At 38.1% G+C, this 65404-nt stretch overlaps 2 pseudogenes; one reads left to right on the plus strand and one right to left on the minus strand.

Moving 5' to 3' along the window:
• The first annotated feature begins 18439 nt into the window (after positions 1 to 18439).
• On the plus strand, positions 18440 to 18772 carry LOC103658821 (annotated as a pseudogene).
• A 25141-nt stretch (positions 18773 to 43913) lies between these two features.
• Positions 43914 to 44539, minus strand: LOC121105907 (annotated as a pseudogene).
• Between the last annotated feature and the right edge of the window lie 20865 nt (positions 44540 to 65404).

Below are 65404 nucleotides of genomic sequence, written 5' to 3' on the forward strand. Positions count from 1 at the left end.
AAAGGAAAGAGTGATGGTCACTGCCCTCCAGAGCTATTGCCTCCTTAAAAGGGGAGAGGTGGTGCCAGAAGGCGAAGGACTGACATGGAGGACATGGAGAGCTAGGACACCACATTTCATGATTTCAAAATCAGAACCCAGGGCCCACAACAAAGGAGTGGCTGTGACGATGAAAAGGAGCAGTCAAACACCAAATCCAGGGTTATCTGACTGCAGAGCCCATGGCTGTGAGCGCTGGTCTACTTTACACATACTATGTGAAAAGCAGTGTGTTAAGCTTCTAGTATCATACATTTTTTTTTTAAGATTTTATTTATTTATTTGAGAGACAGAACGAGCACAAGTGGGTGGAGGGGCAGAAGGAGCAGCAGACTTCCCACTGAGCAGGGAGCCAGACACAGGGCTCTATCCCAGGACCTCAGGATCATGACCTGAGCTGAAGGCAGATGCTTAACCCACTGAGTCACCCAGGTGCCCTAGTATCCTACATTCTAATAAGAAATATGTCTTCCCTTTCAACCACTTACAGTCTAGTAATAGGGATAAGTAAGTCTCCATACCACTTAGAAAGTGATACTTTTGTAAAAGTTTTAGGGAGGACAGAGAGGTGGCATTATTTGCAACTAGGAAGAATCAACAGACATTCTATGAATACGGTGACACTGAGCAAACTTTGAAGGGTGGATAGGATTCGGACTTGTGCTACTGGGCACAAGCAATGGCTCATAAATTGTGGATTGCGCAAAGGGAGCAGTAAGTCATTCAGGGTGATTAGTGTGTTTACTTCCTAATCTAAAATAAACATTTGTTGAATATCTACTATCTTCCTGGTACTCTTGCAGACTCTAGCAATTTAGCAGTGAACAAAACAGTTTAAAAATCCCTGCTTCTGGGGGTGCCTGGGTGGCTCAGCTGGTTAAGCATGTGACTCTTGATTTTGGCTCAGTCATGATCTCAGGGTTGTGGGATCACACTAGGTTCTGTGCTCAGCAGACAGTGTACTTGAGATTCCCTCCTTCTTCCTCTGCCCCTCCTCCTGTGCTCTCTCTCTAAAAAGTAAATAAAATCTTTTTTAAAAATCCCTGTTTCTGTGGCATATTATAAACGAGTAAAATATACATGTATCAGATGATGGTAAATGAACAAAAAAATATCTAGGCAGAGAAGGAGCTGTGCTGGAGGAGACCACAGACATCAAGGAGGAGAAAGTGAAGGCCAAGCATTCCAGGATGGGGAACAGCACACGCCAAAGTCCTGAGGCAGGCACACACACACACACACACACACACACACACACACACACAAAATTAGAAAGATAAATTGGAGAATGAAGAAAGGCCATCATATTGGTATAGACTATGATATGCTGATGACAGCTAAGACAGTTCCCAGATTTAACTGTGGCTCGAATCCAGGGACTTCTCCTAAAGGCATTTGGACTCCAAAGCTAAAAGGTAGACTATATTGTGCACATTCTATTTGGTGACCCAAAACGGGCAATTCCCCTTCTAAGGGTTATCTGTTCTGATATCCTACAACTTAGGGAGAGAAGCAGTTAAAGTCTTGAGCACATCCTCTGGAAGGAGACAGATGTCTAATAAAATGTGTATGCAGGTGGTTTACAGTACAGCAGAGATGACCCTGGTCTTCCATCCAGACTGTGTGTCGTGACAATTAGGGTATCTGCTCAGAGTCAACAGCAATTACTCCTTGGTCAGCTACCACATCTCGGCAGTCAGCACTTGCTGCTGTGAAGATGCTGATGTCTGGCCATGCTCACCTCAGGGGTCTGAGCTGTACTAGCAACGTCCCTCCACAGTGTTCATCAGGCCATGATCGCATCCTCACTGAACCAGTCTTCGTCAGTGCGTGGACCAGATTCAGTGTGGCCTCGCAGTGGCCATCTTTCTCTGGTTCTGGAATCATCTTCACTTGGTGATGGCTCACACACATGTCAAGTAAAATGAGGGACACACAAAGACGTAAACAAAACACACAAACACAGACACAAATCTGCAATTCAAGATGGCAGACGGATCATGTACCTTTCTCTCTCCTCCCTTCTCAAGACACCACCTTAATTTATGTTAATTGAATGATTCACCTCTATTCTAAAGAAAATTACTCTGAATTTAAATTCAGCCACTTCTGAGTTCCCCACAGCTGAAACCATTTCACTGATTCCTTTAGGCTGCAGTAAAAGCTGGAAGCAAAGTTCAGCCCTGCAAGACCTTCCAACTGAGAAACTCTTTTTTCCCACAATGGAGAGGTTGTGCAACAGTACCCCACACCTGTCCTCAGGCCTTCGGTGTGCAGGTCACTGTGTGATGTGGCTTTCTGTGCTTTTCCTCTTTGGATCCTTAACGCTTTTCAGTGCTGGTTTGAGAATGGAAGGAAGTCTCCAGTTATTTCAAGAATGCTGCCAATAAACTTACCAGCAGCACTAAAGCACCTGGACAACGAAATATCTCTGAGTCTCTGATAATTGGTCTTTATCCTTCCATTAAAATCATCACTAATTGAGACTGAACTGCTGGTGCGAAGACTCGGTAGAAATCACTTAATGGCATTCACTAGCTGGGTCGAGAAGGGTAGTGACTCTATTTCACTCCCTATGCAACACTGTAATCCTTTATTCTGCCCCTTCCAGAATTCAGCAGCAAAGTAATGGTCTGTAATTCATAAAAGCAAAATGGGGAGATTTGATGAATATAAAAAATGAATGGTGTCAGAAAAGTGTCAGTTACATCTTCAAGAATGCTGCACTGAATTTCAGGACATGATTTTTTAAATTCTAACAGTCAATCAGAACAATCGAAACTTAGATAAACTTCAACAGCCAAAATAAAAAAAAAAATGCTATCGAGAAATGTACCATTATCAATAACGTGGAGTATGATGATATAAGCATAAACACCTAGCCTGTTTCAAAAACATAGTGACTAGATATCTTTTTACTAACCAAATAGTCTTCATTTGAAAGAAAAGCAATATGTCCTTTGCCATCCAAATTTTTCTTCTGTATGTACCCAAATGTGTACCTGAAGACTTCAAGACTTTTTTAAAGATTTTATTTTTAAGTAGTCTCTACAACCAATATAGGGCTCAAACTCACAACCCCGAGATCAGGAGTCATATACTCCACCGACTGAGCCAGCCAGACGCCCCTCAAGACTTACTATGCATCATGTTTTAAAATTCACTATAAAATAAACATTTATGAACTTGAACAAAGGTGCCAAGACAAGTTGATACTGAGATAATATCAATGGATTGAATGAAAACGCTGAATTAAGAAGTCTGATACAGAAAATAAAAGACAATACACATTTTTTTCTTGGGGACAGTGAAGTCATCTTAAAAGATACAAGTCATCTTAAAAGATAATAATTTTGACAATGTCAAAATTCAAAACTTTGCAAAGGGTATTTTTTTAAAGTTGCAAAAGGAATCATAAAATTTAAAATGTAAGTAACGAATTGAAGGAACATGTTTCCATTATCCATAAAAGACAAAAGACCAGAATCCCGAATATATATAAAGAATAAAATTACCCCCCCCCAAATCAAACAATATATACAGCAACTCTCAGGTAAGAGGAAAGTATAAATGTGCCTTCACTTCATTAAAAACCAGATAATTAGATATTAAAGCTCAATATTTCCTTTTTAGCCCATCAAATTTAAAAAAAAAATGGATAATACCAAGATCTGACAATGGCGTGAGACAACAGACACACTTGTGCATACCACGGGCATCCCAAGTTGGTGCAGCTACACTGAAGGGCAATCTGTCTGAATGCACCTAAGACTCAGTACATTTCCTCCTCTGAATCTCACCTAGGAAAAGCCTGGCACACATCACAAGGAGGATATTCAAGGATAAGTCAAGAATTGTTTGTAGGGTACAAAATGTAGGCAGTGAAACACTGTTTCTCCAGATGCTTAATTAGTGTTAAGCAAAAAAGGATTTCTCGGTCAGGTAGGTTAAGTTAAGGAAACTCTGAGTTAAATTAAACTGGTTTCACTTTGTTCCTATGGGATTTCTCAGAGCTTTCACTGTGTTACTCTGCACTCTGGGTCCAGGAGGGCCCTTCCCAAACTTACTGAATCACTCAAATCTTCTTCTGTGGGTACAAGGAACTAGCGGTTTGGAGAATGAACTGGGGGAGATACTAAGTTACTCGGTGGTGAGAAAATGCCTGGGACTTCTTCCTACAAAAGAGCCAGTATGGTAATCTCTGCAGTGGGCAGGCTGATCAAACAATGAGTAGACAATAAAGAAATAAGACAGTGTAGACTCTAAATTGTGCTTTCAAAACCCAAAGTAAACTGCCTGCTGATACCCAAGGACCTCCAGTCTTGGAGTTTGCTGTCACAGACAGCCCAAGGGTCTTGAAACAACTAGAAGAATGTGCTGAATACGATTTTTTTGGAACATCTGGAATGTTAACCAAAGACAGAATTTCAAGTCCATTTACTGATACGTCTGTGAAAACCAGGGTATATTCTAAACAAGAAAAGAGCCAGGATAATGCTTTTAAATGACTATTTCAATTTTGAAGGTCGATTTCAGATAACTTTCTGTTGGGCAACAAAACACACCTTCCTCAATGCCTTGTGATAAATTTGGATCTGCTTTATGTTTCTTCCTCAATTTATGTAAAGAAAATAAAATTAATATATTATCTAAAAAAAAAAAAAAAAAAAAAAAAAAATTTTAGCAAAGTATAAAAAAGAAGGATCAAAAAAAACTTTTAGCAAAGTCCAAACAAGTAGGATCAGAGACAGAGGACAGTACCAGATTTGGGGCAGGTGTGGTTTCACTGGGAATGAGTCAGTAGAAGGAAAGAATTTCAAAATACAAACACTCCTTAGCAGGAGGTGTGCATTCCTGAGAGAGGTAAAGATTAGCCATACCTGGGGATAGGGCAATTCCAGCAGTTAGTGGAAGGATGTGGAATATGGACCCAGATATACTGGCCAGTGAAGGAGGGAAACAGTAACTACAAGACAGATGAATGTACTGTCTTCTACTTTTTCAACAAAGTAGGAAGTAAGACTGTCTTCTGTGAGTGAAGGGAAAAGCAGTGTGCCAAGGGCTGAGGTGAGAAAAGACAGCTGAACGAAGCAATTGGGGAGAGGTAGGGATGAACTCTTCCATTTCTTTTTCTTTTTTCTTTTTCTTTTTTTTCTTTTTTTTTTTTTTTTTTTTTTTTTTTTTTTTTTTTTTTTTTTTTGCATTCTTTAGCTTGGCACCAGGCTTTTCCTTAGCTTTCCCCTGTTTACCATTCATCCAAGTTTTGTGCATGAATTACATTAAAAAAAAAAAAAAAGAGCTTGAAATGTCAGATGTCTCTAGTTTATTTTAACCGAGAAAGCTGTAAAGTTTTTTCATGGTATGATTAGCAAAGACAGCAAGGAGGAGCAAGAGAAGGTAGTCAAAGGAAAGGAATAGATACTCTCAGGAGAAGGCACATCACGATTTTTTTTTTTTTTTAAGAATAGTTAAGTCTAGTCTTTGGATCTACATTTGACCTTCTGCATCGAGAGGGTAGGCAAAAGAATAAATATAGTATATGGATGCCACTAGAAATTTTCAAATGTTGTTCTGAGAGCCTAGTTAAGTAGACCACTTAAAACCATTTCCGCAGGAATATGCAAGACACTCAATTTTGGCCGCAAATGCTAGCACTATAAATTTCCACTAGAGGGCAGCATGTCCTCATTTTTTAATAGAGCACGGCTTGGGGTTTGCTTCCATTCTCTTCTCCAGTCGGGATTCTTTTTTTTCCCTAGCAGACCACTGCTAAACATAAACGTGTTTTGGTTTCATCTGGGAATGCTGATGTGAACATAATACATTCCTCTCCTATACAGGCACAGGTGAGATTTTATTGGACACATGCTCGCCATTTGCAGGAACACAGACAGGACATTGCATAAAAAGCATGTTAAGTTGCCACAGTGACAGTGGAGAAGCTGTTTGAGCTCATGTCATTGCATGCTACACAAGTTGGCAGAATTTTTCTCTTTAATAAGCATTGTTGACTTTCAGAAAAAACTATCCTCCTCTCTTGGGTGAATATATATTCACCAAAATCTTAGAGCCACATATACTGCTTATGTAAAAACATCGGGTACTGTTTCCCAAGCTTAAAAGTTATTTATACAATTTCTTTGGGGCCTTGCTTCCCATATAAATATTGTATTAACAATGTTTTAATCTTTTAAGTGCTGGGTACTATAGTTCACATAGAAAATAAAGTTAAATGGAGAGTGTTAATATGTAAGAATCTAGTTTTTATTGATCTTATGTGAATTCAAAGTGTTGCAGTGGATATATTTTCCAAGTTGGTAGAAAATGTGATAAAAACAGGAAAGCCATATTGACCGCATAGACGACTTGGGCATTTCACAATTTAAGTAATTGTAATTTAATGAAACATCAAAGAATTTAAAATAAAACTCTGGTCTATTTTACCCTCATTAACTATGAAACAGATTTGTTTTATTGGGTTTTGTTTTTGTTTTAAATTCTCTGAAGCTTGGGTTGCTTTCCCAGAGTGAATTCTTTACTAATACATATCACCCTCAAAATAGAAGATTTCCCATCAAACTATTGGCATCCACTAAACACTAATAACCTAAGAATTCAGCCGTGCAGAAAAGCAATCTGAAGAGTCCGGGAATGAATTACCTGTTCCACAGATAATCCTGCCTTTGCACAAAAGAAACAGGGGAAAGAGGACTGCATTGTTCTTTTGATAACAAATAGCAGAGACCCTCCCTGATTTTCACCTTTGCCTACTCCAGGAATGAAGATGGAAATGTTACGCAAAGCATCCTGGTCCTTGCTCATTATGATTCTGCAAAGTCCTGCCATTTAGGAAATGTGTCTCAATTTCCGTGGAGATGGAGCAGGAAGGTCAGACTGAACTTTAATCAAAGGTATCTCCCTGCTGGGGTAAGAGGCTTCCCTCCCTCATATATGTGGCTTTAATTTGGTTGCATTTTTTTTTTTTTTTTAAGGTGCCTAAAGCCATGTCAAGGCCTGGCCGGACTGTTGTTCAGTTATTCCCTGAAGCTGAATGAGGACACTGATGCTGTCACTGACAATTTATTCCTGCAGTATTTCTCTGCTAGACTGAGAGGGATTTTGTTACTGGTACACCATCAAAAATACATGAAGGACTCGCCCCTTATTAAGAGATGTCATGTCAGCGGAGCTAACATTTATAATACAACCCTAGCAATGAGCGGTCCCCATCCGTCACAGGAAGCAAGTGCTTCAAGGGAGATCACCTCCTCCGGGACAGGGTGTATTGTGCTGTCATTCCATTTCCTTCAGAGGCTTTCCCTTCTTTCTGAATCTGTGATAGTACCTCCCCCCCCCCTCGGCCCCAGCAGCATCTAGCATCCCCCCGCCCCGCCACATGTAAGTACCCCTCCTCCCTGCCTCTCCCTCTCTCTCCTCCCCCCATCTTTACTGCTGGAAGCACCTGGGTAATCTCCAACCTTCTTGTTTCACAGCAGAGAGAATCTCTTTTACTTTCCAGTGTCCTAGATGCCATAATTCATTCATTTTGCATTAAGTGGGGATTGCGGGTTTCCTCCTGAGAAACCTGACTCATTAGAAGGATTGATAGATCAGGTTGTTTTGCAGTTTTTTAGGATGTCACAGTACCACTACAGGGTAGGGCGTCTCTCCTCCCAGACTTTACGTGTGTGTCCCACCTAAGTTTTCCTCTTCAATTTAGAAGTCCCTCAAATCCCATTGTAGCAAGTCTCGATGTGTCATAAAGAAAACTTGATCTCTATTCATCAAGTTGAAAACAATATGGGTTTCCACCAGATGAGTATGCGCAGCACGGCCAACCCCAGGCAAAACTGCCCCCACCTTTACCAGCCCACTCTTCCCAGGCATCTCTTCCCCATTTTTCCTTCTGGCTGGCTGCTGCCAGCTAACAGATCATTAATACCAGCTTAATTTGGGGCCATTTCCAGGGAGGTCTGCAATTGAAAAGTGAGAAGCAAAGAAGGCCTGCTATTGACCTTGGAAGGCTGCCGTTCCCTGTTCTAAATAACATCTTTGAAGTGACTCCAAGGATGTCATGCAGGACTAGGGACTTTCAAGAAGGCTAGGACCCTCACCATGGCCTCTTCCTTCATCTTGATAGCCTTTCCTTAAGAAAATGCCTGTCCTCTTGCTTGAACACCTTGAACTACGGAATCTTCAAGAGATTAAGTAATAGTGCTTCAGGGAATCAAAAGAAACCCAAACAAACGAACTGCTCTTTTAAGGTCACAAATATCTGCCTTCCTACTTTTTGGCTGCACATATTACGGGCTTTCACAACACAGCACCTAGACACTTGAAATGCCGTTACCAAAGCCAGAATATTACCGAAGCCATCCTAGTAGCTCTGTCTCCAGGCCCAGTCATCACCCTCCTGCTAAGCAGTATCAAGCGAATCAAAGCCAGATTCTTACCCACAGGTCTTGCACTCTCTATCCTGTGAACAGCCACATTCTCTCTCTCTGTCTCTATAATCTTGCATTTGTTAAGACTCTTGGTTGACAGTGTCATAAGCAGACTTACGGGAAAGAAAAGGAATCTGTTGTTCAGAGATGAAGGTATCTCACAGAAACCAAGAAAGGGCTGACCAGCAGACCACAGTAAGGGCACGCGGTTCATGAATAGAAGCAGGACCATGGTAGTGCTCCTACCCCATCTCTGCGGAGCATTCTGCAGTCTTTCTCTCTCTTGCTCTCACTCTATCTCAACTTGGTATCATTTTCTCTGTCCCTATGGCAGAAAAACACAACAACAGAATTATGTTTCCTGGGACAAATTTTAAAATGCAGGCTAATATTCTGATTGGGCTGTGTAGGCACCTTAATCTTAGACTATAAACTGTGTTCAGGTGTATGCAGATGTCAGTGCTCATTGCAACCCGATGGCCAGATAAAGGTCAATAAGGGAGAAGATGATTGTGGTAAGCTGAAAAATTCCCCCAAAGATATCTAGGCTCTAATCTCTGGAACCTCTGAATGTTACGTATGTGGCCAAAGTGACTTTGCAAATGTGATTAAGTTAAGGATCTTGAGATGAGAAGTTTATCCAGGATTATTAAGTGAACCCTAATGGAATCAAAAGTGTCCTTAAAAAAGACAGGTGGAGGGGAATTCCATTTAGAGGAGATGGAAGCTGAGATTGGAGTGAAGGGTTCTGAAAATGAAGGAAGGGGCCACAGACCAAGGAAGACAAGCAGGCACTAGAGATCAGAAAAGACAAGGAACTAGATTCTCTCTTGCAGCCTCAAAAGGGTACACAGTCCTGCTTACACCTTGATATGGGCGCAGTGAAAACCATTTCAGATTTCTGGCATCCAGAACTGTAAGAGAATAAGTTTGTGTTGTTTTAAGCCAACAAGTCTGTGGTACTTTATTACAGCAGCCATAGGGAGCTAATATAGAAGTTCTTAAAATACAAAGAGGGATGGTAATGTCTAGGGAGGGGATTCTTGGTAAAGCTCTGAGCTCTCAATACAAAAGGAGCCTCCATAATTCTGCCTTGGTTGGGGGGGGGGGTATCACAGCATCAGCCAGTTTCTGACATGGAGTGAGAAACTTCATATACACGCAAAGAAAGTACCTCATGACTGAACAACCAGATGCAAATCCTTTCTGTTTTATGGGGCAAAGGTTCAAAAGAAGTAGAACTGGCAATGAATGGTCACGTGGGAGGAAGTTCAAAGAGAAACCAAGTAAGAGGACAAAGAACTGAAGGGAGAAGGAAAGAGAAGCATAGGGCCCTAGAAAGAACTCTAAGTCAGAAATTAGGGTTCTGTTCTCCCTGATTCTACTTATAAGAGTAGGGTGGTTCCTCTCAGAATCAGCCTTTGTCTAAGCATCTTTGGCAGCAGGGCATAAGTGACATGATCCGGAAGATCCCCAGCTCTAGGATGCTGTGATCTTCAAACTTCTGTCTAGATTGTGGCCTCGATCCTGGGGCTCCTGAAGTTTACCTTCCTGAGCTTTGACATGGTCAATACATTGACATAAAATCCTGAATAACTAAAATGGAAAACCCACAGATGGTCACCTATAAAGCCTCAAAGATTATTTAGTAAGAAAGGGAACAAGAGAAAGCTAAAGACAAGACCCTAGAGTCAGCCCTGGGAAAAAAAAAATCTTCACAATGAACTAACAGCTGCTTATAAAAAGGCAAATGTGAATATTCCTCAAGGAAATCTGGAGAGAGTCCTGCAGAGTTGAAGGTAAAACACAAACCCATCAGCACCACTAGAGGGAAGAATGCATACCCTGGTGATGGTAGAATTTAATGGTAACAGGAAAAAAAAAATGGCACTTTTTTAAAAATAAGGTAATTTCTGTGTTTGGGAAATAAATTGAAGATAAACAAATGTGCCTGAAATTGGCACACCAAAAGTTAGTTTGTCCTAAATGCCTCATCTGTGATCCTTTTGTCAGCTAAAATCATAGCAATCTTAACAAAAGTTATTAGTTATTTCAACCTCTAAAAAAATAAATGTGGCCATAAATTGTACTTTCAATAGCTTCAAATCATCTGCATAGCTCTGTCATCTATATGGAAATGGGAAGGCTTTTGTTCTGTCCTGAAACTATAATACAAAGAAGGGAAGCTGTGTGAGCCAGTTCAACGTTGCCATCATTTAAATGTAACAGAACCCAAAACTCAGTGGTTTAATCAAAAAGGGTTCAACTCTCCACTCATTAGAGTAAGTTCAGAGGTCGACAATCCGTGGAGAGTCCAAGGACTTCACAATGACATCAGTGTCTCAACAGCTTCTACCTTCTGCTCTGTCATCCTCAGCAGATGCTTCTGCTTTACCTGTTAACCCCTGGAAACAAGACAGCTGCTCCAACTTCAACTCACTCTCCATTCTAGGCAAGAACAAGAAGGGAGTGCAAAGGGCAAGAGGTAAAAGGCTTACCGTTCCCTTTCAAAGGCTTGCCTGAACACAGCATCTCCTTCCATCCTGTTACCAGAGCTATGTCTCGCTTTTTCATCCCCAGCTGCAGAAGAGGCAGGGCAATGAATGTCCTTTCTTAAAACTGAGTACCTTGCTTTCTTAAAGGCCATCAGAATTTCTTTTAGGAATAAAGTAAAGGAGAATAGATAGTAGGTGTACAACTAATATCACCATATTCTTAAAAAACTGCCAACTATTTTATTTGCCTCAATGAACATGATCATTGGGAATTCTCATATAGCTATTTAAAAGAAGAAACGTATTTTAGTAGTCGGGTGTATTCAATAAGAATCCTTGGTTGCAAGCAACTGAAACCAACTGACAAGCTGCGGCAAAAAAGGAGAAGGGTGGGTTGTTGGACAGGTACTAGGTTGTTTCATAAAAGTGAAGAGAAGTTTGAATAACCTACTCTCAGAAAGAAAGAAAACAAAATAAGGATGCTCCAAGGATGTCTTGGAATTTTCTCTACAAATCTGCCAATAACAGATATAGACCACATCGTGCGTCTTACAAAACAGCCCCCTAAGATTGCAAGGGGATAATGGCCAGCTCATGTCACAGCTGGGTTTTTATTAGGTCACTGAATCATCCTATAAGGCCAGTATTTTCTGAGTGTCAGAACATACGATAGTGTCCAGTAATCCCTTGGGTACCATGCCATTGCTTACCACTTTTGCTGTGAAGTGAATTTAGAGGTAATGTTTACTCTGACAGAGTATATGACCTTCAATAAACTCAAAGAAGACGAGTGTAGGTATAAAGGGAAGAAAAAGAAATACAAAGTCCAGAGCATGCATATCTATTCTGATAGTGAAAAAAAAATTTTTTTCTGATTTATTCACTGATGACAAGGGCCCAATTTAGTTGATCTAATTACCAGGTATCCAGAAGCACCCTTGAGGTTTGGTGCCAGATTGCGGTTCAGGATTGGATGGCACTGCTTGGAAAACAGGTCGCTCAGCAACAATCCTAGCTAGACAAGTCAGATCTGGTGAGGGGAAATTCATGAAGTTGAGCCTACAGCAAGAATAGCATTTCTCTCTGCCACCATGCCTGCCTTATTCAGAAGCCCATTGATTAAAAACTGTACTGACTAATGAAGAAAAATGACTGATATCTACGGGCCATCTCATCTACCTGATTACTAAGAGTCTCTTCTCCAGTGAAAGTCTTCTGAAAGGTATATATGAGATACAACTGTTTTCATGCTCCAAGCTCATTTCTGAGAGAGCCATCTAAATCAGACCATTCCTCAACTATCTTACCAGCAGTATCCTAATCTTGCTCTCTCCCAACAAGAGCCAGACAAAAACAATTGCCTAAAAATCAGTATAGATCCCAATTTTAAGTCAAATTTCCTCTTAGGCAAAGTAAATAGCAAATTGTTATGCTTGATTTTCTGGCCAAAAAGAGGTTTAATTTTCTCTACTGTCTTTTGGGGCCACTCCTATCTGGAGCTGTAATACCATAGACTACTTCCAATTCGTATCAGTTTTTTACAGAGAACCCAGTACAAGTGTTTTATTTTTAGCCACATGGTTACAGGAAACTACCCATGAAGCTATCCATAGATATAGACCAAGGAATTCATGAATAGTGGGAGTGTGTGCTACCTGATTGTGCAAATAATGTGTGCCTTCAGTACCTGGTTTGATGATGGAATATGACTAGCTATGCCCAGCTTTCAAGCTAGGTATATCAAAGAGCATTAGTAGCTTATGAATAGCTCAAAGCCTATAGCTGTCCAAGACCAGGGACTCTGTCTTCACCAGAGTCCATTTAAAATGTGGGAGCTCATTCTGAAAAGGAGGAGTCACCTGAAAGAAGAGCAAGGCTTGCTCTCAAACTCTAGAGATCATGACTGGATTGTCCCATTAGGGCTTATCACAGACTCCACTGTGCATCTGGTCTCCAAACAGTACCCTTGGAACTGCTGGGTCATTAGGGCTGAGTAAAGGACAACACGAACTTTGCTATGAAAGAGCCAAGATGCTTCTTTTGCTCTGGGAGATTTTCAGATACCCAGAGGTGAAAACTTCACAATTTTTCTCTCTCTTTTCTAGCATGATTTACTCTGGATATGTTTTCTTGTCTCATAGACTGGGTTTCACCACCATATGACTTGCTTCGATCAGTGGAATATGAGTGGATATGACAGTATTCCAGTTCCTAAAAGATACTTTAAAATGTGATGTGCATTAATCGTTCTCTTGTACCCTTGCCCTGAACCAAGAGAACATCCCAAGTAGGTGGCAATCTAGAATGAAAAGACACAGAGAGCAGACCTTGAACCCTCCTTGCTGCCTGTGGTAGAGCTGCCATAACAACGTGCGAATCAAGTAAAAGAAAAGTAAATGCTTACTTTTGTTAGCCACTTAGATTCTCAAGGCTTTTGTTACACAGTAAAACCTACGAAAGCCCACTAGGATGCCAAATAACTAGGTCAGAGACCATGCACGACATGTTCCTTTCAGATATGATGCAAACTGTCTTCAGAATATGAAGAGGATTGCCGTGCTCTGGGTGGTGCCTCCTTCTCATGTAGGAGGCACCAGGTATATACCATGTCCTTTATTTTAGAAATCATATCCTAATATGCTCTAAACCATTAATGCCATAGAAATGTCAAAGTATCAAACCCCAGAATCTTTGTAAGCATTATCTCCTATCCCTTGAACCAAAACATCTGGGGGCATCTTCCAGTTCCTGTTTTCCCAGGCCCATCACTTTAACATCATCAGTGTAATGAACCCATACAGAAGCTACTCTTGATGGCTTACCCAGACCTCCTTGTCCAGGCCAGTGCACCAATTCCCCCAGATGCTGTGACTATTACAGGCTAATGACTTCTAGCTGCAACCTTTTGCCCAATGGCTACAGGCAGGAAGAGACTTATTGAGCAGTGTCCCTCATGGCCCACTGTATATCAGAGGCTGCTAGTTTTCCATTCCAGAATATACTGGGGTGCCCCCACACATACACACACAATCCAATGACCAATGTGAAATACCTGGCTTTACATATTTCCTGAGAGTCTACCACAAGCTCTCCCCTGTATGATGGCTATTTGGGTTGAGGTTACTACGGTTGTACCAACAGAAATGGGTTCTGGCTAGCTTAATTGCAGACATTAGTGGAAGAGTATAGGAGTGGCCCCCAAATTAAAATAAAGGTTGAGCAATGAATATTTGAGATGTGAAGAAACCATGGAAGCTCCAGGGACATTTGCAGTAGAGACTGAAAACCCTCTGCCTTTGGTGGTGGTTCTCAAGTTTGCCTGCCCATTACACTCACATGAGAATTATAAAATCCTGGTGCTGATACTCAGTCCATACCCTAAATGAGTTAAAATCAAAATCTTTTGGAAAGGGACCCAAGCATTAATATCCTTCAAAATCCCAGAGGTGATACCAATCGGCAGCCATTGTTGAAACTAGCTGTATCAAAATCACCTAGAAGGTTTATTAAAACAGATTGTTGGGCTCCAATCCCAGAGTTTCTGATATACATAAAAATCAGAAATGATTTGCATTTATAACAAGCTCCCAGGTGATGCTGAACCTGGGTCTGGGGTGGGCCTAAGATTCTGTATTCCTAATAAGCTCTCATGTGATCTGAGGCTATGGATACTCAAATCACACTTAGGATAGCAAAGTTTTAGGGCAGTGGTTCTCAAAATTTAGCTAGCATAAAAGTCATTGCAAACCTTGTGAAACCACTGGATTTTGATTCATTGGTTCTGAGGTGAGAGCCAACATTTTCTATTATTAAGTAGCTCCCCAGTGATGCTGATGCTGCTAGTCCTTAGACCACACTTTTGCTAGCACTGCTCTAGAGCGGTGGATCTGAACCAGAGGTGCTGTCCCCCTGGAGGGACATTGGGCAAGATCTGGATACATTTTTAATTGTCAGACCATGGCAGATTGGGAGAGAGGAGTACAGAGAGAGTGCATGTAGCATCTAGTGGGTAGAAGCCAGGGAAGCAGCTAAACATCCTACGATGCATAGACAGGACCGCCCCCACAACTAATTGCCCAGCCTAAAATGTCAAAGTGCCAGGGCTGAGAAACCCTGCTCTAGAGGGTGGCTGTTGACAAAACTCAGCTGCTCCTCCCTAGCTATCCATCCTGATTCTGTAATTCCTGCGAGAAAGAGTAATATTGTCCCCGCTTAGGTGTCCGCCCTTGGATCAATCAACTATGCCAGGGAGACAAGACCCTGTAGTACATACAAGACACCCGGAGACTCGGTCCTCAGAGAAAAGCAACAGAAGACAGACGATAAGCTATTCTGAAAGTCAGGAGAAGGAGGGAAAGGTGTAACTTTAGCCAAGACAATTGTGCTCACTAGAGCAGGGTGGCCGTGGGTAATAGGCATGTTGCTGAGGAATGATGAACGATTGAGTGTTCATACACACAGCAGTCACTGGAGCTGCTGCCGTAGCCTAAACAGCTGTGAACCTCACTGCAGGCTCTTGAAGCCCAAGGCAGCTGCAAAGAGCTCCCTGTATTTCTTTACTTTCCAGGTGTCCTTGAAATAAGTCTCCATCCCTCAAGTAACAGAACCTATTTCTTTTCCTTACACCCTGAAGCATGTACACACAGACAGGCACATGCATCTGAGTGTGTGCGGGCACACACACAGTGTTCACTGTTAATGCAATTTGAACTTCCAATCTATTCCTCATAAGAACTGGTAAAACACATAACCCATTGGGGGGGTAAAGGAAAGGATCCTGCCCTGTCTTCATTTTCACTTTGGTTGTTCCATTCTGTCTCAGACACTAACTTCTTTGTTCTACCAGAGTTTGTCTTGGAAATACGACTCTCTTGAATGGGAGGAATAAGAGCTACCCACTACTGAGAACTCTTTCAGGCACTATGTACACACACCTGCATATATAATACATGTATACATTTATGTGTATTTTTTATCCTCATAACATTATTATGAGGTAGTAGTATTATTATCAATGAAGACAGTCAGCCTTAGAGAGGTTAGATAACTTGTCCAAGATCATGTATTTCCTTAAGCAGTAGAACTGGAATGCAAGCCCAGGTCTGTAAAACACCAAAATCTTTCACTTAACCACTCTCTCCTCCTTTTCTCTCCCACTCTGGCCTTTTCCCTACTTCCCAATCCCAAGTATGAGACATAATATATCCCAACATCCTCAGTAGCTAAAACAGGTTAATAAAATCTCACTGGACTGTCACATAATATATCCCAACATCCTCAGTAGCTAAAACAGGTTAATAAAATCTCACTGGACTGTCACAAAAAAACAAATTAAAACCAAAAATGATAATCAAGGCTGGTTACATTATAGTACTTAATGCTTATTAAAGACATCTGAATACTTACCTGAGATATATATCATCACTTAATAACAAAAGAATTTTCATGTCAATCGAGATAGGTACACACCACATGAGTGATTTCTGACCAGATGGTAAAGTAAACTTAGAATGAGAGAATCCTCATTGCAACCGTTTTCTCAACAAAGATACTACATATGAGCCTCTTACTGCAACTAGCTCCCTATAGATCACCCAGAAACATGCCGTCAGATCAGCCCAGCTGGAGTGAACCCTGGGCGTTAAAGAATGCATTAGGAATTCCCCAATGCTTTGTGGGTTTCAGACCCAGTGCTTCACTAGCTATGACAACAGAGGGTAAATGAGTGGTGCATGCATGTGCCACGCCAGCTTCATGGAAGGTCGTGTCTCACTGAGATCATCAAAGCCATTGGCCAGATGTCCGGTCATCCCTTATGCTTTGCACAATGCCAAGTATTCTGCAGATGGTTCCCCAAGCGCTAAATAATAACAGTGTCTAGCTTTCAAGGGCTATTTGCAGTACAGTCATTCTTTATACTCATTCTATCAACTGCTGTTGTCTTCACTCTTGGTGCGAAACAGTATTACGAGTGACAAGATGGACACCTGGTTCAAAGACATCTTCAGAAATAGAACTCATTGCTCCCAATCATTTCAAACTCTTACAGCATTTGACTGGAGCAAAGCATAAAAAATTTTAGTGGCTTGTCCTTTATGCTAGTTGCAAAATTTACAACCACCCCTCTACCCGCATCCTCTCTGAGATCCTATCTGCCTTTGAGGGCTAACATGACATAATTCTACTCCACTATATAATGTAATGGTGAAGAGGAATTTTCTGCTTGGAAGAGACCATCTCATTTCAATATGCTGTGACATCTTTTGGAAACCAATATCCTCTATAATGGGGAATGGCTGCAGATCAAGGGCAATCATTTCTGTGATTTATGAGCAGTGCAAGCAGATGGTTTTTTGAATATTTGGCTTTTTCCCAAAAACCTCATGCAAGCTAAGCTGTTATATCTTATTGCGTGAAAACCCTCTGATTCCAGGTAAGGGGATGGGCTGACTCAGAATCTGACTTTGTACTTGAAAACCGGGACATGCTGCTAACCTACAGAAAGCCAAGAAACTTTTTTTTTTTTTAATTTCTCCTACCGCTAGCAGCAATCATAACCACAGACCTCATTGTAAGCCAAGAAAAGAGAAAGCCAGATACCTGGTCTGGAAGGTGAAGATGTCTCACTTTGCTATGGTTATTAGATTATCAATTTTCTCCCCTCAAGACCTGTGTGATTCGCAGGGAACACTATTAGCCTGGCAAGAATTAATTACAGCCCTGATAAAGGTGACCTTCCAAACAAAAGCAAAGAGGCAAACCAGTGTTTTGTATGAAGCACCTGAGAAGTTAGGAGGTTTCACTTGGAGCCTAAACAGGATCTTGAAAAATACTGTCCATTTCAAAAGGAGTATGTTGGGCTCTTTTAAGTGGGAGGCCAGGTGAGCGGGACCTTAGCCTTGTCATGATAGGAAATTTTAATTATCTACAGTATTCAATATTTTGAATGTGAAGGCTTTCATTTCAATTTGGTTGATTTTTCGCACAGGTAAAAAGAATGGGAATTTTTTGAGGACTAAGGATTGATAGTGGATAAAAATGTATCATTTCATGTCAACCTCAGGAGACTTGGGGATGTTGCACGTGTAAGTGAAGCCAGTCAGAGTGACTTGACACAGGGAACCACGAGAAGTTGACTTTACCACAGTCAATACATCCCATGATGTGTCATTAGCTTGGGATACTATTTGTTGCTCTTGCTTTTCTGGAAGAAAATGTGTAATCAAAATGAGTCTTTAATGATCCTATGTTATTTCCTGTGGCAGTAAAAACCCAACCCCTCCTTCAGTTTTTCGGGCCCAGCAGTGCAACAACTTTCCCTATTTAAAACTGTGTGTTCATTTTGTTTCCCAGAGTCCATAGCAAACTGAGGGCTTCGGGGGGTGGGGGGAAATGCGATAGGCTGGTGATGGGTATTAAGGAGGGCACTGTTCTTTCCGCGCCGATGGCGCTCTCGCAAACATGGTGAACGTTCCTAAAACCCGCTAGACTTTCTGCAAGAAGTGTGGCAAGCACCAACCCCACAAAGTGACACAGTACAAGAAAGGCAAAGATTTCTCCATATGCCCAGGGAAAGCGGTGTTATGACAGGAAGCAGAGCGGCTATGGTGGGCAGACTAAGCCGATTTTCCGGAAAAAGGCTAACCCTACGAAGAAGATTGTGCTGAGGCTTGAATGTGTCGAGCCTAACTGCAGATCTAAGAGAATGCTGGCTATTAAGAGATGCAAGCATTCTGAACTGGGAGGAGATAAGAAGAGAAAGGGCCAAGTGATCCAGTTCTAAGCTTCGTATTTTGTTACGTTATGAAGACGGTAAAATCTTGAGGTTACGTTCAGTTCATTTGGTTGCAGTTGGTCTTGTAAGAGGGAAATAAACTAGTGCCATCAATTCGAAAATAAATAAATAAATAAATAAATAAATAAATAAATAAATAAATAAGGAGGGCACGTATTGCATGGTGCACTGGGTGTTATACGCAAGTACTGAATCATGGAAATTTACAACAAAAACTAGGGATGTACTGTATGGTGACTAACATAATTTAAAAAAATTATTATTAAATAAATAAATAAGTAAAACTGTGTGTTCAGGAAAGGTTTTGCTACCAGTAACAATACTCAAAAGTAAACCTAAATCACTTTGTTACTGCAAGGTTTTGTTTTGGGGGTTGAAATGGAAGCCTTCAGTACCTGTTCAAAGAATTTTGAAGGTAAACAGAAAGAAAGGGAAACCTTTCTTCTTCTGCAGTGCCACCAAATTGCCTACTCTCAGGCAAACCTCCTCTGCGACAGATTTCCCCCTGGAAGGTGCCAAACATTCCAGAAATGAACCATAAGGCCTCTAGCACTCCCCATCTGTACACCTGAGCCCACACTTGGCTCAGCCCACCTGTTGGCTCTGTAAACAGGCACTTGCACTGTTCCATCCATTTTCACAGTTCTAGTCCTACTCAAGAATACAGCCTGAGCCTCCTTATGACTTAGGAAGTCACAGAGTTTCAGTTCTATTAATATTCTTTTTATTCCACAAATTCTATTTTTATTCAGTCACTTCTTTAATCATTCACATATCAATTCAACAACCATTTACTAATTGCTTCTCCCCGCTTCCAGACACAGGTCTGGGCCCCCAGCTCTGAAGAGAACACACAGGTCCTGCTTAACTTCACGTTAGTTGGTTTTACCTTTAATAACTTACCGAGTTAATCGCTTTATTTTTTTCTTGTTTAATAATGGAAAGATTTGAACTACGAATTTGCTTCTGATTACAGCTTTGATATGCCATTAATGTTTTTACTGAACTTCTTTCTTGCCATTGTTATTTCTAATAACTGATTTGAACATCTCTCTGACTTAAGAGTTTGCAAAAGGCTAGTTTGTATTAATGTTTGTAAATCTCAACAAACAAAAAGTTGGAGATATTTTGCTTCCTTATTATTAATTTCTGGTTTATTTTGCATTAGAGCCAAACATGTACCTATTATATTCTAGAATTTTTTCTGGTTTCTTTGTGGACTAATAGGTTCTCAATTTTTGTAAATGTTTTATTTTGGGTTGACAAAAAAGTATATTCTGTTAGTAATGGTGTTTGAAATATGCCAATAAAATACAAATTATTTTATTCAGATGCTATTATTTTATTATACTGTAATACTACATAGTGTATTATATACATTATAAATATAAATGTTATAAATTGTACTATGAAAAGCTATTACTAATTGTTTTATTTAGTTGTTCTTTTCTTTATGTTTGATCTGTTAAAAACTGAGAGGTGTGTTTCAAATCTCATATTTTTAGTGCTTGCTTATATATTTTGATGTTATTTTATTCAGTAAATTAAAATTAACTATTACAGCTATACAAAAAGATCTTCTTGATTCTCTTAATGGTTTTTGCCATGGATTTTATTTTCTTTAACATTAACATTGCTGTCTGTTTTTTATATCTGTTTGTGTTTGCCTTATGTATCTTGTTCCTAGTTTTTACTCTGAAATGTTCTCTCTTCATATATCTCTTATATAGCATTTACCTTAACTTTTTAGAATTCGTTTTACACTTTCATTTGATATATGTTTGTTAACCATACCTAAACATCTTCATTTTCTTATTAGAAAGGTTTAACCCACTTAATTATGTTAACAAAATTTGTATATTTGGTTTTACTCTATTCCTTTTTTTAAAATACAGTATGTTTTATGCCCTTTACTTGCTAGATTTATTCTTTTATATTTACTCTCACCCCCCCCTTTTTTTTTTGCTATATTGAAAATACTTCTTGTTTCACTTCTATTTTCAATTAGTAGATTACTTATGTTTTTCCAAAGTTATGTATCTCTGGCTTTCTACTGATGTCCACTTTGCTCCAGCACCATTTGTTAAAAGGCTAGTTTCCCTCCATTGGATTGCTTTTGTATCTTTGTCAAAAAGCAAGCAGGCATATTTGTGGGCCTATTTCTCAATTCTCTATTCTGTTCATTGATCCCTGCATCTATACTTCTGCCAATGACATACAGTTTTGATATTGTAGAAATTGGGTAGACTGATTCCTCCTAATTTATTGTTTTTCAAGTTGTTCTAGCTATTCTAGCTCCTTTGACTTAACCATTTGAAAACAGAATAACCTCGTGCATATCTACAAAAAAAAATATGTATGGGATTATGAAAGGAATTGATTAAACCTCTATATAAATCTGTGGAGAACTGACATTTTTACTATGTTGATTCTTCCAGTCCATGAACATAGTATGTCTCTTCAATTATTTAGATAATCTTTTATTTTTTCCATCAACATTCTGTAGTTTTCGGTATCCAAGTCTTGCTCACATTTTGATAGATTTGATAGTTTTACACCTAAGTATTTCTCTCTGGATTTTTTAAATAAATTTCAATGGTATTTATACGTAATGTGAAGAGATTTTGTTTGTACTTAGAGGCAAGAATAAAGAAAAGCATGTCTACTTCATCCTCTCAGGAGAAGTCCTGAGTTTCTTTAAAATAAATTAAAAAAAAAAAAAACTTGCCTAGTTTAAGTGTATCTTTGAGTTATCTTTTTTCACGAGGGGTACTATACGGAGCATATTTTCTAAAGCTCATAATTAGTACATCATTATATACTTAATAAAAAGTCTCTATACGTGATTGATACCATGACTAAGTAGGAAATTCCTGGTTAGATCTCAAATTATTTTTACTTACTTCAAAATTCTATAGACACTGCTCCACTGACAGCTAATGTTCATCATTATGCTGGATTAAGATCAGCCAGTTCTCACTACATTTTTTTCCTGTGCAGAAAATTCTTTATTTACTATTAAAATTCAAAAATTTCACCAGAATATGTTTAGGTGTTGTTTTTCTTTTGCCCAATTTTTATGTGCTGCCACAGGATATTCTTCATCTCCAGAATCTTTTACACCATTATTTCCTCATTCTTGCTCTGTTCATTTATTTTTCTCTTCTCTTGGAAGACCAATTTTCTGTAGGATGAACTTCTGTTCTTTGCCTTTTGCACCTGTCCTCTTCTTTCTTGTTAATTTCATATCTTTTTTGAGGGAAATTGTTGAAAGAAGTCTTTCAAGTTACAGTTACTTCTCGTAAGAAACGATTCTTATCTGTCCTAGTTATCTGTACTCTAACATATACTTTAATTTCCTCATTACATTTTAAATTTCTTTCCAATTTAAACTTTCTTGCCAGTTCCCTTTATACTTACAACTGTGTGAAAATCCCTTTTCTACTTTTTTTTATGTCCTCTTTCTTGTCTCATTTCAGAAATTCTGTGTCTTCTGGAAATTAATTGGGTGCACAATTAGGATGTGATTTTTTTTTTCCCTCATGTAAGTCTCCAGTTGAATAAGTAATATGTGAACAGAAAAAAACAATCAAACATGACAAAAATATATGTAATTGAAAGCAAATCTCTCATCCCAAAATTTCACCAATTTCCTAAAACAAAAAATTGTCAATAATTTCTCATTTCCTTCCAGAAATGTTTTATGTATATACGAGCATGTAAATGTATATTTATGTTCTCTGGTGTTAATGGAATCACTTGATGTAAGCCTTGCTTTTTTTCACTTAATATATCTTTTTTTTTTTGAAGATTTTTTATTTATTTATTTGACAGGATAGAGACAGCCAGCGAGAGAGGGAACACAAGCAGGGGGAGTGGGAGAGGAAGAAGCAGGCTCATAGTGGAGGAGCCTGATGTGGGGCTCGATCCCATGACGCCGGGATCACGCCCTGAGCCGAAGGCAGACGCTTAACCACTGTGCCACCCAGGCGCCCCTCACTTAATATATCTTGAAGATCAATTCGTATTAGCATATAACATTCTACTTCATTCCACTAACATAGAATAACACTGTTCTCAAAGTAGTAAAAAAATAGCATCTATACAAACATTTTTTAACATGTTTATAAATACTCCACATGTATCATAGAATGCCTATCACATCCATTCATTGAAGTAATACTGTTCTCAAAACAAAAACAAAAACAAAAAACCAGAAAAACCACACTGTTCTCAAAGTAGTGAACAGGTATCACTGAATGAATCCATCGTAATTCATTTATCTACTACCCCATGACAGACATTTAAGTTGTCACAAATATTCAACCATAACAAATGTTCTTAAAAAGCATAGTCTTCCTTTGATTCTTGAATTATGTTTCTTGGGGGAATTATAAATATTTATTGTTTTTGTTTTCTTTTTTTTTTCCTACTATTTCCTTTTTTCCTGTTTGCATATCCTTGAATAATACAAGATATTTAAACTTGGTGCTTATCCAGCAACAAGATGATGTAATTCTCCTTTCCTCTCACCCCATCCACTTTTTTTTTACTATATCCTCCTTCCAAACATAAAATTGAGGTGCTGATTTATTTTATAGTCCCATTCAAGAATGTCTGAGGTACAATGAGGTCATATGGATGGGCCCTAATCCAATCTGACTGGTCCTTATAAGAAGAGGAGGTGAGATTTGGACACAGACATGCTGAGGGAGGGCCAACTGAGGACACATGGAGAAGGCAGCCATCTACAAACCAAGAAGAGAGGCCTCGGAAGAAACCAATTCTGGGGACACCTTGATCTTGGACTTCTAGCTTCCTGAACTGTGAGAAATAAATTTCTGTTGTTTAAAGGAGGAGAAAAAAATAATATTTGAAGGAAAACGTATCAAAATGTTAATATTTATCTGTGGGAGATTGAATTAAAGGATATTTTCACTTTTATCTTTATGCCTTTTTGTATTATTTTAATCCTTTACATTGAAAAGACATTAATGTTATAAGAAGAAAAAATAATTCAATGGAAATGTAAAGTACAGCATTCTCCCCAGTTCAACAAACCAAAATATGGACGTAGGGGCCACTGAAGGTGAAAACTGTCCCCGAATAAGAATTTTATCTCTACGGCATTTTTCAAAGTGTGTTGAAACCATTACACTGGTGGCAAGCTTTCTGTTGATCTTGGCCTTTATAACAAGAATAACAGATGCTCTCAAATGCCAAACCCCAAAATGTTTCCCCTTCTTTACTGCTAACAAAACCTCAATTTTATTTAGGTGGATAACAAAGCATAACAGATTAAAAAGATGAAAGTTTAATGAAAAGACTGTTTAGAACGGTTTGGGCAGGGTCCAAGGATCAGTAGCAACAGAAAGCTAAAATCTACTCTAGGCCTGAAGGAAAAGAGGGAAAAGAAGTTCCTGAATCCAAGGAAGAGCAACAGCTGCAGGAGAAGGCCTCTTGGAAGTATCTGTGGCTTTTGGTATAAAGAGAATGGTGATACCAAAACCCAAAGAGAGCTGGAGCCACAGTAGCAGTACTACCCAACAAGAGTTGTATCCAGTGGCAGTGCAAGAAGGGAGGAAGCATGGGGAAATAAGTACTCCAACTATTCTCTTCTCCTGCCTTCAGATTTCCAGATTTTCCTGGTACCAAGACTCAATGAGAAGCCAAATTGGCAAGGGAGCTCAGGTGATCCAGGCCACAGAGATCAGCCCCCTGAGGTATGAAGCAGGTTAAGAAGGGCAGTGAGACATACATTTTTTATGTCCTGTCTCACATCCTCCTGGACCACCACTTTGTTCTGGTCATTCCTATGTCAACCCGGTGCCGCAATGGCTCTTGGACTCAACTGCCTCTTATTCCTCAGGAATCTTTTGCCTTCATTGGGTGAGACACCTACATGAGACTAGCCTGTGTATCCATGCTGCAGCATGCTCAAACTGTACATGCAAAGAAGTAAGTGGCTGCAGGGACAACCCTTGGCCAATCAGGTTTGGAAGCCAGAATAAATAAATATATCCTCTGCCATGTCTTGAGCAAACTATTCTCAGAATGGATCCACAGAGAGTTCTGCAGAATGTTTTTAGCTAGATTGAGCCCCAGTTGCCCATAACAGTAACTAACATTCAACTTTAATAACTCCACTCTTGGATTAACTTTACCTCCTTCTCTGTGTTACTACTCCTAGTCCCCTGACTCCTGTTCCCGAACATCATTTCCCAAAATAGCTACCTTCATGTATCCTTCTTCTCAAGTGCTGATTTTGGGGGAACTCAAGATAAAATAGATGTAGAATGGGTAGTTCTGGAGGAGCAAAAGGAGAATAAGCACTCTCACTGTCCATCCTTCTTCCAAGTGATGCAGGGGTCAGTGATCCAATTCCAGAAACCACGTATAGATTCTGTTTAGTCTAGAGTAATGTTTTAGGAAAGAGTGTGACCAGTTTGGGGCAACAATAAAAGAGAAGACTGTTTTTCTACCGTATAGTGTAAGAAACTACAGCATAAAAGCAGTTCTAAACAGGCAGCCTAAAATATGAAGCTGCTGCAAAACACACAATGTTTCCATTGGGTTCAAAACATGACCCCAGTGTTTTAGGTAAAAACACACACCATCAGTCCAACGATAGTTCATCAACTCTAAATCACTGGTGCCGCAGTTACAAATAAAAGCTAGGGCCCAGTAACCTGAGAAAGAAGAAAGACAAAGGGAAGCTTGAAGTTGCCACAGATGTCTATCTGAGAGTTCAAGGGAGGGGAAAGACCTAGGTTAAATTGTTTGTCAAATATGTGGTTTGATTCTCCCATAGTTTAGAGGATCTGCACACTCAGCTCTGATTCTACAAGATAAAGTTAATGACGTAACCAGGGGTTGACCAGGGGTTTCTTTTTCTAGGAACGGCCGGGTAGTAAATATTTTAGGCCGTATAGTTTCTACAAAGGCAGCCATAGGAAATACATAAACAAAACAGGCATGGACATGCTCCAGTGAAACTTTGTTTACAAAAAGAGGTGGTTGCCTTGATTTTGTCTGTGGGAGGTAGTTTGCTGACCCTGGTGTTAACCAAGCAGTCCTTTGTTGCCACCTCACAAAGAACCCAAGTGTGCCTCAATGAGTACTTTGTTCAAAATGTGAAAGAGTTCATTAGTAAATAAAATATTAGACTATCTGGCAGCTGCCTTCCAAAAATTTTATTTTCTCTTAAGAATACTAGCTTTCTATTGTTTGTTATTTCCAGGAGGAAAAAAAATCAGATCAGCAAAATACTAATTGATATTTTAATGTATTCGTCTCACAAAACACTTCACACTTCACTCTGAAACTTCTACCCCCCCCCAAAAAGGAATTGAAAGCACAAGATCTGAAAACCTGTCGTGAAAGTCCATCAATTTAAAAAACACTGAGGAGAACTAAAGAAAAATACATTTGTTCAAATACAATCACATAACTAAACCAAAAAGTAGTCTCCTGGAGATAACCTTATGTTAAAAGATTTTCATGTTTTCTTGAGAGCCTTTCATGCTGAAATTTCTAAAAGCCTACTGGCTGCACACAGTGGCAGAATGCAACAGTGATTTAACAACCCCAGACAAAATTATATAACAAAGCAAGGCTATGACAGAGTATATTCCTTATCCAGTGGTAAGTAATCTGCAATTGCACACATTAGAATTTGGTCAGGCCACAGATGCTAATTGCAATACCAGGCAGAGTGTACTCAAGGTTTAATTTACATCAAATAGAGAGGAGGCTTCCAGTACCAGGCATTGAACTCTGTGTTGGAATGCTGTAGCTTTTCCTAAAGCAAAATAACACACTACCAACATCATTGTTCAACAGCACCATGGGAATCTCTGTGGGACTTTCCTGACAAATTACTGACAAGAGTTGGCCCTATTTAATCCATAATCATGAATGCCATCAGTGCCTATGGTTAGAGGACTATAAAGCCAAAGAATAGCACACACTCGGGTCTTGTTCAGACTAAATTACTACAGAACAAGGGCCAAATACCAAAGTAACTGCGACTGCATCTTTAGACAGTCCTCTCAAAATAGTTATTTTTTTTATCCTGAGGATTTAATGAAAAAATAAGCAATTTCTTTGACGTTAGGAATTTATTTTTTTCTGATAAGCAAGTGTTTAAGTTTCCCATCAAATAATGATTTTTTTTTAAATCAACACTCACATTTTCTATCAGAGATTACAGATTTTTCTTTGGCATCTTCTTTAGATATCCTCTAAACTAGATCATTTATCAGGTATAGATAATGATGTCCAGCAGCTTATGGCTACATAGTATAATTGCGATAGATTCTAACGGATGCATAAGGAACACAAAAACTGCTAACCAGACACTGAAACACTGGTGAGCCAATGGCAACATGTGTATTCAGGTGGGAGTGCATGAGGCAAGATTGCTGCTGACTTCCATTTCCTCCCAAAGCTCTCCTGAGAGACAGAGTATGTAGACAAGGAGGGAGTCCAAGCCCAAGTCCAAAGCTGGGGGAGCTGAGAGATAGATTAAACATGGCAGATGAAACAGGGGGGGGGATCTATTTAAAACATGTATGTGCTGGGGCGCCTGGGTGGCACAGCGGTTGAGCGTCTGCCTTCGGCTCAGGGCGTGATCCCGGCGTTATGGGATCGAGCCCCACATCAGGCTCCTCTGCTATGAGCCTGCTTCTTCCTCTCCCACTCCCCCTGCTTGTGTTCCCTCTCTTGCTGGCTGTCTCTATCCTGTTGAATAAATAAATAAAATCTTTAAAAATAATAAATAAATAAAACATGTATGTGCTGCTAAAATTAATGGGAACTGGAATAAATTTGCATAAACAGAGAATAGGGGAAGTAATCTGATTATGAAATTTACAATGGTCCTAAAGAGACTTGACTGGGGTCACATTAAAGCTGACCCTCTAATGAGACATTAGAGGTCAATAGAAAGGCATCATACTTGTTCATAGACATTGATTTCATCTTGATTAACAACCCTGTGAAGTAGATACACTACAATCAATTTCCTGATAAATTTGAGTGCCTCATATAAGCTCATTTTGCTGATAATGGGTAGAATAAAAAAACAAACAAAAAACACAAAAAGTCAGACCTTTTAGCTGTGTATCAGTGTTATGTCCACTCTACTACAGCAACTCTGTTTATGAAGGACAGGGAAGCAAGATTTCACAGTATACGCACTCCTGGACTGAAGGGTGTAATCCTTTTAAAGTCAGCCTGAAATGCTTTACTTCAGTAATAAGTATTTCTCCAGGCCTTGCCAGTTACTGGCTATCTATCTGCAGGACCTTTATTAATGGCAATAAACCATATTTCACTGGTCTAGCCTCTCCCTACATTCCACATACTCTTAGCCCTTTGCAACCCCTTCCATGTGCTTCCGTGAGTTTCAAGAGTCTCATGAGTTATCACAAACTGTCCTCTGACAGTCTCCAAGCACCGTCTTTTCAATGATGCCCACCACCTTGAAACTACCTGAGGGCAGTGACTCTCAGGGCCACTTGTATAGCCATATTCCATGAGAATACTGAGGTCTGACCAAAATGGCACATTTTGGCACAAATGGCACAGGAATGAGCACATTCCCTCAGCTTGACTTAACCTTTAGACAGGCTTCTTCCTGAGTCTAACCCCCCCCACCTCCCCCATCTTCCTTTTCTTAGAGCATTTAGTTCGGAAAACTTGCAATTATAAATTCTTTTCTGCCCCTTTGAGATGTAAATCTTCTTCCTGCCTCTCGCCAGTTTTTACAACCCAGGAATGTCTTCCTCAAGGACTTGGGAGCCATCCCTTTGAAATATAATCATCGAGAAAGATAGAGCACCTGTCTCCCCATCTCTGTGGGAATGCAGGAGCCTGACTTTGATAAGTGCCAATTAGCAAACAGAGATGGACTCAAACTATATAGACCAACCTCCTCACTAACACCCTCCAGTTACTTTCCACTAATTTACCCCAGTGTTTAAAAACTTTCCCACCTTTTGTCTCAGTGCAGTTGAGTTTCAATCTTTCTCCCTCTATTACGATAGTCCTGAATCACTTACTTTTCCTATTTAACTCCATCAGCACAACTCTTCCAGAGCAAAAGTGCCATCAGGAAAAACTCTCAGACCAGTAAACCCCCAGGGACTCAAAGAGATGCAGAAATAACCTCTCTCTCCCTGACGTAGGTCACAGTTTGTAACGTGGTAAAGCCGAAGCACTATCACTTTTCCCATATTTCATGGAATCCTTTATGCAAAGAGTCCCTCTACCTTCTGGCTGCAGCTCTATAGACTCATGTAGGGACGGTCTGACTCACAAACACCATGCTACTCTCTATGTCTCAACTCCTAAATTAGCAGCCCAAACAAAGCAAACAGCTTTCTTCCTAAGCAGCCCCTTCATTTTTTTTTTTTTAAAACACAAATGAGCTTCTCATGGAGTCACCCACCAGATGGCAATCATGCCCATTCCTGTTTGCATTCCAGTTCAGTCCAAAACTGAGATCCCTATTTCACTCAGAGGAACAAAACAGTGTGTTGGGGATATTTCAAAATAAAACAAATGAGGAGGAGAACCAAAGAATACTCATTCTATTCTAATGCCCATGGAACATTTTCAAGAATAGACCATGTTCTGGGACACAAAACAGGTCTCAGCCGATACCAAAAGATTGAAATTATCCCCTGCATATTCTCAGACCACAACGCTCTGAAATTGGAACTCAACCACAAGGAAAAATTTGGAAGAAACTCAAACACTTGGAGACTAAGAACCATCCTGCTCAGGAATGACTCGATAAACCAGGAAATCAAAAATCAAATTAAACAATTTATGGAGACCAATGAGAATGAAAATACAACAGTCCAAAACCTATGGGATACTGCAAAGGCAGTCCTAAGGGGGAAATACATAGCCATCCAAGCCTCACTCAAAAGAATAGAAAAATCTAAAATGCAGTTTTTATATTCTCACCTCAAGAAGCTGGAACAGCAACAGAGGGACAGGCCTAATCCACGCACGAGGAAGCAGTTGACCAAAATTAGAGCTGAAATCAATCAAGCAGAAACCAGAAGTACAGTAGAGCAGATCAACAGGACTAGAAGCTGGTTCTTGGAGAGAATCAATAAAATTGACAGACCACTGGCAAGACTTATCCAAAAGAAAAGAGAAAGGACCCAGATTATTAAAATTATGAATGAAAAAGGAGAGGTCACGACGAACACCATTGAAATTGGAAGGATTATTAGAAATTTTTATCAACAGCTATATGCCAATAAACTAAGCAATCTGGAAGAGATGGAATCCTTCCTGGAAACCTATAAACTACCAAGATTGAAACCGGAAGAAATTGATTCCTTAAACAGGCCAATTAATTATGAAGAAATTGAGTCAGTGATAAACAACCTTCCAAATAACAAAACTCCAGGCCCGGACGGTTTTCCTGGGGAATTCTACCAAACATTCAAAGAAGAAATAATACCTATTCTCCTAAAGCTATTTCAAAAAATAGAAACAGAAGGAAAGCTACCAAACTCATTCTATGAGGCCAATATTACCTTGATCCCCAAACCAGGCAAAGACCCCATCAAAAAGGAGAATTACAGACCGATTTCCCTAATGAATATGGACGCCAAAATCCTCAACAAGATACTTGCTAATAGAATCCAACAGTACATTAAAAGGATTATCCATCACGATCAAGTGGGATTCATACCTGGGATGCAAGCGTGGTTCAATATTCGCAAATCAATCAGCGTGATACATCATATCAACAAGAAAAGACTCAGGAACCATATGATCCTCTCAATCGATGCCGAAAAAGCATTTGACAAAATACAGCATCCTTTCCTGATTAAAACCCTTCAGAGTGTAGGAATAGAAGGTACATTTCTCAATCTCATAAAAGCCATCTATGAAAAGCCTACTGCAAATATTATTCTCAATGGGGAAAAGCTGGAAGCCTTTCCCTTAAGATCAGGAACTCGACAAGGATGCCCACTCTCGCCACTATTATTCAACATAGTACTAGAAGTCCTTGCAACAGCAATCAGACGACAAAAAGGGATCAAAGGTATTCAAATTGGCAAAGAAGAAGTCAAAATGTCTCTCTTTGCAGATGACATGATACTCTATATGGAAAACCCAAAAGAAGCCACTCCCAAACTATTAGAAGTTATAGAGCAATTCAGTAACGTGGCGGGATACAAAATCAATGCTCAGAAATCAGTTGCATTTCTATACACGAATAACGAGACCGAAGAAAGAGAAATTAGGGAATCCATCCCATTTACAATAGCACCAAAAACCATACGTTACCTTGGAATTAACTTAACCAGAGACGTAAAGGACCTATATTCTAGAAACTATAAATCACTCTTGAAAGACATTGAGGAAGACATAAAAAGATGGAAAGATATTCCATGCTCATGGATCGGAAGAATTAACATAGTTAAAATGTCCATGCTACCCAGAGCAATCTACACTTTCAATGCTATCCCGATCAAAATACCAAGGACATTTTTCAAAGAACTGGAACAAACAGTCCTTAAATTTGTATGGAAACAGAAAAGGCCCCGAATCTCCAAGGAACTGTTGAAAAGGAAAAACAAAGCTGGGGGCATCACAATGCCGGATTTCGAGCTGTACTACAAAGCTGTGATCACAAAGACAGCATGGTACTGGCACAAAAACAGACACATAGACCAATGGAACAGAATAGAGAGCCCAGAAATGGACCCTCGGCTCTTTGGGCAACTAATATTTGATAAAGCAGGAAAAAACATCCGGTGGGAAAAAGACAGTCTCTTCAATAAATGGTGCTGGGAAAATTGGACAGCTACATGCAAAAGAATGAAACTTGACCACTCTCTCACACCATACACAAAAATAAACTCCAAATGGATGAAAGACCTCGATGTGAGACAGGAATCCATCAAAATTCTAGAGGAGAACATAGGCAGCAACCTCTACGACATCGGCCAAAGCAACCTTTTTCATGACACATCCCCAAAGGCAAGAGAAACAAAAGATAAAATGAATTTATGGGACTTCATCAAGATTAAAAGTTTCTGCACATCCAAGGAAACAGTCAGAAAAACTAAGAGGCAGCCCACGGAATGGGAGAAGATATTTGCAAATGACACTACAGATAAAGGACTGGTATCCAAGATCTACAAAGAACTTCTCAAACTCAATACACGAGAAACAAATAAACAAATCAAAAAATGGGCAGAAGATATGAACAGACACTTTTCCAATGAAGACATACAAATGGCTAACAGACACATGAAAAAATGTTCAAAATCATTAGCCATCAAGGAAATTCAAATCAAAACCACACTGAGATACCACCTTACGCCAGTTAGAATGGCAAAAATAGACAAGGCAAGAAACAACAATTGTTGGAGAGGATGTGGAGAAAGGGGATCCCTCCTACATTGTTGGTGGGAATGCAAGTTGGTACAGCCACTCTGGAAAACAGTGTGGAGGTCCCTTAAAAAGTTAAAAATTGAGCTACCCTATGATCCAGCCATTGCACTACTGGGTGTTTACCCCAAAGATACAGACGTAGTGAAGAGAAGGGCCATATGCACCCCAATGTTCATAGCAGCAATGTCCACAATAGCTAAATCGTGGAAGGAGCCGAGATGCCCTGCACCAGATGACTGGATTAAGAAGTTGTGGTCCATATATACAATGGAATATTACTCAGCAATCAGAAAGAATGAGTTCTCAACATTTGCTACAACATGGACGGCACTGGAGGAGATAATGCTTAGTGAAATAAGTCAAGCAGAGAAAGACAACTATCATATGATTTCTCTCATCTATGGAACATAAGAACTAGAATGATCAGTAGGGGAAGAAAGGGATAAAGAAAGGGGGGGTAATCAGAAGGGGGAATGAAACATGAGAGACTATGGACTATGAGAAACAAACTGAGGGCTACAGAGGGGAGGGGGGTGGGGGAATGGGATAGACCGGTGATGGGTAGTAAGGAGGGCACGTATTGCATGGTGCACTGGGTGTTATACACAACTAATGAATCATCGAGCCTTACATCGAAAACCGGGGATGTACTGTATGGTGACTAACATAATATAATAAAAAATCATTATTAATAAAAAAAAAATGAGGAGGAAAAAAAATGAAGTAGTCTCATTTTCTTCTTTAACCCCTTTGCATTGTTTGAAAGACCCAACCCAAATGACGATTCACAGAGTATATTTAAAGACTCATACACCTTACACTACACACTGATTTTTCAATTAGATGTTAAATGACAGACCATCAAGTTTAGAGCCATTTTACTCAAAAGAAAGAAAGAGAGAGAGAGAAAGAGGAAGAAGGAAGGAAGGAAGGAAGGAAGGAAAAGAGGAAGGTAAAGAAAGAAAAGGAAAAAAAAAAGACTAGCAAGATGGAAATCAGAGGAAGTTGATTTCAGCTCAGTATTAGAGCTGTAACATTTACAGCAATCCAACATTCAAATGGACTGTTTAAGAAAATAATTTTGTCCATGTTGGGAGTTGGGTAAAGGCTGGAGATAGTGCATTCGGGATGCTGTAGAGAAAATTCTTGCATACGGCAGGACACACAACTTATCCAAGGACCCTTCCAATTCTGAGATGATGCTATGTGAATGGGATTACTATTTGTAAAATATTAATCTTTTACATTCTTTAGTGAGATTTTCTTAAATTTTTTATATATTAGTGCCTCATTAATCAAATGGAAAATATCCCCCAAATATAGAACATTTTTTCCTCAAATGAGCACCTAGGGGCACCTGGGTCATGATCTCAGGGTCCTGGAATCGAACCCCATCGGGCTTCCTGCTCAGTGGGGAGTCTGCTTCTCCCTCTTCCTCCAAACTTCCTCCCCACTTATGATCTCTCTGTCTCAAACAAAATAGGATCTTCAAAAAAAAATTAAAAATTAAAAAAATGAAATGAGCACCTAATAACATAAAGTCATTTTTATTCAACATACCAACTTCAGGTCAGGGAAGTAAAAGCCATGAATTTAACTGGATATTATATAGTTGCTATTATCTCTGCTCTTTCACAACATGTGTGAATTGATTTAGTCATACGTCATAGTAATCTCCATGCAATTAGGCATTGCTTACTCACAGCTGAATGATCTGAGCACCACAGAGATAGGCAAATAGTTCTTTCTCTTTTTCTACAAGTATTTCATTAGAATACTTCCCAGAACTCCATGCCAGACATAAAACCACCACAGAAGACAGAATCCCTACTTTTAAATAGCCAATGCTATAGTAGAAAGTGGGGGGGTGGCCCTCCAGATAGGAATCAGATATTTATCTTTCAGTTGATCTACCCCACTCTCAGGTTGGTGAGGGAGCAGCTGGGCTCCACCAATGCTGGAAATCAAGCCAATTGGCCTGACATCTTGGGCACTGGCCCAGGTGAATTTCTGGAGGTCACCCAATCTTGCTGATGTGCAAAGCTATAGAATACTAATCACAAGAAGAGACTACAGACTCTAGGACACCCTAGTCTTAGCTATAGGATGTTCCAGGCTTGTGGGTAAGTTACCTAACCTTTTCAAACTTTAAAGTCCCATACACATCTGCAAAAGGGAGTATCACATACTCCAATTATCATAAGGTGTTGTAAAAATAAGATAAAAATGCCACCTCTACGTATGTATTTTTTTTAAAGATTTTATCCATTTATTTTAGAGAGAGACTGAGCGACAGAAGAGCACACGATCAGGGGCAGAGGGAGAGGGAGAAGCAGACTCCCTGCTGAGCAGGGAGCCTGACTCAGGGCTCAATCCCAGAACCGCAGGATCATGACCTGAGCCAAAGGCAGACACTTAACTGACTGAGCCACCCAGGCGTCCCTACATATATGTATTATTTAAAGTGGTTATTGGGGGGTGTCTGGGTGGCTCAGTCAGTTACACACTTGCCTTCTGCCTTTGGCTCAGGTCATTGGGCTCCTTGTTCAGTGGGGAGTCTGCTACTGCCTCTTCCTCTGCCCCTGCTCCTGCGTGCGCGCACTCTCTCTCTCTCTCAAATAAGTAAAATATTTTTAAAAATTAAAAAATAAATAAAGTGGTTATTGGGGCACCTAGGAGGCCCAGTCAATTAAACATCTGACTCTTGATTTCAGCTCAGGTCATGATCTCACGGTGGTGAGATCCGGCCCCACTTAGGACTCCATGTTGAGCTCTGTGCTGGCTTCACGCTGGGCATGAGGTCTCCTTCAGATTCTCTCTCCCCCTTCCTCTGCCCCTCCCCACCCCCCGCTCATGCCCTCTCTCTCCCCTTAAATAAATAAATAAATAAATAAATAGCAATTATTATTTCGCGGGCGCGGGGGGGAGGGGGGGATGAAGAGCTACTCCTATGCTAATCGGGAAGGCCCTAGACTGGTTTCCATATACCTGGTGCCCGAGTCACAGAGGGAAAAGGCAACAGGCTGAGGAAGCATTTCCTAACAGGCTCTAGCAAAGTAGAGTAGAATTTGAGATTCTACTTTTTTATCCTTCACCAATACTGTCAACTACTTACCAAGACTCTAAATATATTATCCAAAGAATTTTGCTTGTGCTCAACACAAAATGTTCCTTCCCTTATTCCCAGCTTAGTATATATTTAAAGCTTTTTAATATATGTTTACCATGAAGCTTATCCCCCAAATGATGCCCTTGTTTGTTAGCAGAAAAATTTTTAATGATTTCTAAAATAACATTTATTTTAAAGCTTTTAGCTCTAGTGGGATAGAATGCTAAGAGTAATAGTGGGTTCTCCCCTTGGCTACATTGTTTCATTCTGCTCTAACTGCTATTATTTACCTCTCTGATTTTGTTACTGAAGAGAGTAAAAGCCCATTATACAAGAAAAACCATTTAAAGAATTTATTGGTATTGTGTGAAATGCTCTGCTCATCAAAACAAATGGAGAGCAGAGTTGTCTGTGATTATTGGAATCCAGCTCTCTTGGAATTGTGTCAAGAAGAATATAAACAGGCAGACTCCCCATCCACTAAAAGCCCATATGTACTCCTGGCTCAAACGAGGTTCTCAGATTTTAAAACTTGCAGTAACTAATCAGAACCACAGTATTCTGATTCCAGTTAAAAATAAAACATCTGACCACCCTTTTCTGCAATGATAATGCTATTTTTTCTGAAGGTTGGGGAAAATAATTTAATGCCAGAAATGAAAATATGAAGCATTTTCCTTCAAAATATAGCTCCAAAGGGGAACAATTCTGTTCCTTTCTTTTTTCCTAGCCACTGTCTTTCTTTTACTTTTATCAACAATATTTTAGGTAAGCTTCTCTTTATCAAACTTTACTTTGAAAAAAACTCTGAGTTTAAATTCTGTTGGCATTCTGGACTGCTCTAGTCAGAGCACAGAAAAATATGGCCAAAGCATAACTTTATAGTCAGTGTGTTGGCTTAGACACTAACCAGCTTTTGTACAAAGGTGCTTTATGAATCATGGATCAAATGAATAGCATAAGAAAAGCACACACCTCTGGAAGTATCCATCTAATGCATTTTAGTGGGACAAAAATATCTCACTTCTGAAACTATGGAAGTAAAATTTTTAAAAGGTTTATATTTATCCAAATCTACACCTCTTTTTCCTTTCTTCTCTTAGCAGGCATTACTTATTTACATGCGTTCTCCCTAGGATAGTCTGTGAAAGGCGACATCCTGTTTGCCCAACACTTTTAAAAATATGATAAGCACATGACCATCCATTACCAAAAGTCCCCACAGTAGAAGTAGAACAACTCTGATAACAATATAAATCACACAAAGGTAATGGGAAGTGCACACGCAGACACAAAGGTTAAAAACAATGATGAGGGTCATTCCCAAAAGCTGTCCAAGAATATTTCTAACTGCTTTTATAGTTAGAATAGTTGGTGAAGGGCTCTTGAATTTATTGCAGTATTAAACGCAGATACAGCTTTATTTGAAATTTCCTCTTGGGTTTTTTACCATTCCTTTTCCAAATTTTTTCATCACTGAAATTTTCTTAAAAATGAAGTTGGAGCCAAAAGGAGTTTGGGGAAACATGTTAAATTACAAAGAGATATTCTGACATCTGTGCATAAATTATTAGCAGAGGAGTAAATGGGAGGAAATTTTATTCCTACCTAGTCCTGCTCAAGACTAAGAGCTATCCGTTTTTCCTTTTATCCTGGCTGGCATCTTAAAGCGTCATGAAACCTACCCTCTATTTCTGAGGCTATGAGTTTCTTAGCCATTGAAAAAGTAGGTTCCAAAAGAGGGACTTCAAATACATCTTATAAAAGCTTTGGGCAAGTGTCAATGGAAAATCTTCCCTATGCCCCTCACACACAAATTAATGAGGATTTTTTTTTTGCACAGACTACATGAAGCTCATGGCATTGACACAATGACCTTCACTCAGCTTGTCTCCATATGGTAACCTCAGGGAGGGCTTTTGTCTCATGTCTCACCAACATCCCTTAATGTATTTCCTGTCCAACTCATCATTTCTCTGCCCCCAATCCAATGTAATTCTTTCCCTGGGAAAATTTAATTTAAAAAAAGTATATTTTCCACCCTCGGCACTTTGGGCAACTAATCTTTGACAAAGCAGGAAAAAAATCCAGTGGAAAAAAGACAGTCTCTTCAATAAATGGTGCTGGAAAAATTGGATAGCTACATGTAAAAGAATGAAACTTGATCACTCTCTCACACCATACACAAAGATAAACTCCAAATGGTTGAAAGACCTCGATGTGAGACACGAATCCATCAAAATCCTAGAGGAGAACATAGGCTACAACCTCTTTGACATCGGCCACAGCAACTTTTTTCATGACACATCTCCAAAGGCAAATGAAACAAAAGAAAAAATGAACTTGTGGGACTTCATCAAGATAAAAAGCTTCTGCACAGCCAAGGAAACAGTCAAAAAAACTATGAGGCAGCCCACGGAATGGGAGAAGATATTTGCAAATGACACTACAGATAAAAGACTTGTATCCAAGATCTACAAAGAACTTCTCAAACTCAATACATGTGAAACAATCACATTAATAAATGGGCAGAAGATATGAACAGACGCTTTTCCAATGAAGACATAGAAATGGCTAACAGACACATGAAAAAAATGTTCAAAATCATTAGCCATGAGGGAAATTCAAATCAAAACCACCTTGAGATACCACCTTATGCCAGTTAGAATGGCAAAAATGGACAAGGCAGGAAACAACAAACGTTGGAGAGGATGCGGTGAAAGGGGATCCCTCTTACACCGTTGGTGGGAATGCAAGTTGGTACAGCCACTTTGGAAAACAGTGTAGAGGTCCCTCAAAAAGTTAAAAATTGAGCTACCCTATGATCCAGCAACTGCACTACTGGGTATTTACCCCAAAGATACAGATGTAGTGAAAAGAAGGGCCATATGCACCCCAATGTTCGTAGCCACATTGTCCACAATAGCTGAATCGTGGGAGGAGCCAAGATGCCCTTCAACAGATGACTGGATTAAGAAGATGTCATCCATATATACAATGGAATATTACTCAGCCATCAGAAAGAACGATCACACAACATTTGCAGCAACATGGACGGGACTGGAGGAGATTATGCTAAGTGAAATAAGTCAAGCAGAGAAAGACAATTATCATATGTTTTCACTCATTTATGGAACATAAGAAATAGGAAGATAGGTAGGAGAAGGAAGGGAACAATGAAGGGAGGGTAAACAGAAGGAGGGATGAATCATGAGAGACTGTGGACTCGGAAACAAACTGAAGGCTTCAGAGGGGTGGGGGGTGGGGGATTGGGATAGGCCGGTGATGGGTATTAAGGAGGGCACATATTGCATGGTGCACTGGGTGTTATATGCAAGTAATGAATCATGGAACATTGCATCAAGAACTGGGGATGTACTGTATGGTGACTAATATAACAAAATAAATATTATTTTTAAAAAATAAAAATAAAAATAAAAAACAGTATATTTTCCAGACTCCTTTGCAGCTAAGTGTAGTAGAGACAACTTTGGCCTATAATACTTTAGCAGACTTCTGGGAGTGTTTTGCTTTCCCTGTGCTCCTCATTGCTTCCTTCCGCTTCTTTCTGTCTACCTAGGACACAGATGTGGGGCTGAAGCAGTGATATTGTGATCATGAAATCACCATGTATAAGAAAACCAGAGATAACTGGATAACAGAGCAAAAGACAGAGCCCTGGATATTGATATCATGGAACTGCCTTGCCAGCTTTTTCTGACCTTCTTTTTTTTTTTTTTTTTTTTTAAGATTTTATTTATTTATTTAACAGAGGGACAGACAGCCAGCGAGAGAGGGAACACAAGCAGGGGGAGTGGGAGAGGAAGAAGCAGGCTCCCAGTGGAGGAGCCTGATGTGGGGCTCGATCCCAGGACTCTGGTATCATGCCCTGAGCCAAAGGCAGACGCTTAATGACTGAGCCACCCAGGCGCCCCTTTCTGGCCTTCTTTTTAAATGAACACACATTTGGTTAAGGCACCTTTGGCTGGTTTCTGTTACCTATAACCAAACACAATTCCTAACTGATACATCAGTTGTTGTTCATCTCATGTCCTAGAGGGTGAGGTAACTGGACCTCTCTCTGCTCTCTTCCCTATTTGTTGTAGTCTTTTTTTTTTTTTTTAAGATTTATTTAAGAGAGAGCATGCTAGAGAAGAAAGAGAGTGTGCAAGCATGAGCAGGGGGGAGGGGCAAAGACAGAGGGAGAAGCAGACTCCCTGCTGAGCAGGGAGCCTGACACCAGGCTCCATCCCAGGACCCTGGGATCATGACCTGAGCCAAAGGCAGCAGCTTAACAGACTGAGCCACCCAGGCACCCCTTGTTACAGTCTTAATGTCTATGCATGCCTCTTTCTGAGTTTTCCCTTTTGATTCTCAAGAGACTGTTTTTCTTTCCATTAAATTCAGCTTTTGTAAAACAAAATCTTTGGCTTTTGAAAATATTGATCTTGATGTGGATTTTAAGAGCCTATTTTGGAAGTCAAAAGCCGAACAGCCATTGATTCTTTCTCTTTGCTTTCCAGTTGTAACAATCTTAACTCTCTTCAAGGCAACATGGAAATCTCTGAGTACTGAAGGAATGATCATACACTGAGAATGTGGACAGGAAAATACAAATTTAAGATACTGTATTAAGTAATATTAAAAAAAGGGAACAGGCTTATGAATTTATTCTGAGCCCTTTTAAATGCCCAGGTTATTCTTATTATAGTCAATAAGCTAAGTTTTCTTCTGATCCTGTAATTCAGATTTGTATGTTTGCCCTGGAGAGAAATAGCTTATTCCTGACTCTCAGCACACATGTACTCCTCCAGTGAATGAAAACTTTCCTGTGGTGGACACCAAGACAATTAAATACCAAACCTAGGAGACTTTTGGAAAACAATATTAGTTTATCCCTATAAACCCTAGAAAGACTATGGAAAGTTTGTCGTCCAGAGTTTTGACAAAAAGAAAAATGTATAGAACATAATGGAACATACATACATGTCTCTTGTTTCTCTAGAGAATTCAAGAGAGCTCATTAAATCCTTATAAAACTAGGTCTATAGACAGTGATTAATTCTACTGTGACTACAGTAATAGCCTTCTAGAGACAAGAATAAAAGGGAAGTAGATAGCAAGAGTACAATCAACATTCCAGAGAAGATGACAGACCAGAAATAAACACTAAGCTCTCTAGGATGCCAGACCAAAGCCATTGATGTGCAAATCATAGGAAGTGTGAACAATCACACGCAACGGTGTTAGGCTAAAAACTAAAAACTAAGGAACCTTTCCTAATTCATGGCTTTCAGAAATAACAAGACCTCAACATCTGTCTCTTCAAATAAGAAGGAAAGATACCAACTCTTAATGTCTGTATTTCACTTGAGAAAGTAATTTTCCATGACATACTTGGTGGAGGGTAAGATAACCTAACAGATTATCTAATATCACAGGAGTTTCAGATACTTTGAGCCAGAGTTCAAACTTCTAGTGCCAATCTTGAAGCCCTCAGATCCCTAGAAAGAAGTAAGCATAAAAAAATTATGGGCAGTAAAATATCAGCATAATTCCCAATTTAAGTGTCTATGAACTTGAGAAATTACAATGGCACATCATCATACTGTTCATCTTTCAATAAGTGTGTTACTTTGGACTGTGTTCTTCTATAACCCTTTCTATTAAAAAAATCTGGTTTCCTCTCAAAGGCAGAAACTGTCCTTTACTTTCTCTGTATGCCAAACACCATGCTAGGAACTGGACTCTTACTAAATAATTTTTGTAGTCATTTCCAGAATGTTCCGTATCATGTTTGAATAGCAAAATTCCCTTGTTAAAAAAGCCACAATTAATCTGAGAACAAAATGACATGGGTCATTCTTATGATGGACTCCTAGCCCTCTCCTTTTAACTTGGCAAGGCATTTCCTACCACTAATTACTATAATTCCTTTTTATAAGAACTCTACTTATCTACAGTGGTTTATGCCCTCTACTTTCTAGGGGAAAAAAAAAAGAAAGAAAGAAATACACTCGTCATACTCCCTTTAACATTCCAGGCCTCTGCCTTTTCCCCAAACTCACTCTTAAAGAGGGGACTTTATTCAGGGCTCCACTACTCTTTCCCATTGTTCTTGCCTCCTTTGTAACATTGGTGTATGGTGTTATCTGTATATAACTAACTCAAATCACCCTTTCCAGCCCACTACAAATAAACTATTTAAGGGGGAGAATGAAATCTTGTAAAACATATTTGAAATCTTATATTATTAAGATAGCATTAATCTCATTAATATTATCTTATTATTATTAATAATAGTAGTAGTATTAATTGGGAGAGAGGAAAGAAAAAACGATTTTACAAACAAGAAGTATAGATAAAATGTCATTTCTATAAGGAATTCAGTCAACCCTACAGGGTGTTCTGAAGCTGGGATGACATCTCAGAATTGTCCTGAGTTGGGGCAAGGGAGACAAGTCTTTATTCAAACTCATCAACCAGTCACATTCATGAATATAGGTTGCCCCGGAAGGGGGCATGACCCTAGGCTACATGATTTTCTTCAACTGAAACAATTCCAAAAAGAGCTAAGAATTGAGAATTGTTTGTCAGCAGCATATGCTATAGTTAGGGGAATAACGTCTTCATGCTTGAAGAGGGAATCTAGGGAGCAAATCATAACCTCTACACAAACATCTAAGCTTTAGATACGGAATCTCACTTTATATGTATATATAAACTTTATAAATATAAATATACATATATATATATAAATACATACATATTTTTCTTTCTCAGTATGATACTATGGTCAGTTATTCTTCCTATATTACATAACTTTATCTTTCTTTTTCTATAAAACCAACCTATCCTCGAAGTCCAGTGCCAATCCTGCAAATGCCTCAACAAGTACAGCACTGAAGTGTACCCCAGTTGCTTTCTAAGTGTGTAATAATTATCACAGAACATACTGACGAAAAGTACATAAATATTTTAAAGATTCTAAGACTCACAGTCACCTTATTGAACACTCTTGAACAAAGTACACACTACAGAGATTTCTCACAGCACTTCTCCAAATTCTTGTCTAAATAATGGCTATTATCATTAGCAAAAACCATGAAAAAGCATATGGTAGCTTTTAACTACCAGAAAATGCAAGTGTTTCATATGGAAAATACTGGTCATTAATATCTTAGAAAGTTGTTAAGAGAACTGAATGAAACTGAATTATCTTAAAGAACATAATATACACTAGAATCTGCTATCCGAATAGCATTGTCTAACACAATGCCAGAAAATAAATAAATACTAATTTCAAAACTTGCTTATCTAAAGGTTCTTCAAAGTTTACTCGCTATTTACTGGTTTTCCTAGGTCTGGTAACATTTATGGTAATACGCATTTCCATAATTTTTATGAAAAAGGAGTATCTTAAAACACAGTTTGAACTCGTATTTTTCATTATGTTTTTAGGATAATGGAATCTTTATATATACTGGGTGTCAAATATCTTTATTACTATGATAAATTTTATGACCTTTTCTGTCTATTAAACATCATTTAAACAAGCTAGCAACCTCTAGTATAGGATTATTCATTATTCAGTCTCAAGGATTTGGTAAAATAGGAAAGAAATATACTATGTTAAAATTTTACCTGGATAATTGGCCCATAACATATTTTTATAAGCTTTTTTAATAAACTTTTTTATTGAGGTATAACATATACAGTACACAAATGTTAAATGCAATCACTACCAAGATCAAGATCTAGAATATAAATGACTGGATTAAAATGAGAAATAGATAAATGCACAATCACAATTAATTCTGTGAATGTTTATATATATTTTGAGACTATGTTATTTGGGGTGCCTGGGTGGCGCAGTCGTTAAGCGTCTGCCTTCATTTTTTTTTTTTAAAGGTTTTATTTATTTATTCATTCGACAGAGATAGAGACAGCCAGCGAGAGAGGGCGGCTCAGGGAGTGATCCCCAGCGTTCTAGGATCGAGCCTCACATCAGGCTCCTCCGCTAGGAGTCTGCTTCTTCCTCTCACAGTCCCCCTGCTTGTGTTCCCTCTCTCGCTGGCTATCTCTCTCTGTCAAATACATAAATAAAATCTTAAAAAAAAGAAAGAAAGAAAGAAAGAAAGAAAGAAAGAAAGAAAGAAAGAAAGAAACTATGTTATTAAATACATACAGGTTTAGGACTATTTGGGCTTTGTGTTTAATTGACCCTTTTTCATTATGAAATACCTTTTTATATCTTTCAGTACTCCTTGCAGTAGTCTTCTTTGCCTGATATTATTATAGCCACATTAAATTTCTTTGTGTTATTGTTTCTATGTCTTCTTACATCATTTTCTTTTGTTTTAATGTTAAAAATATTTATTTTTCTAAAAGATTATATAAAAGTTGGGAAGAGAAAGGAGGATGTCAACTAGCCTACATCAAAACCTGGGCTAAAGAAAGACAAAGTGCTGCCTGGAGAAACTTGTAGCTGGAGCAGTCTGCAGAGATCAAGATGGCCACAGGCTGGCCAACAGAACCAGCAGTCTGGGTCAGCCACATTCATGAGCACCACCAAGGGGCAGCAGGGACAGCAAAGCTATTAGTCCCAACCATTCCTCCTGCTCAGGAAGGGAGAAGCAGGAGTTCACTCTTTAGACAGGTTCTGGATGGTCTTGTGCTCCTTCATGGCTTTCTCCCAACAGATGCCATTAAATTCCTCACTGACCACATTCCTGGCAGCGCCCTCATCCAGGCAGTCGGTGCGGGGAGGGGGCGCGCTGCAAATCTGGAACCTCCAGGGTTTGAGCAGAGAGTGTAAAGGCTCTGAACATCCCATCTCTTACAGGGGTGTTGTGCTTTGTGCCTGTTGAATGTGTATGTGGTTTGGTCCCCTTCAGGAGCTTGAAGCGAGAAGCCAGAACAATGAAGTGTCTATTCTGCTTCTTCTCACAAATGCTGCAGGTACAGTCAAAGATGTGCACATCTGCTGAGGCCCAAACTTCGCTCTGGTATTGGAAGGTGTCCAGCAGCAGCTTTGTTGTGCCCTGGAAGATGACGCTCTGGAACATCCGCCAGTGCTCCCGCTGGTCACCCAGGTCCAGCCTGGCCACGGGGGTGTGAGGGTGGCTGGGGTTGGCAGCAGCTGTGACCATGGAGGGGGCAGCACCGTGATCAGCGCCAGCTCTGGCTGCATTTTCCCAGGGCAGCCTCCTGGGCCCACCATGACTTCTGCTGGGCTCCTGCCCCCCAGCCTGCCATGTGGGGCGCCATGAGGCCAAGGTGGCTGATGGCCCTGGAGGACCCAGGCTGCTACTGTTATCCTTTTTTTTTTTTTTTTACTTTTATTCTTTTATTTTCAATCTATATCTATATTTACAATGGATCTCTTTACAGAGCATATACTTAGATTTTGTTTTTAATCCATTTGCCTTTCTAGTGCTTAATCTATGTATATGTAATAACTAATGTAGTTGCATTTAACAACAACTCAATAATTGTTTCTCTTTTCTCCATCTGGTCATTGTTCCTTTTTTCATCTTTCCCTGCCTCCTTTAGAATTAATCAAATTTTTTTACTCCCTTTTATTTCTTCTTTTAGCTTGTTTGTTTACATTTTTATCACTTTTTAGAAGTTTCCCTAGAGGTTACAATATTCATCTTTTCCTCCATACAATCATCCTAGCATTAGTACTTCTATCACTTCCAAACAATGCAATAACCTGACAACAATTTAACTCCCCTTACATGCTTCTTGACATTTATGCCATTATAGTCATACATTTTACATTTCATATATAATAAACCACAAAGATATGATTATTGTTGTTTTAAATAACAATATCTTTCCATATTTACTCCTGTATTTATACTTTCCATTGCCCTTTATTTCTTCCTGAAATTTTACGCATCCATCTGGAATCACTATCCTTTACTGTGAAGAATTTCCTTCAGCATATTGTACGGGCTGTTTCCACTGGTGACTATACTCTAAGATTTTGTCTGAGAACTTATTTTATCCTTATTTTTTAATACTTTTCTAAATTTCTGAATGATTTTAAATTTATATGACAGTTGCAAGGATAGTTACTGTTTCCTTACAGTCTTCACCCAGATTCTCCCTAATGTTACCGTGTGACATAACCATGGCACACTTCAAAACTAAAACACTAATCCTACTAAAAAAACAAATAAATAAACACTAACATTACTATTAACTAAGCTACAGACTTTACTCATCTCACCATATTTTCCACTAATGTTCTTCTTCCACCCTAGGATACAATCTGAGATGATATACAGCATCTAGCAACTTTATCTTTCAAGAATATTTTACTGTGTATAAAATTCTGTATTGGTCATTATTTTCCTTTCAGCTCTTTAAAGATATCATTCTACTCTTACAGATTCCACAGTTTCTACCAAAAAGTTAGTGATTATCCTTATTGCTCCCAGTTTAAAGATAATGTGTGTTTATTTTGCCTCTGGCTGACTTTAAGCTTTTTATTATACACTGGCTTTCAGCTGTTCACCATCATGTGCCTAGATACAGATTTCTTTGTACTTATCTTGATTACAGTTCACTGAGTCTCTTGTGCCTCTATGTTTTGTTTTTATTTTTAAATATTTATTTATTTGAGAGAGAGGAGTGAGCACAAGTGGGAGGAGGGGCAGAGGGAGAGAATCTTTAAGCAGACTCCCTGATGAGCGTGGAGCCCAATGCAGGCCTGATCTCACAACCCATGAGATCAGGACCTGAGCCAAAACCAAGAGTCAGATGTTCAACTGACTAAGCCACCCAGGCAATCTTCTTGTACCTGTGTGTTGATATCTTCTTTCAATTTTGGAAAGTTCCCAGATGTTATCTCTACAAATGCTGATTCTGTCCAATTCTCTCTCAACTCTCCTGGAACTCCAACCACATGTATGTTGGAACTTTCCTCGGGTCTTGTGCCCCCTGTACTTTAATTTATTCTTTCCATTATTTTTCCTCTTTACTTGAGCTTCTATTGATACATCTTCAAGTCCCCTAACATTGCCTTCCACTATATCGAGATTGGTGTTAAGCCACAAAACTATTCTTATTTTTGGTTATTATATTTTTACTACTAAATGTCAATTTTATTCTCTTTTATAAATTTTAATCCTAAGTTAAAATTCTCATTCTTGAGGAAAGCAGAGTGGGGCAGGAGGTGGGAGGAGACAAGGGACTGCAATGAGCTTGAGGGAATGTGGAGGGGTGATGGAAGTGTTTTAAAACTAAATTGTAGGGGCGCCTGGGTGGCTCAGTCCTTAAGCGTCTGCCTTCAGCTCAGGTCATGATCCCGGAGTCCTGGGATCAAGCCCCAAGTCAGGCTCCCTGCTCAATGGGGAGCCTGCTTTTCCCTCTCCCTCTGCCGCTCCCCCTGCTTGTGCTCTCTCTCTCTCTGTGTCAAATAATTAAATAAAATCTTTTAAAAAAAAGAAAAGAAAAGAAACAATTGCAAATGGTCTCAAAAACAAGTCTTTTGCTTATAATGTTGAAAAAGGTCTGGAAATAGTAATGATACTCTAGATAATACACAATAATTGGTGTTACCAAACTAACTATGTCTGAAATGGCCAAGGTGCGGCCACTCTCCAGAACATACCAGTGAGAAAGCAGTAGATTCCTTTATTACAGCACTAGTTTTGTACACCTGGCATGAATATATATTCCAATTTTCCCTGGACAGTCCCAGTTTACATTTACAATCACTTAGTAACTACAAGCAGTGTCCCTTTTACTCACAAGCATATCATAGGTAAAGTGATAAATTATATCCCACCTTAGTTCATATATGGATGTGAGGCACGAAGAAAGACAACATTCCAATTTTCACTGTACCTCCTACCTCCCATGCTTGTATATGTCATTAGATCTTACTATCAGCATACCAGTGCGCTGGGTTTCTGAATCATGGCCCTGTTATGGTATCATTTGCCAAAATCAGGGGAAAATAAATGACTTGTATTCTAGGTATTCCTTAATAATTTATATCTGCAGCTTTAGAACTTTTTTCTGTTATGCTCATATGTCTACAGCTTTAAGAAAAGCACTGCCAAAAGTTCACCACCTTATACTCCCCATAGGTAACATGTAGTTCAGCTCTATTAAAATATGTTTATATATGAGTATAAACTGTTTATAGTTTTAAGACACTTAGATATGTACTTTTTTTCTTTTAGCATAATATAATAGATTCTTCAAACACAGAGTCAGAAAACAACTTTGGAATTTTCATCATTTTTATAGCTAGCATATAAAACAGGTTGCATTCAATTCTCCATGGAGTAAACTTTGGAAGTGAGGCTGAATTATTTGCAGATGACAAATTTTAGACCCTAAAACATGCTTGGTACATTGAAGAAAATCCTGTTAAATCACTTGAGCCATCAAGTTTTTCTTAAAGTGCCTCGATATGCTTTTGACTGATACCATCTGTTATCTACTGAAAAAATTATTTTCCTTTGGAAGGTATTCATCAAATTATAGGTGACATATTTGTTTGAGAATATACTAGACCATCTGGTTCTATAAAAACGTGTTTCCAAAAAATACTGCCATCCTATCTCAGCTACACCACCCGTATTTTTCAAGAGCTCTTTTTGTTACACTCCCAAAACAGAAACACATGATATTTTTGGCTCCTGGATAAAGAAACCAAGAAAAACATTTACAAAGAGATTTTTCTAAGCACCATGATATTTTACAGCTATTCACTAAAAGAATAAGTAGGTGACCAGCAGAATGGAGTGTGGAGAAGAAAGGGAGAAGGCATGGTGGATTCAATATTTCATATCCTGAACAGAAAGCCACTACAACAAAGACCTGACAAAATCCTCCCTGCATATATGAGCTTTGTAGAACACCAGGTATATTATCCTATTTATAATCAAGAAAACTAATTTTTCTGTTTATAGATATACTCTCATTCGTATTAGCATCCTGCAGTTGCTACTTGGAAATGTAAAAATTTATTTTCTTTTCCTAAGGGTGCTTTTTTGTTTATTAAAGTAATAAATGTGAAATGTAAGAATATAATCTCACTTCTGATTTTCTATTTGATTTTAGTAAACTTGCTTAAGGCCAAATTTTCTCTAACTATAAAATGGGCCAGTTTCTCATCACAACAAAGTTTATCTAAATCAGACCAACATTTCTTTTTAACACAGTGAATTAGAGCAATCGTTCTCAAACATTCATACTGTACATCTCACTGGTCTTCACAAGTGATGATAAACCACTGAAAGAAAAAAAAGAAGCTCAATAGTCCTAGTAAGGATATTCATCTATTTTACCACATTTAAATGGTATAGTACTCATTTATTTATTTAAAATTATGTATTGAGCCCTTTCCATATGGCCAGCACTATTAAGCACTGAGGACCTACTAATGAACAAGAATAGTCCTACCCCTGCCCGTTGAAAGTCCAAAAAGTGAAAGAGGAATTATTTAATCAACAAAACAAATGTAAAATTGCCTGTGTAAGAAGAGTTTTGGAGGCATGAAGTACACTATGAGTGCATCATAGGGAGCTAGGAATTAGAAAGCTCACGGTAGCTGTCTCTGAGGAAGTAATACATGATACGAGATATGAAATGTGAGAAGTTAATTCAGTAAAGAAGAGAAGAGCATTGCAAAAGAAAAAACAGTCCCACCCTTGACTTGGACAGAACCTTCAGTGCAATATAATTCATAGTTTCTATCTGGAATATATACATTCCAGTTGACTGTCAGTTGACCTTTAACCAGATTCATTTCCCTTTCTGTCCGATCCATTCATGATTATCGAACGGTCCTTTTTTCCTATAAACATCACTACTGAGATAAATCTCTGAATTGCTTGCTAGAGATCTTTTCGGTTGTAGCAAAACTGTAATAAAATATTGACACAAGCTTGTAACTATCATCAGAAGTATTTATAACAGTTTTGGAGAACCCATAATGATTAGCTTTTCTCAAATGGACTTAAAGGGATTAAAGAACACTTCAAGCACACTGGTGAGATTCTTTCTGTTGCCCCAACCCTCTGGTACCTGAGCTTCTACTGGAAGTTGTTGCTGAGGCATGAAAAATGGCTCATTTTCAGAGTGCGTGCACATCAAAGTCCAATGGCTACTATATTTGTTTTCTATTGCCATAATAATAAATTACCACAAATAAGCAAATTAGCATCTTAAAACAACATCTATCTATTATCTCATGATTTTTTAAGTCAGAAGTATAGGTACTGTGTGGCTTAGTTGGTTCCTCTGCTTAGAGTCCCACAGGCTGAAATCAAGATGTCAGCTGAGCTGTGTTCCATTCTGGAGGCTCTGGGGATGAATCTTCTAAACTCCTTTAGGTTGTTGACCAAATTCAGTTCATGTGGTTGTAAGACTAGAAGATCTTTTCTTTGCTAGCTGTCAACTAGCCTCCCTGGACTCTTTAAATCTGCCTCCTTCCTTTGTCATGTGTGCCCCCTCCATCTTTAAACCAGCAACAATGCATCAGGTCCTTCTCACACTTCAAATCCTTCTGACTTTCCTTTCAGTGCCATCTCTTCCATCTCCAGCTAGAGGAACTCTCTTTTTTTACAGGCTCATAGATTCTATCACCCACATAATCCAGGATAATGTTTCTTTTAACATCTGTGAACTTAATTACATCTGCAAGGTCCCCTTTGCCATAATAGCATATTCATAGATTTCAAGGATTAGAGCATTGGCATATTTGGAGGTCCATTACTCAGCCATTTTAAAAGATGGTTACTTTTGAGACATCTTGCCATCCAAGGTAAGAGCTTTCAAAGGTAATTTGGGTCTATAATTTGGGTCCTATCAGTGACTTCCTCTAGAGCGAGAGTACGTGATTTTGCAGGTAGGGATACTAGATTTCCTCGGACAGGGGAACTAGATATGGTGCCTTAAGGTTTTGGTCAATGTCCTGTGTTGAGGAATTCTAGGGATGTGTGAGGAATCCATGATCATATATTGTCTTCTTCCTGCAGGGTTGTTTCTGGACACATTTGTGTCTTTTGATTAGAATATTATATTTCACTCAGGATTCTCTATATGTTTGCCTATGTGTCTAGGAAGCCACTTCTAGGTCCTTGTGTTTATAGTCAGCGAAATTCTCTGAAAACCTTTTAATATTCAGCTGCCCATTTGCTGAGAGCAGTGGTTCTCAAAATTTGGTCTTAGGATTCCTTTACATTCTTAAAAAAAATTGAGGATTCCAAACAGCCTTTTTAGAGGAGTTTTACCCATTGATTTTTAATATACTATAAATAAAAACTAAGAAAGGTTATAAATATTTATTATTTTACAAACTAATAAAAACAATTTCATACTAGCATAGCATATTTTATGAAAAAGAAATAAAATTTTCCAGAACAAAAATATATTTAGTGAGAAGACTAGCATTGTTTTACTTTCTCACAAAACTCTTTATTGTCAAATTTAATGGAAGATAAGCCGTATTTTCATACCTGCTTCTATGTTCGCCTATTGCAATACAGTTTTGGTTTAAGTAATAAGGAAAATCTGGACTACACAGATAAATAGTTAGAAAGGGGAGAATTCTTTAATAACTTTTCAGATAACTGAATATTCTTCATTGACACTAAAACTCTACTGTTATATGGAACTGATATGACACGAATGAAATTCTTAAACATCATTACATTAAACCCATTGTTCTACTTTGCGTAAATGGATCTTTCTGACACCTATATGATTTTGTAATATCATATATTTGTCATTCGGAAAATGTGGATTCACTGAGTTATGCAGACCTTCCAAATGTTAACAAATTTCATTATAAAATAAAAACAAAAAAATCATTTTCATCAGTATCATCACCAATCTCAAAAGGAATTATTAGGCTATGAGCTTCCTAGTGGCAGAGACAAGTTTTCCAAAATTCAAAATTTTACTTGAAATTTTATCATTGGCAACAAATACTATCAGATGTTTTTCTTTTTTTCTTTTTTTAAGATTTTACTTTTAATTAATCCCTATACCCAATGTGAGGCTTGAACTCATAAACCTGAGAGCAAGAGTCGCATGCTCTACCGACTGAGCCAGCCAGACACCCCTCAGATGTTTTTCTTGAAGTGACAGACTTGCTTTATTCATTTTCAGAGAAGTGACTGCCAACTACCCAAGTCTGAATAATCTGAATTTTTCCTTCAAGTAAAAACAGTATTCCATGAAAAATACCACTGGTTGCAGGGTTCATCATTCCTGTGACTGTGAGTCTACCTAAATCAAAACAAATAGGCCTTCCAGCCAACGGGACTCAGAGGACTTTTTATCTATTTACACATTATAGAGAAAAGCTCTGAGATACTTAAGAACATGTAAATTAGTAGAAATCATTTTAATTTACAATGGTACATTAAGTATTGCTGAGTAACAAACAATTCCAATATTTAAAATATTTTTTAAAAGGTTTATTATTCTTTACAATACTGTAGTTTGGCCAAATGTTTTGCTGGTTTTGCCTGAGCTCTTTCATGCAGCCAATTCAGTTGGAGGGTCATCTGTGCTAGAACATCCATGACGGCCTCACTCACATGTCAGACACTTGGTCCTGGTTCTCACTGGGAGCTTAGATTTTCCTCTAGCCTTTCATCTTCCAATAGGCTAGACTAGCTTGCTTACATGGTGATCTCAGGGCAAAATTCAAGAAAGTGAAAGTAGAAATTACCACATCCTATTGGTCAAAGCAAGTCACAGAGCTTGATGGAAGAGCCTGCAAAGACTTTAGGGCCATTTTTAATCTATAACAATGACCACTGAAGGTCTCTTTTAATATGACTACAACAAACCACTTTAGAGAAGCTTCACATTAAATAGCAACAAAATTTCTTGAAGTCAGTGTCTGCTCTAGAAGATGGAGGTAACTTATTCTCAAAAAGATAACACAAGTCTCAAGTGTGAAGTCCTCTTAAATACTATTTGATTGCTTTGTAAAGCAGTGCTTAAAGAAGGATGCGGACATGGCAAAAGGGCACAAGGGTTCCAACTGGCAAAATAACAAACAATTTCAGTGTCAAAATAAATAACAACAGTAATGGATTATGTCCCATTAAATAAGAGTCCATGAGTCCATTAATTTGTATTACTCAACTGAGGGAAAGAAGACTGTTCTACCTCACAGTAGTAGGCCAAGTAATAAATGAAGAAGGAATACTGGAATTGGACAAATCACCATTTGACAACCACCTATTAATAATTCCTCCAGGCAAATATCATCAATAAATACTCAAACTAGTGGATGCAAGCTTGATGAGGAGTACTGACAAGTTCTTAAAGTAAATCTCCATGAAGACATTTTAGTTACAGGAAAGAGAAACCTGGCAAACGTGACCTTAACCAAGTGGTCAAAGGTAGCTTTACCAGTAATGGGAAAAACAAATGTCATGTGCCTCCTAATAGTACGTACTCAGAAGAACATATCGTTCCTGTGATATTCTTGTCAGAATAGTACAGTCCAAATGTAATCAAGATGAAACCTCAGATAATCCTAATCTGAGGAAGATTTTACCAAAATAAATGAACTACACTTCTCAAAAATATCAAGCAGATGAAAGAAAAAGAATGATTTAGGAACTGTTGCAGACTCAAGGAAACTAAAAAGACATGACAGGTAAATGCAACATATGTTCCTGGATTGGATCTGGTGCTCTCAAGTGTGCTCTAAAGGATATTAGTGAGACAATTAGTGAAATTTGAATGAGGTTTTTGGATTAGATAATAATATTATACTGGTGTTAACTTCCTAATAATGATAATTGTGCAATGGTTATATAAGAAAATGTGTCCCTTAATAAGAAGTATACACTGAAGTGTTTATGATGCTATAAAGTATTATAGGTCTGCAACTTACTCTCAGATGCTTCAAAAATTATAATACTTAGATGTGTATTTACATAGAATATAACAAAGCAAGTGTGATTAAAATGTTAACATTTGCAGTTATCCATATGAGGGTAATTCACCTGGAGTTTTTTGTACAATCCTTACAACCTTTCCTGAAATAATTTTAAAATTTTCTGAAAATAATTTAAAATAAAGATTAAATAAATAAAATCAATTTAAAAATTACTCTTCAAAATAAAGAATCTAAATTGTCTCTTTATGAACCAAAATATAACATGGTATATAAAACTCTGGAGAGCTAGTACCAAATTACTAAGTCAGCTTCTACTAGCTATTTTTACAACACTCTGGTATCACATATCCTAACATAAAGATAGGAACATTTTGGCTGCTACTTTTTAAGGCTAAATTCTGAAATCCAAAGCTTAGTGAAAAGCAAAAGTTCAATTGTGAAAGAGCCACTTTGGATGAAATTCAAGGTACATCAGAACATTGTCAAAAAAAGATAAAAGAAAAAAAGAACACTGCCAACATAACATCCTAGGAGACAGTTAGAAATCTGCAAAAAGTAAGTGTTAGTTTGAGAAATGTAGCAATTAGGGGATGCCCAAATTAGTCCAAATACATTTCAAAATCCCCAATAAGTGTCAAGCCTTTTTTAATTCACCTGTATATTTGCAAAGAAATGAATCATTGAAAAAATGAATACCTAGGTAGAAACAATAACTTACACATTAATTGTGTTGCAGGGAAATTTTTTATGATTGGTTCTAAAATAATTATGCTCCCCTTAACAGAAAGGGACAACAAATCTCTGAAAAGGAAGTGACTGAATTTTATTAAATGGTTAGGACCCTGGTGACTAAGATAAAAAAAAATAAAAGATATAAAAGATAAACAGTTAGTCATCAGGTCATCCTCAAGAAACTTTTAAAAAAATTTATAAGAAATTTTTTAAAATATTAGTATATAACAGTTTTAACTATTGATAAATAATTTATAAATAAATATTTTATAGGGGTGCCTGGGTGGCTCAGTCTATTAAGCATCTGAATCTTGATCTCAGCTCAGGTCTTGACCTCAGGGTCAAGAGCTCAAGCCCCACCTTAGGCCCCACACCGTGTGGAGCCTACTGACTAATTAACTAAATAAATATTTTCTATAAAATTACATTAATACTCCTAAGTATGGTAATACATGTACAAATGAAATATTACTACAGTGTAGGATAAAATGCAAACAACATTTCCGTTTATCCATGACTCTAATTTATTTTCTGACAGGGAGCCTAATTAATTGGCAACAACTTGTATTTGTCATACAGATCAGTAAGTAATTACTAATTATACTGAGATTTTAAGATTGCAAAGATGTAAATATGGATATAAAACCATGTTGAATTAAAATAATGAACATCTTAAACACTGTTGTTATAAACTTCAAGCAATGCTAAAAATTACCTAACTCCACAATTACTTTATTTGTATTATCTGAGTAAAATTTTAGGGATAAATGTTTAATACCAAGTAGATTTACTGTTCTTTAATGTCAACTTAAATTGTAATTCTGAAACCCTTAATTAACTTTAAGACTTCAGACTTAATTAACTTTAAGACCTAAGGCTTAAAAATGTTTAAGTAATTAAAATAAATAGAAACTTCCTGCAACAAAGGATGTAGAACTTGGCAAGTAGGGACCTAGCAATAGTATAGTTACCACACAATTTTTATTTATGTAGTCTTATTTGTTATTCTTAATATATTTTTTAAAAGGATAAAATTAGGGGTGCTGCACGGCTCAGTCAGCTAAGCATCTGCCTTCAGCTCAGGTCATGATTCCAGTGGGACTGAGCCCTGCATCCTGCTCCCTGTTCAGCAGGGAGTCTGCCTCTCCCCCACTCCCTGTGCCCTACTCCTGCCCCCTACTCCTCCCCCTACCTCTGCACAAGTTCTCTTGCTCACTCTCTCTCAAATAAATAAAAATAAATAAAAGAAGATAAAATCAGAGGAGTGAAAATATTGTCTTAAAATATGCTTATAAGAATAACTGTATTTTAACACTAATGATTTAAGCTTTAGTAGTATTATCTTATTATTGTGTAATACATGTATATATATTAAAAACATTTGGAGGTAGTAAGAGTAAATATTTTTTAAATATTTTATTTATTTATTTTTGAGAGAGAGAGAGAGTGCATGAGCAGTGGGGAGGGAGAAGCAGACTCCCTGCTGAGCAGGGAGCTTGATGCAGGAATCCAGAATCCATCCCAGGACCCTGGGATCATGACCTGAACCGAAGGCAGACACTTAACCAACTGAGCCACCTACACGCCCAGTAAGATTAAATTTAAAAGAAGCTATGTATAATAGAGAAATTGAGCACCGGTGGCTCACAAATAAAATTGGTCTTTCAGTGTCCAGCTTGTTTTAAATAGAAAGCTGCACAAAAATATTTTTGTTTTCTTCATATTCTACCCAGATGTCAGGATTTTTGCCTAACCACTGCATATGTACTGTTAAAAAGGTTTATTGAATTTGATATTCAATAAATTCATATTTGTAACTGTAAATAATTGTTGACATATTTGATAACTGTAAAATAATCATAAGCAAACAAATAGAAAATAAGGGATTTCTCACTTCTATAAAGCTAACATTCCTTTGGTACTTCTAATGTATTGCCATTCAGGTTAATAACACAGCCAATACTGTGGCTATTTCTTGTTCTTTGGAACTGTGATTTTATCCAACAATTTCATTGTTGATCCAGGATAAGGCCCCAAATTCCAAATAATAAAACTGACCAGGTGTTTCCTATGTTCAAATTATCTCTGGTACTGTCTTGAAATACAGACCCTCTCACCTTGTAAGAGAATTGGCCTTGGAAAGAAGAGATACTAGCAATAGTGAGTTAAAATAGATATGTTCCATATTTTCTTAAATGAAAAAGAGAAGCTCGGGGCGCCTGGGTGGCGCAGTCGTTAGAGCGTCTGCCTTCGGCTCAGGGCGTGATCCTGGCGATCGGGGATCGAGTCCCACATCAGGCTCTTCCGCTATGAGCCTGCTTCTTCCTCTCCCACTCCCCCTGCTGTGTTCCCTCTCTCGCTGGCTGTCTCTCTGTCACATAAATAAATAAAATCTTTAAAAAAAAAAAAAAGAGAGAAGCTCAACCCAATTAATCTCATCAGTGAAAGTGTTATTAATATGAATATAATTTAGTGAGTACATAACCCCTGAAAACAAATGAAAACATACTTAAGTTCATGAACATGGTCTGACACAGTGACTCCCAATAAACTGACTTGTAAGAAATTTTTTATTTTATTTAAAATTTTAATTTTAAAATACCTGGATTACGACCTCTGCTTCTGGCCAACATGAAGAAACAAGGATTGGATTTTCTCTCCTGCTTGAAAAAACAAAAGGCATACAAAATATATGAAGGATTTTCAAGACATTGGATATCAGGCAGCAAAAGGCAATGACTCTTGAGAGATGGAAAATAAATGAGGTGAACCCCACAATTGTCCCAGCCAACTACTTTGATAGAGTTTCCACACAATGGAGAACGAATAAATTAAAAAAATTTAACAACTCAGAATGTCTTGAAAGGCACAAACTATCAAAGCTCACTCAAAAAGAAATGGATAACCTGGATATCCCTATACATATTAAAGAAAATAATTTTTAGTTAAAAAAACCTTCTGACAAAGAGAACTCCAAGCCCAGGTGGCTTCACTGGTGAATTCTATGAAATATCTAGAAAGAAATATCAATTTTTCAGAAACTCTTCCAGAAAATTGAAAAAGAGGGAACACTTCCCAATTTATTCTAAAAGAAAGAACACTATTGTGATACTAAAACTAGACAAAGATATTACAAGAAGATCACAAATCAGTATTTCTCAGGAACATACTTATTTGTGATTAATTATTAATTTTATGTATCACTGGATTTGGTTTACTAAAATTTTGTTTTGAATCCAGTGATACATAAAATTAATAATTAATCACAAATAAGTAATGTTTATTCCAGGAATGTGAGCTTGGTTTATGATTTGAAAATCAATCATTGTAATTTACCATATTAAACAACTAGAAAAGAAAGAGCATATGATATCTCAATGGATGCAAGAAGAGCATTTGACAAAATCCAACATCTCTTCCCAATAAAAACCTTCTCAACAAACTAAGAATAGAAGGAAACCTCTTCAACCTGATAAATGGAATTTGTGAAAAACCTACAGGTAACATTATACTTAATGGTGAATATTTTCCCCTTAATATCAGAACAAGACAGGGATGTCTGTTCTCATCCTTTCTATTCAACATTATACCAGAGGTTTTAGTCAGAGCAATAAGGCAAGAACAAAAAATAAAAGAAATCTATATTGGAAAGGAAAAAGTAGAATTGTCATTATTCACAGATAATACAATTGCGTATATAAAAATTCAATGGAATCTACACACAGAAAAAGCTATGAGTTCATGAATTCTTAAAATGAGAACTGTAAATGTAACCACTGGATTTTCAAAAGAAATTAAGTATAATGCCTATAATGTTTAAAATTCAGAAGTGATTTTAAAATGGGTTGAGCTCAGGAAAAAAAGCATAATTGTTTTTGTTAAAAGTTGTTGAGCTAAAGTTTACTTATTCTAACCACCAAATATCATTAAATAATCAAACCACTGATAGTATTTATGACGATTCTATAACAATAGCATATGTATGGATTGGTCTTGCCGTAAAACTACTTGTAAAATAGGTCAAATATTATGTACAGTACCTTTACGGACTCCCTGTACTGCTCATGGCAATGCGATTATTTATACAATTTTAACATAAATAGGTAAATCTAATTTATAATCATAATTGTACCAGAAAAGTCAGATTTGAAGGCAACACTTATTTATGACAAGCCCACTCTGAAGAAATTAAGCACCTCATATATGGAATTTGGTCTGGTACCTACTCTGTGACTAACAGGGTTCCAGCCTTACAGGATATATCACCAGTCCTAGCAGGCCAGTTACAGTGATGAATTTGGGGTCCTCAGAGGCTAAATAAATAGATAAACACAAATAGTCCTACATTTTAAGAGACAGTGGGTAATCCTAGAAGAAAATAGTCACTTGTTCTTTGGTCCTTTGGCTTCAGAGTAGACAAGGTGACAAGAGCAGTGGAGAGAGGGAAGGAGAGAGCGAGGGAAGGAAAGAAGGAAGGAAGGAAGGAAGGAAGGAAGGAAGGAAGGAAGGAAAGAAGAAAGGAAAAGTAAGAAAAACTAAAGGAAAAAGAGAAGAGAAGGGAAGTGGAAAGTAGAGGACTGAGGAGAGAAAAGAGAAAAGATAAAGTTGAGGAAGGAGGAGATGAATAAAGAGGGGAATGAGAAGAGAGGGCATGCAGGGGAAAAAAGAAAAGGAAATTCTCAAACAATAATGTAGCCTGGATTTTTTTTTTTTTTTTTTAAATCTCTGAACAGAAGTTGGACGCCTGGCTGGCTCAGTCAGAAAAGCACGCGACTCTTTTTTTTTTTTTTTTTTTAAGATTTTATTGATTTATTTGAAAGACAGCATGCAATGGGGATACAAGCAGAAAGAGGGACAAACAGACTCTACACTGAGCCCAGAGCCTGAGGTGGGGCCCAATCTCAGGACCCTGAGATCATGACCGGAGTGGAAATCAAGGGTCGGATGCTTCACTGACTGAGATACCCAGGCACTCCAAGCATGTGACTCTTGATCTCAGAGTCATGAGTTCAAGCCCTACATTGGATATGGAGAGTACTAAAATAAAATAAAATAAACTTTAAAAGAATCTCTGAACAGGGGCTCCTGGGTGGCACAGCAGTTAAGCGTCTGCCTTCGGCTCAGGGCGTGATCCCGGCGTTATGGGATCGAGCCCCACATCAGGCTCTTCTGCTGTGAGCCTGCTTCTTCCTCTCCCACTCCTGCTTGTGTTCCCTCTCTCGCTGGCTGTCTCTATCTCTGTCAAATAAATAAAATCTTTAAAAAAAAAAATCTCTGAACAGAAGTTAATTCTCTGTCCTTAGTATGAAATAGCTTCAGTTTTATTAATCAAACAGCAAGAGCACTATTCATCACCCTTTAACTGGACTTAGGTAAATAAAGTAGGTCATGTTGAAAAGAAAAGAAATAAAAACTTTAGTCCATGACCATGTAAAACAGCTAATATTAATTCTGAGTTGCCACAGGATTTTGTTTGGAAATACTCCTATTATAGAGGACAAGGAATAACAGTACATAATGAAACACTGTGGAAGATCTGGTAAGCATGAACTCTATACTGCATAAATTCAGCCTATGTCTAATTTTTACCATTTATAAAAAATGTAAAAGTGATTGGACAAAAAATCCACTGAATGATCTCAGCACAAATATACAATGAAAAATACCTTTTGACTGAGACAGATCTTCGAAGACTGTCTGAGTCAAGAGGAGGACTTTAACCTAAAAACTGTCCCAAACCTGCTCTGAGAATCTTTTTTGTAATGTAATACAAAAACTTCATCCCAAGGGGAAAAAATTGTATTCTTCATGAACTATTTAAGCCATTTCTGATGGATATTAACTGGATTAAAATCTCTTTGGAGAAAACAGTAATCCATCCAGTTAAGTTGCCTATTATTGACCTTGAACTAAATTTATTTTTGGGTTGGGGAAATGGGATAGACCGGTGATGGGTAGTAAGGAGGGCACGTATTGCATGGTGCACTGGGTGTTATATGCAACTAATGAATCATCGAACTTTACATCGGAAACCGGGGATGTACTGTATGGTGACTAACATAATATAATAAAAAAACATTAATAAATAAATAAATAAATAAATAAATAAATTTTTGAAGCTTGCCCTCTTTTCCTTATAAATGTCTCTACCAAGACAGAAATCCTTGAAATGGTATGCTATTTTACAAGTCTGTAAAGTTCTTGGCATGTGTACATAACTAATTACTCAATGTTATTTAATAGCATTTTGTGCAAAAGGAAGAGCAAATTGTAAATTATTAATAGATGTTTAAAAATGACAATACTGAAGATAAACTGGATTGCTATAGCTTAAGGAAAAAAATCAAAATAATCATTAACATTAGCCACCAGTTTGAGGGGAAGATAATTCCAAGGTTATCAGCATTGATAACATGACAGCTACCCCTGGGATGACATGGGACATATACCTAACCAGGGAGAATAAGAACAATGAATAATTCCTGGTGAGATGGAGGAAATTAGGAAAACCAGCCCATGTTTAAGATTCTGAGTAGGATTAAATATCACAAATGGATTATGGGTTTCAGGGAATGTAGTCAGGAGATAGCACGTAACATAAACATAGTGATTTAAAGGGAAGAAATAATTCATAGTAAGATGGAATTAAAGTAGTATGTCTGTTGCACCCCCCTCCTCTACAGCATAGAGATTATAGTTTGCTTCAAAGGGCTGAATCATATGCAAGGATATTTATGAAGTAGTCAGCAATCATGGCCCTACTCAGGGCACATAAAAACCTACTTAGACTATCACTAACTAAAATTATCCAAAATTTATTTTCAATTACTACAAAAATATTTGATATAAACACTAGATTTTTATCCCTTAGCAGTTTTTTTTTTCATTTTTTTAAATTATTAACATACAATATATTATTTGTTGCAGGGGTACAGGTCTGTGATTCATCAATCTTACACAATACACGGTGCTCACCACAACACACACCCTCCCCAGTGTCCATCACCCAGTTACCCCATCCCCACCCCCTTCACTCTAGCAACCCTCACTTTGTTTCCTGAGATTAAGAGTCTCTACGGTTTGTCTCCCTCTCTGGTTTCTTCTTGTTTCATTTTTTTCCTCTCTTCCCCTATGATCCTCTGCCTTGTTTCTCAAATTCCACATATCAGTGAGATCATATGATAATTGTCTTTCTCTGATTGACTTATTTTGCTTAGCATAATACCCTCTAGTTCTACCATGTCATTGCAAATGGCAAGATTTCATTTTTGATGGCTGCATAATATTCCATTGTATATATATATATATATATATATATATATATATACACCACATCTTCTTTTCCCACTCATCTGTCAATGGAATTTTTTTTTTAATCCTAGGCTGCCCAAGAACTTATAATTCATATCATGTACAAAAATTAGAGAATGGGAGAGTGAACAACAGGATGTTTAACTTCAAGTTATAAAAAATAAGTACTATTTAAGAAATACTGATACAACAGATGAAAACTGATATCCACGCCCAAGAGGGGGTGGGTTTGAGTACAGCTTTTCCAACATATGTGCCACACATTCATTCTTTTTTATCACTGGGAAGCCAGGGAGGACAGAGCAGCAGAGAGGTCTTTATAGGCATCTCGGGGGCCTGGTGATAAAAGGGAGGGTCAAAAGTAGGAGAAGATGGTAAATCTGGTTTTCCTGATAATTTATATTTATCAGCTGTTTATAACCTAAGCAACAGGGTAAGAAAATACATTATATTTTGTTTGGCAGCCCCAAATTACATCACGTAACCCTTTATTTAGGGTAGTTGTCTTTAGTGTGCTAATATCCTCAGTGACTATCCCGGAGTTCTGAGCTAGTACAGGAAATAGTGATTCAGGTACAAAGAATGAACTATAGATAGGAGGTCATTCACGGACCCATTTTGTACCAATTGTTCAGGGAATTCAAATTTTCTTTGATATTAACATTAAAACTAGGCTAACTGAACATAATAATAAAAAGATATTAAAACTATAAGAACCTCTTCAGACCCTGGTTCTCTGCCTGAACTTCAATTCTCAGCCATAAGCACTTAGAGGGCCTGCTCTGAAAAATATCCCACTTCCTCCAGCCCCTTCCCAGCTGCCCTGTGGAGAACAGGGCTCAGACCAGGGCGGAGGATAATAAGCACCTATGGTGAAGTCAACACATCCCAATGGTGCTATTCTAGGGCTCTCTGCCCCCTCCAGATTTCATTCTATACTTCACTCTTTTGAAATGCATGCCAGACCTGTGAGCCCCTTTTTGAAAACTTAGGCTACTCTTCTTATCTTAGATTTTCCCCATGGTCTAAATTTCTTGTAACTAAACTAAAAGGCAGCCTACAGAATGGGAGAAGATATTTGCAAAGGACATATCTGATAAAGAGGTTAGTATCCAAAATCTATAAAGAACTTATCAAACTCAACACCCAAAAAACAAATAATCCAGTTAAGAAATGGGGAAAAGACATGAACAGACACTTTTCCAAGGAAGACATCCAAATGGCTAACAGACATATGAAAAGATGCTCACCATCACTCATCATCAGGGAAATACATATTAAAACTACAATGAGATACCACCTCACATAATCAGAATGGCTAAAATTAACAACAGAGGAAACAACAGATGTTGGCGAGGACGTGGCGAAAGGGGAACACTCTTGCACTGTTGGTGGAAACACAAACTGGTGCAGCCACTCTGCAAAACAGTATGGAGGTTCCTCAGAAAGTTGAAAATAGAACTATTGATCTCTATGATCAATTATGAAAATACAACTCTGTGATCCAACAATTGTACTACTAGGTATTTACCCAAAGGATACAAAAATACAGATTTGAAGGAGTACATGCACCCCAATGTTCATAGCAGCACTATCAACAATAGTCAAACAATGGAAAGAGTCCAAATGTCCATCAACTGATGAATGGATAAAGAAGAAGTAAGTATTATATATACATATATATAATACATAATAAATATAATATATATATATAATAGAATATTACTCAGCCATTATAAAGAATGAAATCTTGACATTTGGGATGATGTGGATGGAGCTAAAGTGTATTATGGTAAGTGAAATAAGTCAGTCAGAGAAAATACCATATGATTTCACTCATGTGAAATTTAAGAAACAAAACAGATGAAAATATGGGAGGGGAAAAAAGAAAAGAGAGAGGGAAATAAACTAGAAGCAACTCCTAAAGTTAGAGAACAAACTGAGGGTTGATGGAGGGATGTGGGTGGGGGATGCTCTAGATGGGTGATGGGTATTAAGGAGGGCACTTGATATGATGAGCAATGAGTGTTATATATGTAAGGGATGAATCACTTAATTCTACTCCTGAAACCAATATTGCACTGTATGTTACTAACTAGAATTTAAACAAAAATTTGAAAAAACAAAAAAAAATAAATTTCTTATAACTAACATTACCAGCTTGGTTTGGAAACTTCTCCTTGCCTCCCACAGATTGGTCAATCATCTATTACTTTCCCTCTGATAAATTAATGGAGTCTTTCTTATCATTTTTTTGTACCCCTTACCTTTTCCCATAAAACAGGATGCAGAATTCTATAGACTCACTCTTATCATGGAAATAATACAGAAAAGAATAAAGAGTCAAATTCCTGGCATTAAAAATTTATAGCAAATACAAACATATGAAAGCCAGGAACTCTGATTGCAACAGTCACTAAAAACACATATATCCTTTTCTTCTCACTTTTACCCCCCAAAACTAAGTTCTTAATGTTTAAATTATAAATAATAGAATATAGGGAAGCATGCAAGTTAATGTAAGAGCTGACTTTTCCACCAATGGGAGATAAAGCTAGGAGATTTGCTAAAGGAACAAATAGCAGATGGAGAAAAGAACGAGGGGATAAACTCCCCTGTGAATTTCAGAACAGGGACTTCACATACACACACACACACACACACACACACACACACAGCCCAGTGTGTTGGGAGCAAGGGGCACATAGAAATTCCATCTATATTTGGAGTGATTTGAAAGCAGACCACAAGGCATCCTGAGATCTTTCAGGTACCAACATGGTACCACAGCCAGAAAAAAAATATGATGACAGCAAGTAAGGTCCCAGAGGAAATGAACTGAGGCAGCTTCCCAAATGACCCACGACTACAGGATATAGGAAAGCATTTAGTGTTCACCAAGCACCCAAGGTGAGCACAGCAATGACTCAGAGAAGGTAGAAAAATATAAGGGGTCTCATCGTTTTGACAAAGGGACACTGTCAGCAGAGGTAGTATGGACAAAAAAGAGTCAGAAACCATGCTAAGAATGCAGACATCAGCAGCATTTGGTGGTGGGACAGATGTCAACTTTCAAAATCCAAACAGAAGCCAGAATGAACAGAGGACAATATAAACCAGATACTCAGCTCCGAAGTCCAACCACAAGATGTTACGATGAAATCCAAGCTCCTGGAGACAGGAGATAAAAATCCAAAATACTAAATACAAAAAATGATATAAACATTACTGAACTTTATTCAGTATACCCAAGAATGGATTAAATTTCCTATTTTCAGGTAAAGAGTGGGCTCAAGAGAGATACTAAGTCTGGTTTTAAGACAATAAAGAAAGCAATGCATTTCTGTATATCAGATTTTGTGGAAATTATTCTTGCAATAGAAGACATCATTTCTCTTCTCCCCTACTTCCTAGACTAACTGAACTTCCTTCCCTTCTCCTACTTAGCTTATGTTTTGGCACTTTCAGACTCTAGAAGCTTAGTCCCACTTTCCATTCTAACTAGATGTCTGGGCTAATACAGACTGACATTCAGCAAAGGGCATTGCTCAAAGTTATTAGCTAAGTAAGGCAGCTAGATACACACTGCTCGCACACATGACCTACTTTTAAGTCTAACAATTTTTATTTCTTTTCAATGTTTAGTGATATTTTAGTATCATTTGGTTTATTGGATAGTATAAGACCAATGTATTATTCCAAGGCCAAAGAGTAGGAGAGAATGTGAAGAGTTTCTTATCGCAATGCCACCCAATACTTTGAACTTATATGTCAAACAAAAATAAAGTCACATACAAATCTAACATTTTTTAAAATTGCAATTAGTCTTCCCTTTGGCTGAAAACAATCAGTTGGAAACCACCTGAATCATGAGACTATTTGCTATCTGGATATCTGAATGCTTCACTTTCTAAATTTGGTCACATCTGTCACCATTTTTTGGTGCATCAGAAGTTTTTACATCTTAGAGCAATACATTATATTAAGATAGGCAAGAAACAGACATTGCTTTTTTTTGGTTTTTTTTAAGGAGTCTAGAGAATATCGTTAAAAGGGAATTGGCAAAAAAAAATCTGAATGATGAATTTTCAAGATTAATTTTAGAAAAGAATACATATGGAAGCTGGACTAGAAGTGGATCTCTCT

This window comes from Ursus maritimus, unplaced genomic scaffold (assembly GCF_017311325.1).
Source record: "Ursus maritimus isolate PB19 unplaced genomic scaffold, ASM1731132v1 scaffold_3, whole genome shotgun sequence".
Classification (NCBI taxonomy): Eukaryota; Metazoa; Chordata; class Mammalia; order Carnivora; family Ursidae; genus Ursus; species Ursus maritimus.